At 42.1% G+C, this 72,089-nt stretch overlaps 1 long non-coding RNA gene and 1 pseudogene across 3 annotated transcripts; both read left to right on the top strand.

The window, feature by feature from the left end:
- The first annotated feature begins 46,659 nt into the window (after nt 1-46,659).
- Nucleotides 46,660-49,842, top strand: LOC147603602 (pentatricopeptide repeat-containing protein At5g27110 pseudogene; annotated as a pseudogene). 2 transcript variants are annotated; one of them, XR_015265596.1, is made up of 2 exons: nt 46,660-46,837; nt 46,990-49,842. The product of XR_015265596.1 is annotated as a pentatricopeptide repeat-containing protein At5g27110 pseudogene, transcript variant X2 (transcript). The 2 variants fall into 2 exon arrangements; XR_015265595.1 differs by having other exon boundaries at nt 46,909-49,842.
- A 1,064-nt stretch (nt 49,843-50,906) lies between these two features.
- Nucleotides 50,907-63,778, top strand: LOC147603601 (uncharacterized). Its single transcript, XR_015265599.1, has 3 exons — nt 50,907-51,037; nt 63,264-63,360; nt 63,441-63,778. It is a non-coding gene; the product is annotated as an uncharacterized LOC147603601 (long non-coding RNA).
- Nucleotides 63,779-72,089: the final 8,311 nt, after the last annotated feature.

The raw sequence follows: 72,089 nt of genomic DNA, 5'->3' as shown, positions 1-72,089 counted from the left end.
TGAGGGAATTTAGGAGTGTGGAGTTATTCTGGGAGATAATCAGGGAAAAGAGAAGAGGTGGAGAGCATCAGGCAAAAGGTGGAGATATTCAGGGAGTAAATCATGATGGAGAAATCAATGGGATTTGATGCTTGATGTAAACTCTATAAATTGAGGCATAGCCCTAATGAGAATTTGCTGGTTTTTGAGTATCGATGTCTACATTAATCTATGTGCTAATTATTCACTAATTACATCTTAATCATTTCTTAATCACTTTGTTAATCATGTTGATTCTAGTGTATGATCCACCATAGCTCATCATTTAGCTCAAATTTCAACATGGTATCAGAGCCATGCCTAGAATCAATTAGATTTATGAGCCCATTAGTTAATTAATTAGGATTAGTAGATAATTAGTAAAAAATCAATTTTTTAGTGAGTTTTCACTTCTCCCCTTCACCCCCAGCCAGTGGAGGATCTCTAGCACCTTGCAAACATAGAATTAGGGCATAAGCTTCTAATACAAGCTAGCTAACCCATAAGAGCTCCAGCCCATCAAATCAGAAGCGCAAACCGCCCACGAAAGCTCCCGATTTTCGTTGATTAAAAAGCTACGTTTTTCTGAGATGATTTGGTGATTTCTACTTCCACAGATCAAAGGTCTCTAATTCCTCTTAGCCCAAGGGGTAATCAAGCATGCTCTACAAGCTGGTAAAGACAGAATTGAGTTTCATCAAGTCTACATTGAGATCCAAGCTCTTCATCAAATCTGCAGGTGACTTTGGTAAAACAGAGATTAAGCTTTCAATATTTGGTCAAATCTTGTTTTTCTTGGCTTAATCCTCTACTAGACTCATTGCTATTGATGCCTTTGAAAGCATTTGAGCTCATTTGAAGTGGAAGACACCAGATCTGGACTCCCCGCATACTCTATTTTTTGCACACAAACTAGAGCATTAATTTGCTAATCAGTGATTAATCAATGCTAATCACTATATTTTGGTGCAATTGAGGGTTCAAATTAACCATTAGTATCTGATACAGATCCCTATAACTTCAGATTGCAAATCGGAGTTGGTTTGATACTCCAACCATCCCGTACAAATTGGTTACCCTTGATTTAATGTAATTTCTGGTAAAATTGTGCTGATAAATTTGTGAAAATCATCATTTTGCATTCAACCCTTGGTTAATGCCTGTAAATCTCACTCAAATTCAAGATTATTCACAGCCAGAGTTGCATTTTGGAATGTGCATAAGAATGGATGCTATACGCATTATGTATTGGGCACATTGCATCAGTGTAAAAATGGGAACAGACACTGCCCTTGTCCAGAATAAGGCAAGAGGTAAGACCTCCCGCATAAATTTGGGTTTGCATTGCATAATGATACAAAATAAACATAAAAAGCCCAAAGGAACTGTCAGCAAAACATTGAAACATGTTGCTCACATGGAGCAAAATGACCTGATGGATGAGCTCATGGCCCCAGCCATGGAAGAAGAAGAATATCTCTTCCCAAGAAGAGGATCCACACCAAGAAGAAAAGCTGAAGGAAGACATGGACATGAGAAGAGAAGCTGCCACAAGAAGAGAAGCTGCCCCGAGAAGACTGGAAGAAGAGACGGACGCGTGGAGAGATGCTGCCACACGAGAAGAAGACTGAAGAAAAGAGAAGATGTGAGGCTCCAAAGAGTGAGGAGCCATGTGAAAATCTTTGAGAGAGAGAGAGAGAGAGAGGCCCACAACCCAATGTAACCTGCCCCAATAAAGTAAAACCACCTATGAGCCACCGATGATGTAGGCCACGTGGTAGAGAGATGTATGTGAGCACTTTAGTCAAGGTCGCGGGCAACTATAGTAAGCCTTGGACACATAGAGAGAGTGTCAAGGACTATGAGTTTAGGGATCTGAGGCACTGGTCGCAGGCTATCAAGTAAGAGAGAAACTTGATATAGGGTCCAGGTGTGCTAAGATAACTTGAGGGGAGGAGTACCAAGTAAGGGGAGGCAAACTTGGTATAGGGTCTAGGTGTACTAGGAGTATTCACTTGAGGGGAGGTGTACTAGGAGTATTCACTTGAGGGGAGGTGTTGAAATATACAAGTGAATAGGGTGTGTGTGGGAACAAGCTCTTGGATAGAGGCTGTAAAAGAGGAGATGTAATTGTGAAAGAACCTGTGAAAAGGTTAGAAGAATCTACTGGGAGAGAATAATGGGTAGCATGAGGGAATTTAGGAGTGTGGAGTTATTCTGGGAGATAATCAGGGAAAAGAGAAGAGGTGGAGAGAATCAGGCAAAAGGTGGAGATATTCAGGGAGTAAATCATGGAGAAATCAATGGGATTTGATGCTTGATGTAAACTCTATAAATTGAGGCATAGCCCTAATGAGAATTTGCTGGTTTTTGAGTATCCATGCCTACATTAATCTATGTGCTAATTATTCACTAATTACGTCTTAATCATTTCTTAATCACTTTGTTAATCATGTTGATTCTAGTGTATGATCCACCATAGCTCATCATTTAGCTCAAATTTCAACACGCCGGGCTTTCTAGGGCTGTAAAACGGGCTGTGAGATAAAATTTTAAAAAAAAAACACGTGTGCTTGCTCATTAAGGAGCAATTAGGCAATCAGACATGGCAACGATAGAGAGATTGCCAAGGATCACACAAGGACTAAACCCAATGGCTGACATCTTCGAGAGCCATTGAGATCCATGCCCCAAATACACCTCCCAATACCATTGGCCATGCTTATAACAAGCCTATCATTGAGTTTTACACCCCCTGTCACTTCAATCCCACCAGCTTTGGTCCCTTACCTAACATTCCCACTAATCTTATAGGTACCAACCCCTTTCAACCCCTTGGATGCCCACACCTTAGATATACTGACTAGTCTAGGAAGGGGGGTTGCCCAAGGACTAAAAGAGTCCCTACCCACAAGAGCACTCACCTACGGCCTCAGTGACTCATACAAACATACAGCCGTACAAATTTCTAAAATTATGAGCAAATACGATGGCACAACTAATCCTATTCAATTCATACAAATGTTTGAACAACGATGCAAGGCCTTTGGAAACCCAAACTACCCCACCAAGATACATGCATTGAACCTATGCTTAGAGGGAAAAGCTAGTCGATGGTTCATCACATTGATGCCGACGATCAAGACCAACTTCAAAACCTTGAAAATAGCCTTTCTCCATGGCTTTTCTAGACAAGGTGATCGGTGGACTATAGCAAAAGAACTCTATTCAATTAAGCGTAAACCAAATGAATCCATTGGAGAATTTATCCTACGGATAAAACTCTTGGACTCACGATGTGAGTCATGGGATAAATTAAACAATTCTCAATTGAAAAGATGTTTCATGATGGGCTTAAAGAATAACAGCTTACACAACTTGATCATTGTATCCAACTCGGAAACATTCGATCAATGTTGTAAAGAAGCAATACATTTAGATGACAACATGCTGGAAGATGATCATGCTACCAGATGTTCCTCATCTAAACCAAGTGAAGCAATGGCAAAAGAAAGATCGATCTCGAAATTGTCATTCCTTGAATTCTATGTAGCCTTGCTTAAAAGCTTTCAATCGACATCTCTAAGAGAAGATGAGCTCCCTCAAAACCAACCATCCAAAATGCCTCTACAAGTGAGGAGTGAAATGCCTTATGTTAAGTGCAATCACTACGACCATCCCAATGCCCAATGTGCATACAAGGTACCTATTTTTCTATACTACTTTTATTGTAAATCCTTTGATCATGATACTAAAAAGTGTCCCAATTCATCAACAATTGACTCAAAACCTCCATCTCCCATGCACCAAACACAAACAGTCCAAAGGGTAGAAACTGCTCAGAAAGTGGTTAATCGAACACTTCAGTGTTTCTATTGTCGTGGACCTCACAAAGTGGCAGACTGCATAGTTTGGAATACTTCCATATCCATAGTCCTCACTGACACTTTGCAACCCATGTGTGAACCATGTGGCATTAATCACATGTTTCAAGCTTGCCCAAGACCAATTGCTTCAATGCAACTTGTCTCACAAAATACAACTCTTAACATCTTAAGTGTACAAAATGGGCTATTGTCCACAGTACCCTTGAATGTGCTCACATGCTTATAAGCCAAGGCACAAGAAATGATAAAAAAGAACGCAAAAGTACCCTTGAATGTGCTCACACGCTTACAAGCCAAGGCACAAGAAATGATAAAAAAAGAACGCAAAAGACAATACCTCAACATGGGTAGAAGAACATGCTTTAAAGTAGAACCCAAAACAGAAAACAAAACCTTCTAAACCCAAGAAAAACAAGGGACAACAAACTATCGAAACCAAGGTCAAATTAAAGGACATGGAAAAGGAGCCTATGAAGGTCATAAAGCCAAAAGGGGACATAAACCCAAAAGAGCCAAAAGCTAGACATGATACAGAAGCATCCACATCAAAAGCCACCACACAAACCACAAAACCCATATGTGCGACACAGGATACAAAAACCCAAAAGACAATTCGATCTCATCGCATGGACAAACATAAAGAAAACCTAATGATCCAAATAAAGTCAGAAGATGAAACAAGTTCTAGTACGTCACTTAGTGAGGATAAAACAAGTTCTAACTCTTCATTCTCAGTGCACCTCATAGACCAATCAAGAAACTAGAACCCACCCAATCAACCCAAATTGAAAATCATGATGACATATGCGAAATGCAAAAAGCAACCTCGGGAGAGCATGCTTAGCTTGGTTGAGTGTCTTATAAGATCACCAGTTGTGATTGAGCCTCATAATGCCAATTCTAAAAAAACAACCAAAATACAAAGCCCAGAAAAGTACCGCTTCCCCTTTCAAGAGGAAGACATACTCTCCTATAGAAGAGTCATTCGAGACAGATTACACAAATAATGCAATTAAGAAAGCACGTAAGAATTTGATAATTCCCTTACAAAATTAAAGCAGTCTCTCAAAACCTCATTTGGAGGAATGCCCTTCTCTCATGGTGAAGCCAGCATAATGTCAGCACTTGCACCTTTAAGGGCTCAACATGTGTTATACCAAGATATAAGGAGCTCCATAGAACAAGACTGGGAGGATTCAAAAGTTTCCAAATAGACCTCATTTAGAATTGTCAGAGGACCAAGTGTGCGAGTGTACACATTGGGTACTCTTAAAAAAGCCGAGAGCCAAAAAGAGGATGAAAGTGAATGGAAATATGAAACAGAAACGGGATCTGAAGCTGAAACAAAAACGGAAACATCCATGGTTCCTCTTGAAGATTCTATCATGATATGGTTAGATTTCCCTACAGGCAATGATGTTAAGCGCAAACGCGCATTGATTAGCCCTTGTTGAGCTAGTCATAACATCATGACAATTGACACTTGGGTGTCATTGGGACAACCTAAACTTATCCCTACAGACAATAGTCTTGCAAGAGGAGCCAATGGACAAAACATTAAAGTTCTTGGTTCTTTTAGCTATGCTACTCAAACAATCAGTGGAGATGTGGAATTTACATTCCATGTTACCCTAGATTCCCTTGAGTATGATGTCATCCTTGGCAGAACTTGGATACGTGACTCATTGTATTCGATAGATGAATCCATGCAAATAGTCACCTTGAACACTCGTGCAGGCAATGTATAATTGCTATGAGGAAGAGGCCTTGGAGGAGCTGGAACTTCCAGCATATCTTACTAAAAAGATCCCTAGGATCCTGGTTGGATTGGAATTTTTCAATAAAATCACCACAGCTCAAGCAAAACTTAAACCAACATGAGAACACAATCTCAAGACTCTCGAGTTATGGAATTTTTTAGGTCAACCAACACTCATCCTGAAAGAATTCCCTTTACACAAGACTTGAACATGCCATGTTTGGGTAATTTGAACATACAATCTATATTAAAACTAACCCCCTTACTTGCAAGTTTTTTGTGGTTGAGTATGTGTTGGAAGCATATTTGATCTTGGGGCATAAATGGACTATTGCTGCCTAAGCACCATTGTGCTTTGCTAGCGATAGAGTCATCATGATGGTCAACGACAAAAAGTTGACAATACCATATTGTAAGGAAGAGGATCCAACTTTAATGGATTTCTATGATGCTGAACGTAAAAGTTTACAAGCGTCTTCACCAGAAGCCCCTCTACACAATAACCTACCATCTGCATCAATGACCGTCTCTCTGATAAAACATCTACTCCTTCAACCCCATCCTCACATATGAAGTTCAATGCCAAAACCTCGCACTCAATAGCCATTCATGAAGAATTTCCCCCCACACAACCATCTATCTCTAACAAGGAATTCAAAGGAAAACCCCCGCCGGAGCCTATGCCTCTTCATCAACAAACCCCACCAAAGGAGACAACCGCATGCTCAAAATCCTTATCACATCAACAACCACTTCACAAGAGACTCTAGCCTCATCATTGTCAACAATGCACATAAGTCCCAAGCATGTAGCCTCAATGTCAACCAATGTGAAGGAGGGCCCCAAAACCTCCGCATCAACCAAAAAGAAAACTCCACCAAGACAACCAAAATCAAGGTATCTTAATGGTATCAAGATGTGGGTGGAGAAGCAGCTACTTGTAGCGCAAGGCTACTAAGAAGGTGCCAATTAAATTTAGGTGCCTCGATAGTCAAAGACTCTTCCTCAAAGCAGAGGCCAAGGAAAAAGAAAAGTACTCCACAACGCTGTCCACAAAAACCTATGCGAGTTCCTTAAAGAACTCCTCCAAGTCAACCAGTGTGGGGACCAAAAAGATTACTAAAAGCGCAAGGGTACTGCCAAGGAAATACCAATGCTTGGATTTCCAAGCGCATCACAGAGTCCCCTAAGCTTGCACAAAGAAGAAAGTCTCAACAACAAAAGCATCAGCCACCAACTTATAATGTTCATCAAAGATGGGTGCCTGTGCATGTGCTTCAACAAGGATACTATGATGGTAATGCCATCATATGGTTGCCAAAATTGAATAATGTGAAGAAAGCCTCACCACCAACTATAATTTCACCTAAAGTTTGACAAGAGTGGAGGCCCAAGAAACACCAATCAAGTCACTCAACCACTCTCGTGCATTCAGCACCTACACAAAAGCTTGTGTGTTCAAGCAACGCCAATGGTAACCAACCAATAGTCTTATCTACTGCCTCGACAACAATTGACCAAAAATTCAAGAATCAATTCCCACATCTGCAAACGAAGACTTATGAGCACATCAGAGACAAACTCACAATGCTCTTATCACGCCTCTGGATGTGAAGCATAAGTACAAAAGAAGCTGTTGCTTGCACGTCATGCCCTAGCAGAGCAATGTCATTATCAATATCCATGATGCATTGGACCACTTGCATGAACTCCTTACCTAATTTTTGCACAAATCCACCTATGATCTCCTTCTCCTAAATGTTAGGCAGCACAAACAAGGAAAGGTACTAATATTCATCGGCATACTTAGGCAATGAATCCACATGTAATAGTGGCATGCATTTTTCCCTAAGTCTCCATTGCTCTCAAGTAGCCACAAATTTTTGCACCACTTCATAGGCTAGATTCGCCCAATCCCACTTGTACTCATGCAGCCACCATTGTCTAGCTTTGCCTCCAAATTTGCATGTCACCTCCTTCACTTTGTCCCCCTTGGGGGTGGCCACCATGGAGCGAGCCCATTGCAGCGAGCCAATGTATAAATTTTTCTTGAATCAATAGGAACACCATAAAATTAAGTTTATTGACCTCTGTGACATTTATAAATTATTCTCAAATCAATAAGAACAGCGAGCAGCTTCATATCATTTGTCCAGTGAAAGCGAGCAATTTGTTAATTTACTTAAAACAACATAAAATTAAGTTTATTGACCTCTCTGTCACACATATAAATTATTCTCAAATCAATAAGAATAGCGAGCAGCTTCATATCATTTGTCCACACTGAAAGCGCAATTTGTTAATTTACTTAAGAACAACATAAAATTAAGTTTATTGACCTCTCTGTCACACATATAAATTATTCTCAAATCAATAAGAATAGCGAGCAGCTTCATATATTTGTCCACTGAAAGCGAGCAATTTGCTAATTTACTTAACAACATAAAATTAAGTTTATTGACCTCTTTGTCACACATGTCATACAATACAAAAGTTAACAAACAGAGATAACACACATAGACTGCTTCATACGTAAACAACATATCCACAATGCTATATCCACCATAAAAACTACCTTGAAAAAACTTATGTTGATCGAGATATACACAATCAACATAGACAACATATCCAAAGACGTAATTACGCTAAAAGCTATAAATTAGACTACCAATCCATCTCTTTACATATCATGTGATGAAAATTGAACCAATACATAAAAGACTTGTTATATCCACCATAAATACCATCTTGATATCCAAAGACTTGCCATATCCACCATAAAGAGAACCAACACATAAAAGACTTGCTATCTTGATATCACTTGTCTTGAAATATACATAGCCAACATAGATAATGTATTCAAAGACTTACAATTAAAGTTATAAATCAGGCTGAAATGTGAACCAATACATAAAAGATATGTCTACCAATCCATATTAGGATCAAAATTGAACCAATACATATAAAAGATATGTCTACCAATCCATATCAAGTTGAAATTTGAACCAATACATAATATCCACAAAAAGTGCTACATCCAAGAATAGATATTAGAGTCAAAAACAAGAAATTGTGTAGCTAAAAAGGAAATAGCTACATCCAGCAATAGTAGTAGATGTGGTTGTCATGTCTTTACTATTCTTGAAGCTGTAAAAAAATATATATATTAATGAACATTGCAAATATGAATGATTATGGGGTATTAATGCCTTCTCTTATTATTACCTTTGTAGAATATGGCTCTAAGAGCTTAGTGTATATGCGATGGTCCTTTGCAAACACAATAACATTACGTTCCATGATTGTTGCAATAAGCCCAAGAGTTCTAGTTCCAGCAAACAAGTCAACAATAGTATCTCCTAGCTTTGAAAAGAGAGATACTATGTGCTTGCATAGCCTCTGTCCTCTCTGGCAACCATGTCTCCATGCCTTTCCCTTTTGTTTCACCACATCCTCTTCAAGAACACTATAAACACACAAACATTGACACACATATGTTTACTTGTATTACAAAATGATGAGAGACATTGACAGATAGACATTTATTTGTATTAAGTGAAAAGCCAAAGAGAAGCCCTTACATGTCCTGAATGAGGCCTTGCTCCACATCTAATTAACTCCCAAGATTTTTTCTTTTCCACCTTGTCTCCATACATTTGTAAGGATTGCCTTAAAGTGCTTGAGCGTACAAACGCACATAGAATAAGACATGCAACTTGTAATCCATACAATGCAAATTTCTTAGGGTTAACTTGAAATTTACAGCTGAAGTTAAGATGTAGAAGAAAAGTGTTCAACTACCTTTGTAACAACTTGTCCCATCTTCTTTCCCACTGGTGGAGACCATTCGACCACTTGTTGATGAAAGACCACAAATCGTGAGGATGTTGCCTCATGCTCTATCTTCACTCCTTCTTCCATTGTATTATAAAGGCATGTAATGAAGCCACGATCACTAAGGCAAAAGTCTACAAACTGGAAAGTTGCCTCATAGAGCCTTTCGCTAATCATATCCCACAAGGTGGCACTCTATGTCACGTACAGCCCTCAACAATGAGGTTTGAGGGGAAGTCTATAAACACCATCTCCACACAATACTCTGTCTTTTCCCCATGGACTTTGCCTCTATTACAAACCACATTCATGGCTTCCAAAACATTTTTAAATAGAGGGGATGCAACCTCTATGTTCTTGTAGTCTTTATGTTCTTGCAGTCCATGGCAAGGTCCTCGATGGAGGTTTCGAATGCATATACTATTCCTGTGCATTGCGACAACACAAGAAGAAACACAGAAGAAAAAATATTGTATTGGTAAGAGAATACTATTTATCACCCAACGTAACAAGATTCACTAATGACATAAGCATGATGTACATTGCCTGAAGTACTTGCTGTTTGATGTGTTGTGGCACTGTGTCCTTGTCTCCTATTTGCATGCAATGCTTGATTGACAATTTCCCTACCTAGGTTAACTGCAAAGGGTGCATTCTAGATGTAGAGGCTATAGATGTGGCATAAGAGCTAGCAGGGCCACGTAGAGTAGTGATGACTGATATACTCTGGGACAATGAGAGCATGCTTCAACAAATTTATCTTCAATATAAAGACTGAGCACAAAATAATTTCATCATGCAAAAATCATAGGCAACTTATGCTCACCTCATCAGACCCTTCCACTTGGGTCATCCTAACCAGTACAACTAAGTGTTGTTCATGAGCAATTGAAGCTCATGAGCAATTGAAGCTCATGAGCAATTGAAGCTCATCTGCCGTGCACAGCAACCATGTCTAGCCACCAGGGATATTTTATCTTTTCAACAGTCGAAAGAGGCTAACCATGCATATCAACATTCAAAATTAGAAAAAAAAATTCTTACCTTTAACATACATAGATATTATCATCATGACCATGATTACAAAAACACTACTTACTCTTCCTAGTTATAGATCTACATATATATATATTGTGGAGTATCCTCGCATGTCCATAATAACACAAGTGGTGGTATGGCTTGCACTGTACCAATAACCACCTCTCTTACAATAGCCACCTACATCCAAGAATGGAAAGAAAAGCACAACTCAACTGGTTATATAGGAAGGACAACCAAAACTAATAAAGATTGACCATAATAACATAATTACATATAAACAACTCAATGTGTTGCATTCCGTAGCCCCTTTTGTGTGTCTATATCATTGGTAAATTTTATATCCCCTTGATGGACTCTGAAAGCTTTCTTAAAATACTTTCATCGAGAAAACATGACATAGTTTGTAAAAGAATTAATGGAAGGTAAGGAAATCCTATCAACATTTTTTATCTCCTCTAAAAGAGTGGTGCCATACTGATTTATTTGCAGCCAAAAGACAAATATATGCAACCACTCTCTCACTTTTTTTTAATTCTTAGGCAAGTACTCTATCTCTCGAATGCTAGCTTGGGAATTATCCAACATCCAAACTAAGTATGCCTTATCCTCATCCCTAACACAGGCAGCCCAATCATGTTGAGTTTCTCCTCTGTCGCAATATGACTCCCTCTATCATGCCAGGGAAGTGAGAGCACAACACACCAAAAGTATTCACCATTGGCAGGGTCTACTATTTGGGCATACTTCCTAACCCTATTCTTAAAATAAACTTCTATCTCTCTTATCACCTTACCCCTGCCAACCGCATCCATGCCCTTAGGGGTCTTTGATTTTCTGCTCCATCTCATCCTACAAAATTCATTTCATAATCAATTTATTCTTGCATACCTTAAATAGAAGATAAATAGATCACATCACATTACTCTTGCATACCTTGAATAGAAGCCATGCCAATATGTTAATGAGAACAGAAAACCAACTTTTTTTCCCACGGGTGGGGCACTTCTTCATTTCATTCTCCATCTAGGCCTTGTCCTCGTCATCCAACCCTACAAGGAGGGTGGTCTTATCAGACTCACCAATTCTCCTTAATAGAAAAAGATGATCCCCAAAAGTAGTGGGTACAAAGGCATAGTCATGCAACCTAGTGCAATAAATATTTGCATAGAGTTAAAAACAAATAGCAATAAGACAGTACTATACTACAAAAGAAAATTTACATGCAAAACATATACTTATTTAATATGGAAAGAGAGAACATGAGCTCTCCAAGGTCCCGCCTTCTCAAAATGCAGAAAGTCACAACCAACCAGAGGATGCTTAGAGATGTCATTTGGAAACTCTGAGGCAGAAGGATAGAAGATAATAAAATTAGATAGGAGAAAATAAAATTAGATAGGAAAAAATGTTGTTGGACTAGACATTGCTTGCCTCGATCAATATGATCCATCCAAGATTTGTAGCGGTTGTTTCCATCCAATATATGTATCATTTTGCCCTGAAGAAACGAGTCCCATTCTGGTCTTCCCTTCCTAAAGGAGGTCTCTATGCTTCAGTAGCATATTGGACCCGGATTATATCGGCTACAATGGCCCACCACAATAATGCAGTGGGCTTCAAGGGCCATGTAGAGCACCTCTATATTGGCTAAATGCTAATGGAAAACCTCCAGAATCAAGTGCACTAGTCACACTTGATTCTAGAGGCTCTACGTTGGCAGGTGGAGCCTCCTACATGTCACCTGCAATGGAGCTCCAGAATGGGCATATGGCCAATGGAAAACATGCAAAATCAAGTGCACTAGGTGCACTTGATTCTAGAGGCTCTACATAGGCTAGTTGGAGCCTCCTACATGTCCCCTATAATGGACCTCATAATGGCCATGTTGCCAATGGAAAACCTTCAGAATCAAGCACGCTGGGACACTTGATTTTGGAGGCTCTACATTGGCCAGTTGGAGCCTCCTACATGTCCCCTGCAATGGACGTCTAGAATGGGCATATGGCCCCAATGGAATCCTGCAGAATCAAGTGCACTGGGCGCACTTGATTCTGGAGGCTCTACATAGGTCAGTTGGAGCCTCCTACATGTCCCTTGCAATGGACCTCTAGAATGGCCATCTAGAAAATGGAAAACCTCTAGAATCAAGTGCACTAGGCACACTTGATTCTGGAGGCTCTACATCATTTCAAGGCTAATGTAGAGCCTTGTAGTCACAGTAAATCTCTACAATGGGTTTTGGTGCCAATAATGGCCATGAAGAGCCTCTACATTGGCTTAAATGCTAATGTAAAGCTTGCGAAATCAAGTGCACTGAGTGCACTTGATTTTGAAGGCTCTACAGTGGCAATGTGGAGCTTTAAAGTGTGTTAGCCCCGAGGAGCAGGGGATGGTTTTGTGGAGCCACTACATTAGTTTCAAATGCCAATGTAAAGCCTTCAAAATCAAGTGCGCTCAGCAACAACAAGTGCGCTGAGCACACTTGATTCTAGAAGGTCTACATTGACCATGTGGAGCTTTAAAATGTGTCAGCAGAGGAGCAGGGGATAGCTTTGTGGAGCCACTAAATGCCAATGTAAATCCTGTAGAATCAAGTGCGTTGAGCACACTTGATTCTGGAGGCTCTACATTGACCATGTGTAGAAGAGGAGAAGGGGATGACTTTTACTCCTAACCACAAGTTGTCTCCATATAATGCCATACATGTGGGTTCCAGGAAACAGACCCTAGGGGCCCATTCTCTTCCAACAGTGGACACACCGATAGATTTATTCCCCGATAGGAGGCCATTGCATCGGCCCTCCCTGAATACACCCGGACGGACGTGGGGGGGCCATGGCGGAGGGGATAGATTCAGTCCTCACCTTGATCCAACTCTTACATACGCATGAAACGAACTCGGCCATAGCATCGGCGGATTCCCAATTGCCACGGAGGGGATAGATTCAGTCCTCGCCTCAATCCAACTCTTACAGACGCATGAAACGAACTCGGCCGCCCAACTATAAAGCCTTCTCTACATTGACCATGTGGAGCTGCAAAATGTGTTAGAACAGAGGAGCAGGGGACGATCTGTGTGTGGTAAAAACACAACCCTAAAGGCACATAGAAACACAACCCTAAAGGTACATAAAAACACAACAGTAGAGACATCCACCGTGACAAAAATACAACCCTAAACACTGCAAAAAACACAACTAGAAACACTAAATCTTACGTGAGTGTCGTCTTTTCGGTGAGGGGAAGGGGATGGTGAGCGTCGTCTTTTACGTGGTGAGGCATGATCATGCATAAGCCCTTTAGACCACTTCATCTTCTTTGCACTTGTAAAAATTGGTAATTTCTGAACCCGGATGAACATGGGGGGGCCACAGAGGGGATAGATTCAATCCTCACCTCGATCCAACTCTTACGCATGAAAAACAAACTCGGCCACCCAACTGTAAAGCCTGCCCTACATTGACCATGTGGAGCTACAAAGTGTGTCAGCACACAGAGGAGCAAGGGACGATCTGCGTGTGGTAAAAACGTAACCCTAAAGGCACATAGAAACGCAACCCTAAAGGTACATAAAAATGCAACAGTAGAGGCATCCACCTTGACAAAAATACAACCCTAAACACTGCAAAAAAACATAACTAGAAACTTAAAAAACCACAACTAGAAACACTAAATCTTACATGAGTGTCATCTTTTCGGTGAGGGGAAGGGATGGTGAGTGTCGTCTTTTACATGGTGAGGCATGATCATGCATAAGCCCTTTAGACCACTTCATCTGCATGCACTTGTAGAAACTGGCAATTTCTTAATAAGAAAACTGGCAGTGTAGTTTCTTAAATAAGAAAATTGCTGGTCTAGAAAGAGGTTCGACCTCCTTTAATTTCTAGTCGAAGTAGAACCATACAAAAACCTTAATTCACTTTAAAGACTAAAAAGATTTATATCAATAAAACTGTATGAGAAATATGTTGCAACACATTAGAAACAAAAAATCATTGCATTATATACACAGTAGAGCCATACAAAAACCATTGCAAGCCTTACATAAAAAACCACACAACTGGAAATTCACCCTAATCCTAAGGCTATCTACTCCTCACCATCATTGTTGTCACTGTCGTCGTCGTCCCCGTTGTCGGGCTTGCTGTCCTCATCATCAGTCTTCTCATCATCCCCGTCATTGCCATCCTACATGTCGTCCTTGAGGTTGCCTTTTGCCTTGTCATCTCCTTCCATGTTTGGCATCTCCTCCTCTTCCTCCTCAGTGTCAGAGATTATGCCAATCTACCCTCGACATCTCATTGGTGGAATCGCTATTCGTGATTCCATCGTGGCAACTCTCTTCAGCTTGACTCATATAATCAGAATCATTCTCACTATTTTCAGAATCGTTGTTTTCATTTTCAAAATCACTATAATTTTCTTCAGAAGTGGTATAATCTTGAGAGTAATAGGGAAACAAGAACACAGTTTACAAGGAAGGACTAGATAGGTTTTCTATATTTTATTTGTGAAGTGATTGGTTTAGTGTTATCAATTGGCTCTACACTGTAGTCTTTTAGTGTAATGAGTAATCACTGACTACAAAGTCCTTTCATAGTCATCTTGTCATTTCAATAGACTTTCATTAAAAAATAGTGATTCCAAAGGTTAAGTCTAAGAAATGCAAGATTTCCTTACTTATAAAGGGTATGATAGAAAGTGCATATTGTCATCACATAGAAAATTACATATGGGTACGAGTATGGCAAATATTTTACTCCATATAGATAGAAATTTCTAGAGAATATAAATTTTAAACTTAGGAGAAGACATTCAACTAGTTAGACAAATTAAACAAATGCAATAAAACCTTTGAATATGGAATTTACATTTGGTTGGAATGTTTAGTGGTAATGTTTAACTAGAGGTCTGTCACATGTGTTGTTGTAAGGATTCCGAGTCAGCTAATATTTTCTTGCACAATGTTGGAGGCCATCTATTGACAGTTCCCTTTTCACGTGGAAAATCATTACTATCAACTCAGCTAGTGCAAGAAAAGTTAGGTACAAAGCATGCAGTTTTAATTGAAGGTCTACTAGAGATTAGTGATGGGTTTGAGAGCATAGGTGCAATTCCCTTGTACCATGGGATTGGTGGGGATGGGTATTATATTTTGGATAGTACCCTGTCTTCATTTTATGTTACAAAAGTAGAAAAATTGGAAGCTATCCTCTCAACACCAATAATCACCCCAAGAGATATTCCATCTAGCTCTGGCAGCAAAACCTCACCTATGTGAGTCACTTTTTACCTTTTTAATGTATGTAAAATAGAGATATTTTGGCTTTTAGATTTCAATTGTTGACTTTCAAATGTTGACTTTTTGTTTCCAGTGACTTGGATGATGATAAAAAGTTAGAGGACATGGTAAATTTGGTGCATGAAGATAATATAATTGAAATTGAGGAAGGTGAGCCTACATTTGAAAATGTTGTCTCTGCTTTCCAAATTGTTCGTACATTGCCACCCAATGACATCTTGCACAAAATTATTAATGATTTCACATTCAAGGGTAAAGTAAAGGAGCTTCCTAAGGTGTACAATGAAAATTGTATTTATGAGCTTATAGATGGGAAGGGCATGGAAGGTATGGACCACAAGTATAAGGGAAACCCATGGACAAAACCCCAAACATAAACAAGAAATATTAAATCCTTTGTTTTAAGGAAGAGTTTTTGTGGGGGTACCTTCCAGTGCATGAATGAGATGCACTTACCGATTGCGAAAAAACGCACCTAATAAGCTCCATTGGAATGGCCAATTATTAAAAGCCGCAAAGACGGGTGTTTGGAAATGGGGGGTTATAGGAACCTAGAGTGTTTTTTTTGTAAGCATGTTCCAATGTGCTTACAAACATGTCCAGTGTCTGCCTATTATTTTATGCCTAAAGAGCCCTGATTGTTTCTTCACCATGGAAAACATACACATATAGTTCCTACAAGCATGTGTCGAGCATCTATGCGAAACATTAAAGCTTTGGTGGCTCGTGTAGTTCAAATGGACCATAATGCACATCCACGAAAGGTGCAAATGATTCTTGCGAGGGAGCTAGTGTTAAAGGCTTTCACTGATGAGGATAAGTCCACTGGACAGTTTATGTCCAAGAGGGAATTGCAAGAGATGTCTCAAGAGCTAATATCTCTAATAAACAACAAAAAGTAAGTTCGTCTCAATTCAAAGTAAGTTCTTTTCTATTGAATAGATGGTAGGTGATATATGTATGCAATTTCCTAACCGACTTCCAGGGTGAAGCAGATGGTAATGCAAAGTCGAAAGACAAGTCGACCACTAGGTGATGGATTTGAGGCTATCCTAGAGCTCAAGAGAAAATGTCACTTTCAGTTCTTCCATGGGTCAAGGTTTCCCTTGCAAGCAAGCAAAAGTAATGAGAGGTGCTATGTGTTCAAGATGTCGACAAAACTGGCCCTGGCTCCAGGGTTGATATTGTCCGTAGAATGGATACTACTGGTGATAGAGACCTCCGACATTCATGGATTTGTTTTGATCATGTCCACCAAGTGGAGAATGATTGGCATACTATGGGTGCACATGTGTATGATCACATGTATGTTTTAATTTTAATGCTCTTTTTAAAATGAAGTGATTGCGTGAGTTGTTATAATAATAGTAGAATAATCTTCCAAATACTTATGGTAGGATTGGAGAGCTATTGAAAATTGCAACTTGTGAGTTTAGAGAGGAGGATGAACAAGCATAGATCATGTTCTGGGAGAATTTAAATGTGGTTATGATCGAGCATACTGGGAAAGTAGCAAACGTTTTTGGCTTCATGGGCCAATGAAGCTGGTGCAAACTGGAATGCTGTTAGGTCAGTATATAACAATGGAAACGAGATGGTAGGAAAGGAGAGATCCTGTCTTTTTCATTGGAAGGACAATCTTTGAATCCATACACAAAAGTATATCTATGCTCAGTATATGGAAAAACACAATGAAATGTGTTGCCCACCAACCAAAAGAGGATGCCCTAGTGCAATTTCGCAAGATACGTGTATGGTGGGCAACACGAAAGGCAGCAGACAAAAACATACCCAAGCTAGATAACTGGCTAAGTTGGTGGCACTATAGAGCAAGTCGTTGGGGTCATTTTATTATCAAGGTATGTTATGGTCATTGTATTTTTAAGGTACTTAATTAAATAGCAGTTGAAATCCTACTAGTTTGTCTTTATGCAATGAGTTTCTGGATATAATCGATTATATTATGGCCTTCAATGAACAGGATGGTGAGCCTATTGTGAATGCTGTGGTACCACACGAACAAACCTCTTTGAAGCCAAGCATGCTAGTTGGCTTACAAGAGAAGGATACAAAAATAAAATTAGTTTGTACGATGCATGTGTGTCAGATCTCATCAATGCCTGCTTCCAGTGTGCTCGTCAAATTTCTTTTATGGAAGGTAAATATATAGGTGGAGGGCCTGACCTAGAGATATTGATTGAGAGAGCTCTTTCCAGACAAACTTCCAGCCCTTCTCCAGCTACACTTCAAGGGCAATTGATGATGCAGTGATGGGCACCCCAATGTTTACTAACAAGATAAATTTCAAGGGTGAGAAAAAGATTCTTCGAGCTAAATGTGCACTTCACAAAGTCCAAGAAGGGAATGTAGGAAGCTCTAGCCACTGGCCAGAGTTTGTGTATGTGACCATGGACAAGCATGAGAAAGGGCAAGGTTCAGTAATACTAGAAGAAGGTGATGCAGCACTTCAATCATTAGAGATAGATATTCATGAGACGAAGTGGGCATTACGTAGGATACCAATTGTCAATAGGGTAGAATGTAACCATTGGGCAAGAGGAAAAAAATGCAGCACAAAGCTACGAGGGGGAGAAGTGGGACCATGTTTCTAGAGTGATTGTCAATTATCTTCTTGGAGGAAGGAAAAGTATTGCTATTTTTGCAATCCTAATGTACGACATACTTGGAAGATTACAAAGACAATCTTACATCCACCTGCAAGTGTTCTAGATGTTTGGCCAATAGTAAGATGTACACAATTGAAAGTCAGGGAAGCTCACAATTTGATAAAAGCTGGATTTGAGATTGGTATATAGCTTCAGAATATTTTGTAGAAAGAATGTGAGGAAGATAAGCAAAAAAGTGTTGAGGAAGATAAGCAAAAATACTCCTATCGAAAAGGTATATCGAAAGCTGCGTATGCTAAAATTACTGTTGTACTAGATATGAATGCAAAAATTGTGGGGGAACATGTGCAAAAGGAAGGAAATAAGGAAATATTCAATGTGAAGGAAATATGTAATGAAGAAGTCCCTGCCGGTTGAAATAACCATTCAAAACCACCCACTATGTTCATGTGCAGATTTCAATGACAGGTTGGTAAAAAGAAGGTCATATCTTACTTGCAAACACGTCTACTTTGTCTTCTTAATGGTTCTTGGGCAAGATGTGAACAACAATATGCATATCCATCAAGCTAAGATCCCCAATTATATTGTGAAAGAGATGCTCCACAAAATCTCAGAGGAGCCACCCACCACAGCAATTATAGGGGCATCTCTTAGAATGTTTTGAGAATCTCATATTTTTGTATGTTAGAGAGCCACCCACAAAATTTATAGACATCTCTTAGAATGTTTTGAGAATCTCATATTTTTTGTACTTTAGAGAGCCACCTCTCAAAATGTTTTGAGAATCTCATATTTTTTGTACTTTAGAGAGCCACCTCTCAAAATGTTTTGAGAATCTTGATAAGCTTTAGCTTTTTGTATTTCATGAAGGTGAAATTAGTAAATCATTATAGTTTGCTCACCAATGTCACTCATTGAGAAATTTTGTTAACAGTCTTTGCATGTTTGTTTAACGGAGATCAGTAATATTTCAAGTTTCTTCATTCAACTATTTGCATGTCTGTTTAATAGAGAGTTAGTAATATTTAGTTTTATCTTCAATTAAGAGTCTTTGCATACAAAATAATTGCTTAATAGTCTGTTTAGCAAAGAGACATAGAGATAGGGAGACAATTGCTTAATAGTCTGTTTAACAAAGAGATATAGAGATAGGGAGAAACAATTGCTAATAGAAAAAAAAACAGCTCTATTATGTTTAATAGAGAGACAGGGAGATAGAGAGATTAAGAGAGAAACACTTGCTCATAGAAAAAGGATAGCTACTCTTGTTTTTACCCATTCTTGCTAGTTTTTGTGGAGATATCAAGCAGCTCTCAACCTTTTTATAGGGCAGAAAGTTATATTTGATTTGAAATTGTTATAGAAAGTTAGAAGTTATAGTCAACTATTAATATTATAACTTTATGGGTACATTCCTTGCCCTTTAGAAATTTTCATTTCAAGTTGTGCGGCATTTTAATATTACCAAGCTAGAAATCCTAGCTAGTCAAATATTAAAATTTTAATGAATTTGAGGGCGCTTTTCAGATTTGGTTATAACCATGTTAAATGTATTTTCCTCACATTGCTTGCCCATCGAGACATCCCCAGCATATCTGCTCGCTCTAAGGAACTAATCTATTTTTGCTCTATGTGTGATTTTTGCTTTCAGCTCGCTCTGTGGACGCACTCGTTCCCCTCATTGCATGGAAATGCACAAAAGTAGGCATCCCAATTGCAAATCCATTCCTTGAGCTGTATACAAGTGACTCCTTCCCCATTAAAAGAGAGCAAAGCTTCTAAAAATGGTTCACCATGCTTAAACCACCATAAGCTTCCAATAGGAGTAGAAGTCATACGATCCACAAATTCATCCTTTATCAAGGACTTTGGCAACTTGGAGTGTATGACCTCATCACACACAATTGTGCATACCTTTCTTTTTCATCATCATTGGAAATTATGGCTATTTCCCTTTGTTTTGACTCCATCAAATCTTGCCTATCCTTTTCTTCCTTTCCATAGGGCTTTGATAGTGGTGATTCAATATGAGAAACATCTTTTGGGTTCTTCTGAGGTGCTGTCTTCATATTTTGAGTGTTCCCATTGGAAGCTCCCACCTCAAATACAACATTTCCATGTCGACTAAGCCCATAAGATAATGGATTTGGGAATGATCTTTGTGGTTGTGACCATCCCCTTGTCTTATCAAGAGAAGTGTCAATATTTTTCACACACCTTTTCACTTCATTTATCCCATCACAAAGCTTCTGGAAGCCCTCATTCATAGTATTGAACATTTGCTCCATGAAAACATTGCTTTGCCACATATGCTCACTGTTTTACCTCCAAAGCTCACTATTCTGGAAGTAAATATCCCTTAGTGCATCCTTCATAGCTTCGGTGATAGTAACCTTTAGCATATCCAAAGTAATGTACTCCAAAGAAACTTGTGCACTTCCACTTGTGTGCCCTAACATGCCCTCATTCACTATGTGATCACTCATGTGATGTAAAGGCATTCCCTCTTGTTCATAGTCACCCATGGTACCAAATTAGGGCTTTTGGTGCTACCGATGTTGAAATTGAATGATCAAAGGCTTGTTGCATTCATCTCGATGAGAGGAACACTCCTATCACCTTGAATCACCACTTTGAGCATCCCTATACCTCTCTGTTTTTGACTTTTTTAGCTGAAAGTCAACTATGTGAGATTGACCACCCAAACGGTAACAGAATTGTAAACTTTTTGGCTCATTTGGAAGCTCTTAGGTAGTGCTCTTAAGCTATGTAAACACCTTAAATTCAATCTACACTGTTTTTGACTAAATTAGGGTTTTTCAATTTGACCAAACTATCCCTTTTGCACCTTGAAATGATGTCCAACTCAACCACTTGATGGCTTGTTAGATTTTCCTTAAGATGCCCTTCTAAGGCTTCCAAATACCCTTAAGAGATCTTGAGTGGTTTGGGACTGAATTACACTTTTGTACTCACACTAGAGTGTAGGAAAATTACAAAAATTTGGCCATAATCTCTCCACAATATGGACCAAATCTCAATCATAATCCACAAGCATTTGCCCAATGTTCAATCACAACATAATGCCCAATGTCCAATCACAACATGATGCCCAAAGTAATCATCATCAAAATCATACACTTGCCCATGCAACTCTTATGCTTTGATCACTATCAAGTGTCCACGACATGCTCAATTAAGTAACATCTGGCTTCCATAGCCTCGGCATGTCGTGGACACTTGATCACTATCAAGTGTCCACGACATGCTCAATTAAGTAACATCTGGCTTCCATAGCCTCGGCATGCTTGCAATGTAGTCGAGTTGTGTGTCGAAGGAGCGCTTTATGCTTGCCGATCTCCCGGCCAAGCCTTCCCACTCTCGTACCTAGTCCGAATCTAGGCACAAGTTGGAGCCAAGTCTTCCCATCCAATGTACCTAATCCCTCTCCTTTCCGCTTTTCCAAGAGCATTCACGATAAGGAGAGTTCATGCCATGCTCCCCCCGGGCCTCTCCTCCAATGCTCGGGGTACCCTCACAAGCATACTAGATGCTAGGAATTAAAGTGAGAGTACAAGTGAGGTGTATGTGGATGAAACTTCAAAAAGAGAAGGTAGGAGCACTTACAATGTGTTTAGCATGACTCATGCTATTTTCATTTTATCCATTACAAAGAGCATGTACTCATGCTTTCCCTCAATCATCGAGTAGCTCCGATACACCAAATCACAACAAAACAACATCCAAATAGCATCCAACACCATATGAATCACAAGGCATGTGACTTGCAAGGATTAGCTTCAAGTAAGGACTCCCAAGATCAATGCAATCATTGGCTCTCGTGTAGGCACATGCATGTGCTTGCTTTAGGCTAAGATTTGGCAATAATATGAAGCCACATCTCACTGTTTTCATGTGTGTCACTTCAGCCATTTGCCTTTACTTCATAGCCAAACTATCATCCATATGGAAATTAGAAGCTCCAATGGCTCAATGACCACAAAAGGTATGATGCGTGCATAATGCTAAGCACAAGCTCATGTAATGCATCCCCAAATCACTTCAATGGTGCAAATTAACGATGCAAAAGCCTCCAACTCAAGGTAATGCAAACCTTCATCGTATGTAACATTCAAGAAACTAGAGTAGTGGCATTCAAGAGGATAGGATGTTAAATCCCAAAATGTAACCTAATCAATTCTTTTCAATCTCCCCTTTCAATTCACCAAGTGAAAGACTTGATCATTAGGCACACCACATGAAATTGATTATTCAAATCTTAAAATGGTGATCAACACTACCACAATGGCTACTTGAAGGCATCGTTGTGCACAGCAGAAGCTTATGGAAGAGAAGATCTATAGCATTGGAAGCGTTAATCACCACATTTAAACTTGCCCTAACTTAGGCTAAGCTTAAGCAAGCCTATGCTTGCTACCACGGCGCCTATTGAAGCGAAACAGAAGTCTGAAGCTCACCAAATACAGCACAGATCAAACACAAGAATCGTGCACCTTAAATGCCCCACGATTCATTAAAATGGCTGAATTGGCAGCCATAACCATGCACAGGTCAATGAAGCCTTCAATCGTTGGAATCACAGCACCTAATCATCGAAATCTTGCGCCTTCCTTCACGGTCAGCAGAACCCCTTGATCCTAAGCATTAGCCATGCTTTAGACTCTCAAAATCCCCACAAATCTGGAGGCAAAATCAGGAAATCCTGGCTGCAACCTCACGATAGTGCATTCTTCATGAAAGCTTATAAAATTAAGCTTAATATGTAACCTTAATCATGCTGAATCAAACCCCCAAGATTTGGTTGGCATCCCACTGAAGATTGAAGCTCATAAGCTCCCCTATATCTAAGCAAAGATAAAGGATACAGTAAAAACATTTTGATTAAGGAGCTTAATCATGATTAGCACAATTTTCCCCTAATTTTGGTCATGTCTCCCTCAAATTTTGGAGCGGCTACTCCAAATTTGGGTCCACAGAGTGACCCATAACCCCCCAAAACTAAGATCAATTCAAAAATCATGGGAATTTCCAACATCCCATAATCCTCATGCTCCATTTCTTGATTTAAAAAAATCAAGAAAATTTCCAAGAAACTCAAGAAAGATCAAGAAAATCAAGAAAATGCAGAAACTTTGAAAAAAAAATCAAAAAAATGGATCAAAGACACAGCTCTGATACCACTGTGATGATGGGGAGAGAAACAAAGAGAATGCACTCATGATGGAGCACCACATGCACTCATGATGGAGTACCACACACATTTAAAGGAGTACCACCATAGCCATAGAAGCTTGGAGCTCCAAGAAGTATGATTTGATTAGTCCAAATGATAAGATGTCCCTAGTTATAATTTAGTCACTTATATACTTGCCCACCTTTTCACACTCATTAATGTTGAGCCTCCATACCTGCCCAATCATATCCATGCCCATGGGCTCCCTTTATGTCCAATACCAAGCCCCCGTCTTCCCTTTATGTCCAATGCCCCCTTCATTATTACAAACCATCCCCACCCAAAGGTTTCGTCCCCTCAAAACCATGTATGGAGCAATGTATGGGATGTTGGTAATCTTCTTAACTTCTCTCATGAATGTGGAAGTACATTTGTTGCAACTCCAAAAGTGACTCACACAAGAGAACTCCACATAGAGCTGTCCACTTATTTGATGTACATATGGACTGCCCCCCCTATGATGTCCATAAGTCCATAGAGTCTTGTTGAGCTTTGATTGATGAGTGGTGAAGTACACCAATAGCCATGGCTGTCCATATAGTCAATTTGCAGCAATGACACCCTTCATGCCATCATCCCATTCCATGCATATAGCTATCCAAAGACACCATACAATTGTACTCATTTCATGAAGACCAAGCATAAGGTAATAGGTGACCCACTCCAAGTCCCCATCAATAAGGTTGACTTCTAGAAATGCCCGGTTCAAAAGGAAAGGGGAGAGAAAGAAAGAGAATGCACTCATAATAGAGTACCACATGCACTCAAGGGAGTACCACATGCACTCAAGGGAGTACCACCATAGCCATAGAAGCTTGGAGCTCCAAGAAGAATGATTTGATTAGTCCAAATGATAAGATGTCCCTAGTTATAATTTATTCACTTATATACTTGCCCACCTTTTCACACTCATTAATGTTGGGCCTCCATACTTGCCCGGTCATATCCATGCCCATGGGCTCCCTTATGTCCAATGCCAAGCCCCCTTCCTCCCTTTATATCCAATACTAAGCCCCCTTCATTACATTAAATCCATGAATAACATGCAAGCAAGAAATTAGTCGAGTCATCAGAACATCATAGTGCAATCGACAAGTAGCAAGTAGCAAGAAATTAGTCGAGTCATCAGAATATCATAGTGCAATCGACAAGTAGCAAAACAAAACAACTATCCCATAAGGGAGAATACTAATGCAAGGACAGGTGCTCACAAGTCGTTCATAGGGCATCTCCCCTATAAGAGAATCACACCTCAAGTGTGAAGAGTCTGCCCTCTCATCACCAGATCTCATCCTGCCCACAAGATAAGAGGCTAAAATATCTAGTAATCATACTATTGTATGTGTCCATGGACACACAGATATGCCCTGAATGAAGGCATGCCTTGAGAATCCATGCAGTACCGCAACCTATCTCAAGGACAAGACCCCCATGCCTACATAAGAACTCCATATAGCAAGAAAGAAGGGGCTGACTCCCCTCAAGTCCACCATGCCACTCCTCCCCACAGTGGGTGTCCAATCATGAGCAGCAATGTGATGAAATGCCATCGATGCCAAGGGATGCATCTACATAGCCTCAAAGGCATGCGTACTTTAAGCCAAGGACATAGGTGGATCCATACCTTATCTTTGAACCATGTACAACATACTGTTGTACAACATAGGTGGATCCATACCTTATCTTTGAACCATGTACAACATACATTCTACATACTGTACACATATACAACACATGCATTAATTTCCATAATCCATTGCAAGTAAAGTGATCAACACTAAAGAGCTAAGGTAATTTTTGAGCCAACACTTGAATACCTTGGTCCAGCACTGACACTCTCATGGTATCCATAAGAAGAGTGATGAATCACCATGTTCCTCCTCCAAATTTCCAGCTCAAACACCTAACAGTAGCACCTAAATAGTAGAACAAGTATTTCAATACAAAAAACACCAAACTCAAAATAAATACAAAGCATAAAAATTGGAAGACATGCATAAACCTGCCGTGGAGGACATTATGAGCAACCATCATGCATCTTAGAGAGAGGATGAAACCACCAAAACACCATTACACATGTGATCCTCAAACATGAGATCCCAAGGGGGCGACTTATGGAACCATAATGCATACCACCAAATGGCAAATCTAAGAATATTAAATCTGTGGCCCAAGACATAGTGCAGCCCTTACACATGTAATCTTTACTTGAGACACAAGACTTCTTGAAGAACTTATGGATTTGTGTGTATAAAGGATTCTTCATTGCATATGAAAAATCCCTATCCATGTCAATGTAGTCACATGCAACCCCCATACATGGGGATGTGTCCACCAACCGCTAGGCTGAATGCCCAAAGCCTGCATTGGAACATACAAGAACTTGTGTACTTTCTTGAAGGACGCACCAACTACAAGCAACCAAGTGACCTCCCCCATTTATAAGTATCATAAATCTACAAGCAACCAAGAGTTCTCACACACATATTTATCAAGAAGTCTACTCACCAAAACTTTCTCATAGTGCACCGTTCTTATGCATACTTGTAAACTAGTCTTTGAGATCCCATCCACACAAAATCACATTTCTTTATGGAAATCAAGTCCACCCCTCACGTTCCTTTGAAGTGCCTCTCTGTAGGAAATAGATATGTATAGGCCTCGAGCAAAATCTTCTCAAACAGGATCTCATGAGGCAACCATCTACCAACACAAATACAATAAAAAAACATTAAAAATGTATGCAAAATGTCATACTTTATAGATTTTGTAATAGAAAAAACTTACACTCTATACTCATGTGGTGACCCCCTTTGGCAAGGCAAACATTGCTTTAGTTGTCTTATCTACCTCAAATAAAGACAAATAGTGCATCCTTGTTGTTAAACAGTCCTAAAATGGGATTGATCATGGTGATAGACATAGATTAAGCAACATAATTAAGGTGGGTTAAACCACACTAAGAACTCCATAAGAGAGAGAGAGAGAGAGAGAGAGAGAGATTACACACTCAACACTCAATTCTATTGCATATCACCAATGAGCCATACAATGATATAGGCTTTCTAGCCTTATCCCACTTTACATGTCATCATCCACGTGGCACTCCCTTTTCCACTTCTTTGGTCAAACTCATACACCACCATACATGTGGCATTCTTATCTTACCACAATATCTTGCACCTGTAGGGTTCACACACTCAACCAAATAATCCTTTCATTTTACATTGCACATTTAAACACCCCTCTTCAATGTAAACTTGGGTGTGTGCATACAATCTCTTTAATGAATTTGACCAACTCACCTCTCATCCCATCCATTTGGCATTGCCAATCTTCTATGAGCAACACACACGTGCATCCTCCTCTTGATGCACACATGGACTCCCAAATGAGCCCATAAACTCTCTTGCCACAAGCTTGATGAGCATGCACCTTATTCACTTTTTACTAAATTTACAAGAGCCGTGGGATTCGCATATCCCACCACATAGCAACCCTTCTCAAACTTTGAGCAAATCTATGCTCAAACCAAAGATGAAATGAGGCAAAATCACAAAATGCCTTCACAAATCACTTTGGCAGATTCCTTGTTGACACCGAAGACTCCATAGTCTTCATACTTGCTAAAATCTGCATTTTCAGCTTCCATGATAATGAGCAAGCTCTCCATGTTGCAAAACTCCCATAATGTATGGCACAAATTATAGATTTTTCTCTTCTAAATTGACCCATTATCGTGCCATAAATTTTCATCCACCCGCTCATCCTGAGCGATCTCATCCTATAGATTCTCATCATGATCATTCATGAGATTGACATGGCTTTATGATTATATCATTAATCATGTAGCTCTATGGACATATCTCCATGCCATGATCTACCCACCTCTAACACCATGAGCTAGACCTTGAGCCCATGTTGTGGTTAAAGTAATGTTTCACTAGAGTAAGGGGAGATATCGCACTAGTGCCATCATTATCCTTCAAAGATATGTCTCTAGCCTAAAAAACCATCCACTTGAGGCGTCAAGTACTCCGTACATATGTCCAAGTACTCTGTACATATGTCCAAGTACTCCGATATTTTGTCCAAGTACTCCTCCACAATAAGGCAAGGTCTACCTATGTGTATGCATGCCTTCATGAAAGGGCCATTCCCCCCAAGCTCAAGAACCAATCCCTTTGTGGATGCAATGCCTCCAAATAATAGCATCATATGGGGAGCGCTTTTCTTGAATGGCCCCCACCACCCGCCACTCTTGCTTGCCCTCTTAGCTCTACTTGTCGATGATGGCAAGTAGTGTGTCATCACATCCTTGGATATATCTTGGAGCAATACTTTTGCAACATTGTTAACCAAGTCGTACAAAAAGAACACAAATCATTACTTAAATGCACAAGTTCTTTTAAGAAATAGACAAGCTTTTAAAAAGAAATCCCAAAGACATAGGAAAAAGACTACTTTTTCCATTTGTTGCATGTAAATTTAAGGGCTCTTTTCACACTTATGCTGCAAAGTGAACATTGTGATCATTACTTAAATGCACAAGTTCTTTTAAGAAATAGATAAGCTTTTAAAAAGAAATCCCAAAGACATAGGAAAAAGACTAGCTTTTCCATTTGTTGCATGTAAATTTAAGGACTCTTTCCACACTTATGCAAAGTGAACATTGTGATCATTACTTAAATGCACAAGTTCTTTTAAGAAATAGACAAGCTTTTAAAAAGAAATCCCAAAGACATAGGAAAAAGACTACCTTTTCCATTTGTTGCATGTAAATTTAAGGGCTCTTTTCACACTTATGCTGCAAAGTGAACATTGTGATCATTCATGCATATCTTTAAATATTCAAATAAGAACAATTCAAAACGAGCACTTATACACCAAGAATACAACCAATGAATGTACGATGGAATGCATTATTACCTTGTATTCCACACCATATTTCCTCTCTTTTGAATATGGCTCTGAGCCCTTCAGATTCCATCTGAATCCCACTACCAACCCCATGCAATGTGCAAGCCACTCTGCCACAACCGCTAGATGGAGACATCAACACAAACACCCACCCCATGTCATAGCTGGCTCTATAACTATGCCATAACTCTAGTACTCCAAAGTGACTGTCACATAGCCTATCATCCACCACTGGCAGCATATCGACCATAATCGCACCAACTGTGCTAGTGACATACGTGCACAAGCTATCACCCAGGCGGGTCATCAATGCTGCCATAGCACTAGTTGAGCTCTCGATATCTCAACACTCCTGCTCAAGCTCAACTCCACACACTGCACTTCAAGTAAGCGCATAAACCTATGGAGCTTCTCTGTGTCTAATTCCTTCGTGAAGATAGCCACTTGATCCTCTGTGCTAACATATACTAGATCTATATCACCTGCTAGAATCTTCTCCCTCACAAAGTGATGGTGCACCTCAATGTGCTTCATTCTAGCATGGCATATTGGGTTACTGGCCAACTGTATGCTACTCATGTTGTCACAATAAATGAAAATTGCCCTATCCATGGGCTCACCCATATCACTAAGTAGCTTCTAAAAAACCAAGCTATCGCACACAAGCTACCATAGCAACACCCCTGTACTCTGCATCTATACTCGACAAGGCAATTGTTGGCTACTTCTTACTGCTCCAACTCATAGCAACACTCCCAAATGAGAATATAAAACCACTGGTAGATCTCTTGTATATGCAACACTACCAGCCCAATCATCAGCATCTGTGTACCCATGTAGTTATATCTCTATACCAGCATCATAGAAAAGTCCATAATCAACTGTGGACTTTATGTACTTGAGAATCCATCTAGTGCATCCAAGTGTGGCTTCCTAGGGGCCTGCATAAACTAACTCACAAGTCCAATAGCATAACTCAAGTCTGGCCTAGTAAGGGTCATGTAGATCAAGCTACCCACTATGCGCCTGTATGTAGGGGGGTCCTCCAAAATCTCACCTGTATCTACGGAAAGCTTTGTGTTCAACTCCAATGGCACTGGAATAAGCTTATAGCCTTTCATACCATACTTGGACAATATGTCCAAGCCATATTGCCTCTGCAATGACAAAATGCCATGAGGTGATCTCACCACCTCTATGCCCAAGAAATACCGCAGCTCACCCAAATCCTTCATCTCAAACTTTTGCTTCAAAAGCCTCTTGACATCATGTATGTCAACATCACTACCACCAGTAATAATCAAGTCATCCACATAGATGACTAATAGCATGATCCCTCTATTTGCCTTTTTCACATAAAGTGAAAAATTTGCATTAAATATCTAAAGTCCAATGGTAACAAGATACTCCCCAATCTTATTTGACCATGCTCTGGGTGCCTGATTTAAGCCATACAAGGCTTTACGTAACCTGCACATAAAATCGGGGTGTACATCACTCTCATAACCTAGTGGCTGTATCATGTAAACTTCTTCTTGCAAATCACTGAGCAAGTATTGGAATTTATGGCCCCTCTACATGGCTTTAGTAGTGGACCTTAGTAGATTATTTCTCTAAGGGTTAGTAGCTCCTTTTGGATGGTTCTATTTTTCAGCTTTTTATATGCCTTAGTGGAGAATCTCTACATCTTGCACTCTACTCTAGGCTTTGGGTGCTCACTTCTAGGCTTTGGGTGCTCGCTTCTAGGCAAGTGATAAGCATCTTGATTAGGATTAGATCCTAATCTCCTCCATAATCCTTTTGTACTTCAGCCTATTTAAAGGCTCCTCATCTAATGAAGAAAACACCAAGCTTTTGCCTTATTCACATTGTCATTATGCTCATATTATTTGTCTTTAGCTAATCTAGCCATGTTTAAGCATAGTCTTGCTTCCTAGTTCTTAATCCTTGCTCTAATCATGTGCTCAATCCATCCTTGAGCTCCCATGTTTTCTAACATGGTATCAGAGCCAAGTTAGTCACCCTCAAGCTATGTGTAGTCCCTAATCTCATTTGCTAATCATCCCTCATTAATTAAGACACTTTTACCTCTTTTCACCATAGCTCATCTGCACCCACAGCTGAACTTTGCCTTGCTGTGCACAAACCACTTCACCAATGGTCAAGCCCTCTTAGGGGCCTCAAGCTATCTCCTAGGCGACCCTCCACGTGAAGGCACGAAGCGAAATGCAGCTCGCAGCAGGCGGAATCGTCGACGCCATCATGAAGAGGAAAATCTGATTTTTTGCAAAAATTGAGTCAACCACTACAAATTGGTCTAATTCCCTTCAGCCTCGGGGGTTTTCGGGCATGGCGAACGCGTCTGTAGCATCAGAATCGGCTGAAAACGATTGCTTATAGCTCCTCCAGCACTGTGGCAACCACAGAAGGTACCTTGGTCAAAACAGAGATTAAGTAATGATTTTTTACTTAATCAAGTGTTTAGGGTGATGATTATCATGTGGATACATTGCTATTGAAGCATGTTGAAGCCTTTTTTGAAAATATTTAGTGAAAGGCATCCATTCTTTCACTCCAAGGTGGCCCAGTTTTTTAGTTTTCCAAAATAGTGAACTCAATCACTAATGAGTGATTAGTGGATATTAATCACTATTTTTTTGTAAGCTCAACATGCCCTCTTCATGTGAGTCCAACAATGCAAAGTATGTCAAATATATTAAAGCCGTGAAGAAAGCCAAAGTCAAATCCATCAACAAAGTTCATGCCAAAGACAAACCCACTTCTCGGATTCCATCATCCTATCTTGAAGTATTACATTTATATGGGGAAGGCAACTTTGATTTCCCATGCATGTAATTTGTTTGAGTGAGTCATTTTTTCAGCATGTCAGAACACAAGGATAAAGGGCTTACTAAGTTTGATGGCACTAACTTCTTTACTTGGTCAGTCAAGGCAAAATTCCTTCTCATAAAGAAGGGACTTTGGAATATTGTCAATGGTAAGAACAAATGTCCAAATGGCAGAGACAAAGAAGATGAGAAAGCAGAATGGATAACTAAAGATGAAAAGGCACTTGCCCTTTTAGTGCTGAGTATGGATGATAATTTCATTCATCATATTAGTGCATGCAACACCTCCAAAATAGCATGGGATACATTGGAGGAGTTATTTGGAGCCAAAGGGAAAGGCACCTTAATGAACCTCATGATAGAATTTTTTGGGATAATGATGCAAGCTAATGAAAGTTTCTCAACTCACCTCAATAAGGCTAAAAGCCTTCTCTCTCAGCTTGCCGGTGAAGGAGAAGTTCTAAAAGATGAAATAGTCATTGCTGTTTTGCTTAAAAGTTTACCTTCCACTTACAGCACTTTGATCACCACTTTAAAGAATGTACCAGATCTAACCTTAAAAAAGGTAGAATCTTCTATCCTAGAAGAAGAAAGAAAAATGGGCAAAGAAGGTTACTTCCAAGCTGACAATGCAATGGTAGTAAGCAAATCAAAAGTATCCTGCTCCCATTGTGGAAAATCAGGACACAAAGTTGACACATGCAGGTTGAAGATGATATGCAGCTTTTGTGGTCTTAAAGGTCATTCAGAGAAATTTTGCTTTAAAAAGAAGGAGAAAGCACACTTGGTTGAGGAAAAAGAAGTTTTGGCAAAGGAAGAAGAAGCAAATTTTGCTTCTATTGATTCTGATTGGGCTTTTTGAAGTCCTTTTTTTGATGTATGTTACCTCTGAGCACCACATGATGTAGCTCATGTAACTTTCTTAGTAGTAGTAGTGGAACTTTTGTATGGTTACCTCTGAGCACCACATGATGTAGCTCATGTAACTTTCTTAGTAGTAGTAGTAGTAGTGGGACTTTTGTAGGTTACCTCTGAGCACCACATGATGTAGCTCATGTAACGTTTTAGACATTTGCCTCATGAGAGGGCAAATCTTCTTGGATAGTCCCATAGTTAGTGTTTGGAACATGGGAGGGTATTTTGGTATTCCTTCACACTTCTTGGCCATGTTGAGGTCCAGGGAGGGTATTGGAATTTATGGCCCCTCTACATGGCTTTAGTAGTGGACCTTAGTAGATTATTTCTCTAAGGGTTAGTAGCTCCTTTTGGATGGTTCTATTTTTCAGCTTTTTATATGCCTTAGTGGAGAATCTCTACATCTTGCACTCTACTCTAGGCTTTGGGTGCTCACTTCTAGGCTTTGGGTGCTCGCTTCTAGGCAAGTGATAAGCATCTTGATTAGGATTAGATCCTAATCTCCTCCATAATCCTTTTGTACTTCAGCCTATTTAAAGGCTCCTCATCTAATGAAGAAAACACCAAGCTTTTGCCTTATTCACATTGTCATTATGCTCATATTATTTGTCTTTAGCTAATCTAGCCATGTTTAAGCATAGTCTTGCTTCCTAGTTCTTAATCCTTGCTCTAATCATGTGCTCAATCCATCCTTGAGCTCCCATGTTTTCTAACAGCAAGAAGGCATTCTTTACATCCATCTGATGTAAAGACCAACCCTTTGCTGCAGCCATAGCAATGACAGCTCTCACGGTTGCCATTCTTGCAACTAGATTGAATGTCTCTTCAAAGTCAATGCCATAAGTTTGCACATAGCCTTTGGCCACCAATCTTGCCTTATAGCTGCTCACTGAACCATCAGTGTTATGCTTGACTTTATACACTCACTTACATCCAATTGCCTTCTTTTCCTTAGGCAAAGGCACTAACTCCCATGTTACATTTATATCCAATGGTGCCATCTCCTCATTCATGACATCTTCCCATTTCTTATTTCCAAGTGCTTGCTCAAAACAAGTGGGCTCCAATTCCTATATTGCTTTAACCACGTAAGCATAATGATGGGCTGTATATCCATCATATCTCAACGTGTCAACAGGGTACATAACCCTCATAGACCTGTGTACACCTGGATGATTGGTAGGTGTCCTCAAAACAACCCTCGTTCTCCTTACACCAGGAGTAACCACATATGGGATGCCAATCTCCTCATTAAGGCTCTATTCAGAGCTGCTAGAGCCACCATCTACATATGAGTGACCTGTTGATAGATCAGGCACAAAAGGTTGATCTACCTTTTCCTTCCCTTTTCATGATACATGTGTACCTACATCTGTCCTCAACCTGCCTGACCATGGACTCTGATGACATTGCTAGAGGACTCTCTAGGTCCACTAAGCACTCTCCAGGTCCACTAAGCACCTGTGATTGCTGCTCTACATGTGGTGCAGCATCAACACTTCTTACATCTGCATCTTTTATTGCCTTCACTATTGGTGCATACTAGCTTCTCATCTCGTCAAAAACGTCTCACATGGAGACACATTGAGGAGAAATGGCCTATTTTTAAGAAAGAGCCTTATAACACTCATCTGGGGCTAGAAATGGATGGTGTGAATTTGGAGTTCATCATGGAGCACATGGCCTATCTACCTTATGAATTTTAACCTTTCACCATGCTAGAAATAAAGAAGGGGCACCTCATGCTATCATTGATAGTACAAAGTAAAGAACATGGATGTATACTTGGCTCCATTAATTGAGGAGCTTTGAACACTTTGGGATGGCATTCAAGTTCACAATATGTCCAAGTGTTATGGGAAATGAGTTGCAAGTGTGCAAGGTATACTTATATGGACTATGCATGATTGGTCAATTTATGACCTTTCTGCTCCATAGCATAACCAATAAAGATGCATTTCTATGCCTTTGGATCCAACTTTATTCTCACTTCATCATCATGAACATGCACATATGCAATTCACCTAAACACTTTTAAATAAGGCACATCCGATCTTATGCCTGTAAACTTCTATTCAAGCATCATAAAATGAATAGCTGCAGTGGGTGTCCTATTCATAATGTACATAGCAGTTATTACTACTTCTGCCCAAAAATAATGTGGCATGTTCTTTTTAGCCATCAAGGCAATGCCACTTATGCAATGTACCTATGTTTTCTTTCTACAACACCATTGCGGAGTGTACCTACATGTACACTATCTCTTGATTCCCTACTTCCTCAGGAATCACTGAACTCATTAGAGAAATATTCTTCCCCACTATCTGATCTCATGCATTTTATTTGCATGCATTTTTCCTTCTCAACCAAGTCTTTAATCTCTGAAATTGAGCAAACGTTTCACTTTTCTCCTTCATGAAGTAAACCCACACTTTCCTAGTGTGGTATCAATGAATGTAACATAATACCTACAACCTGTAATTGTTGCAGTCTTGGTCAGTCCCCATACATCTGAATGTATGACATCTAATGGCCTTGCACTGACATGCTTTTCATGTGGGAAAGCATATTTGACATGCTTACAAAGCTGGCATGCTTCACATACTTTATGCATACCATCAACCTTAAACTTTGGCAAACTATTTTGGGCTTGCATAGACTTTAGTCATTGTACATTCACATGACCAATTTGCTTATGCCATATGTCAATATGTGCAATGACACCTGTTCCATGGCAAACATGGCTACCTTTACTTTAGGCATGTTCACATCCAAAGTATCCTGCCATTTCTGTTACCCTTTGCAACCAAGTGACACTAATTTTTGAAGTCTTCTATAAAATATCCTTGAGGATTAAACCTCACTTGCAAACCCTGCTCAACCATCTGTCCAACATAAACTAGGTTTTTTGTAATATTTGGAACATGAAGTATATCTGCCAAGTACTTCATTTTTCCATCCTTATAGACAATGGCACTTTACCAACATGCGCAATGGGATGCATGCAGTATCATCACCTATTTCTACATAACCTGGTTTTTCCATTTTTTGCATCTCTAAACCACTCAGCATGATGGGTCATGTGGTTAGAGGCACTAGAGTCCACACACCCTCTATCTTGAGATCTTGACACATCTTCTGTTATGGAATCAAGCATGTGCTGCATCACAAAAAGCTGCTGACTTCTATCATCACCTCCTTGTTTACTAAATGATGCATAGTTACCTTGCTGCAACTTTCCACTTTTAATGTCATTCTGCTTTTTATAGTAGTCCTTTGCCATGTGCCCTAGTTTGCCACAATAATATCACTCTATACTATTTGAATTCTAATTTATTTGCTAACCACCTTGGCCTGTTTGGCTCTCCCTACCTCTAGACTAGCCTCTTCCACCTGTGTATGATCACTATTGTAAATCATTGGACTATTGTCCAAAATTCTGATTCCCTTGTCAACCACCACCTTGGCCTCGACCATGACCTCTACTTAAATTGGAGTAGAAGGCCTATTCTGATGTGTTCTTGCTTTGTGAAGAATAGTCCTTACCTAAAGACTTTTCTTCTATGATCAACATAGACACCAAGTCCCAAAAGTTAGGAATATTCTCCCTGACTACAATGGAGGTCTTGAATGGCTTGTACTCTTTACCAAGGCCATTCAAACAAACACTCACCAAATCATCATCTTCCATCGATACATTGATGGACCCAATGGATTCAACAATGCCTTGATCTTTAAAGCATACTCATTGATAGACATGCTTTTCTTTTCCACAGTATCCAAGTCTTCCTTTAGCTGCAATTTCCTTACCTTTGTGTTGGTCTAGAACATCTGCACAGATTCTGCCACATAACTGCTAGTGTTGGCATCCTATATGTGTCCTATCATCATGTCTATGACACTAATGGAAGGCCAATACATGACTTTCCTTGTACCCTAGTTCCAATCCTTGAATGCCTTTATGTCTGCTAGAGTGGCATTCTCTTCAGACAACTCAGGAGGCTCCTTATTGTCTCCTTCGACATAGTCCCAAAATCCTTTACCCATAAGGAATTTGATAATTCTAAACTTCCAGGCATGGATGTTATTCTTATCTAGCTTCTCATCACTGACAATCTGATTGATTCCATCACTGACATGTTTTCCTACAATAATAAAAAAACTACAATAGATAATTTTTGTATGCAACCTATAACACAGCCATATATTCGCAGTAGTACTTCAGCACAACCTGTAGATCATCATTTCTGACCAAAGTACATGTACATACACCCAATGTCAACAATACATGTGCAAACACTGTCTATGCTTCCAAAAAGCATTACTGCACTGTAATAACTAGATTTCAACCACCAGAGACAATATAGTACGAAGTACTTTGTACCACACAGGCACCTCCAAGCTTGCAAAGACAACTCCTCAATCGGAGATGTGTAGTAGCTCCCAAAGCTATTGAGCTATTGAAGACTCAGCATAAAAGAACAACTGGTCTCTACGGATGGTGACGAGGATTAATGCTGTTGTGTTAGGTAGGAGTAGAGATGAATGCTCAGATAGAAGTAATGTATAAAGAGTGCAGTAGTGTTGGGCAATTGCAATGTACTCGTCTATAATGCCTCCGGAATATAACTAAGAGTAAGCTTGCTATCTCATTATTATTCTGAGTTGTTCTCTATATTGTGGATTGAGTCTACAGTATCTCTCTTCTACTGAATATGTTTTTGTATGAGAGAGTAAGTGTGATAGTTAGTGCATAGATGCAAAGTGAGAATTGAGAGAGTGAGAGTGAAAGTTTGCTCAATAGCGTGGTGTTTTGTGCGTCCCCATGACCATATGAGAGTTAGTGTTCATACTCAAAAGCTTTGGTGGGTGACTTTACATCTCCCACAACATTGCCTGACTAGTCTATCACCACAGACTGTTATCTTGCCATTCCGCTGGGAGGGAAATCAGCGAGAAACACTGGGTCATTAATCTCCGATACCATAGCACTAGTTGAGCTCAATATCTCAACATTTTTACCCTTTCTCAAGGGACCATTCAGACAAAAATTCAAGGAGGCAAGAACTCTATTTGTGGTACTCAGTTGTGGAATCAACTAGGAAAGCATTAGGTCTCAGATAGCAGCTTTTGATGTACCTTTACGCTCTTGTATATCAAGCTCACAAAATGGGAGCTCCTCTGGCAAGACCCCTCTTCTTCCACTTTGTTGATGACCCATCAACCTTCACTATTGATGCCCAATTCTTGCTAGGTGGATCTATACTAGTTTCTCCCATGCTGGCCTCAAACACAACCTATGTAAATGCTTACTTTCCAGCAGGTACTTGGTACAATTTGTTTAACTACTCACAAGCCATCACCAATGTAGGCATGGGTTCATATCAAACCCTAGAAGCTCCTATGGATATGATTAATGTTCATGTCCATGAAGGTTCCATTTTGCCTCTCCAAGAGGCAAAATGCTTACTTTCCAGCAGGTACTTGGTACAATTTGTTTAACTACTCACAAGCCATCACCAATGTAGGCATGGGTTCATATCAAACCCTAGAAGCTCCTATGGATACGATTAATGTTCATGTCCATGAAGGTTCCATTTTGCCTCTCCAAGAGGCAGCCCTCACGACAGTTGTAGCTAGGAAAAAGCCCTTTACTCTTGTGATTTCATTCTCTTTAAATCGAGAAAAGCATGCAATGCAGCTTTACATTTCCCTCTCCTTTCCCTCTATTGGTAAGTGTTCAGTTCTTTGTCTCAAACGGTCTATTTGTATACGTGGGTATTAGCCATGGGGGGTAGTTCACCGACGAACTACCCCTAGAAGGAGTCAAAGGCATTAAGCCATGAGCTTCTCTCATGGATAATTGCCAAGCCCTCAAGAAGGGACCGTCAGCAAACTACCCCCTAGCGTTGATTTTTGAAGCCCGTTCATGGTCATTTTCTACTGTTTTGCACCTATTTTGTTAAGATCTTTGAGCTTGATGGTGTTAGCTATTTTGCATGAATGAAGTCTTTGCATGTTTTAGAGCCCAAAATCTCTCTTCTCTTGTGAATGGGAAGCCTCATAAAAGCTTTCTTTCTCTCTAGTATGGGTTGCTTCAAGTGATTACAAGAAGTGTTGGCTCAAATTTGTCATGCTTGCTCTTGAGAATAGAGTGTATGCTTGTTTATTTTTAAGCTTCTTAATGGTAATATAAGTGGATAATTAAGCTTATGATTCATAAGTGTCTTTGGTTGATGAAGGAATTCTTGAATATCTATTTTTTTATGAATAATGGTTGTTTGATTACATTGTTTCTTCTCATGAATGAATCTCGTATTTTCAAAAACCATATTTAAGCTTCTAACGAGTTATCTTCTAGCTTGATTAAAAAGCCCTTGCTTACTTATTTACTTAATAATAAAAGAGCTTCTACTCAATTGAGGATAGTTGTTCTCGGGGGGTTCACCTAAACATATGTAAGTGTAGCACGTGAGTTCATCAGGAGGGGTATATTAATTCAAAAAATTTACATAATTACATTTACAGGAGGGTTTTTTAACCAATTAAAAAAAACCGTAAGTTTATGAAGAAAAAGGGGTCATTTTATTCATAAAAGAATGTAAGTGTAAGGGGTTTTTTAAATACCCCTTGAACGCACATAATACATAAAATTTCTTAGAGGTGAATCCCCTGAGGTTGTACTCAGTTGTAGTACACACTATTGAGGATAGTTGTAGTCCAAGCAAGATGGTTGTTACAATCTATCCACCTTGAGTATATTATTTATTTGGTTCTTACTTGGGGATGACTGATTTGAACTTGTGTGACATGTTGGTATCATGGGTGATTCCATACTCATACTCACTAATATTGATGATGCTAGTGGTATTGGTGCTTAATTGCCATGCTAGATGATCAGTATCATAAATATTGATGTCACTAGTTATTTATATTCTATTTGTTTATTTGTTTCAAAAAGAAACATGTTGGTATTGATTGATGTGCTGATTCTCAATTGGTTAGATGATGGAAAAGTGTAAGGGTACTGCTTGAGGTGTCACACCAATAAGGTAATGAATAGTGCAAGGATTTCAATTGAGGTGTCACACAGAGTTTGTAATATGTTCAAGAGCCAAATTTTGTATTTGTATATGCATTATTGTTTTATGTGTATATTATTGTTTTATTTGTATATGCATTATTGTTTTATGTGTATAATATTTGGTTGGGAGGACTTAAACACCTTTTCTCAAAGCTTCAGAGAGAGCATAATGTAAACCCATTACTTCCATTTATAGAGCAAGGGATATTTTCAAAACAAGATATTTTTGACTTTTGGTTATTGAAGGAAATAAAAAAACCCTATTCAAGTATAAAAAATCAAACAATACAAGGGTTTGTGCAGTCATGCGACCGGCGAAGAAGGGAGAACCACAGAGGGAGAGGAGAGGGAGAGGAGAGGGATATGTAAATTTACCACTACATATGATGTAGAGCCCCTTCTTCTTCCTCCACGCTTCATCTCTACAAGCCACTTTTTAACACAGTGTCTCACTTTGGACCTTGCTCTCATATGCAAAACTAACTAGACCTTGATCTCTTTGATAAACTTGGACTTAATCAAATTATAGAATGTTACCTTCTAGGCCATTAGACGTTATTTAATTCGTTTGGTGGGTTTGAGTATGATATTTACATCAGTGATAATAGATTTAATTATTGTCATTTGATATTAGTTGATAAATAACATAGATATAATGTATACTTTTTAAATAGCTCTTCATAATTTTTGATTTAATATTATTTTATAATTTAAATTGATATTTTTTATCGACTAATAGATACTAAATGAATATTAAGAGGTACAAAGTATTGAATATTATACTAAACTTATTAAAGTTTGTGTAATTGTTCAAAGTGTTGGAATATTATATTCATTGAATGCAGTATAAGTTTGTAGATTTCTTGCACGAGCTTGACATGCAGTATAAGTCTCATGTAATAAAATTGACTTTAAAATGAGAATTAACAAGAACTAGTTTTATAATGTTAGCTACAGTTGCTAATAGCCATTAGAACTATCTTAGCAAAATGCATATTAGCTAATTAGTTGTCGATATAAGATATTTAATTAAAATGTATATTAATTTTACTGAAAAGTTTCTTTAATGAATTTCTTAGCAAAACATATATTAGATAATAAGTTTTCCATGAAAGATATTTTATTAAAAAAGTTTATTGATATTAGATATATGTTTAAAATCATTTCTGAGATAATTTACAAGTAAAATAGCTTGACCAAATTGTTAATGTGCTTTTTTAGAATACTTTTCATTAAATTTGTGAGTAATGTTGTTGATGCCATATCTTTGCCCCCATCATTAGCATCAATGTACGAAATAAGTTGATAGATTCCACCTCATTATCATTATTACTAATTCATGATTCATTACTATTTATGATTAAACCTTTTTGGTGGAAGTTTCGGCTAGAGTTTCTGTCTTGGTTAGCAAAAGTATAGAGTTTGCTCTGATTAGAGATGAAAAAAAATTCAAAGAGATAGATATTACCACAAAGCATGTGGCTATGGAGGTGTCTACTATATTTTCGTACAATGAGCAAACAGTTTCTATGCATCAATTAGTTGGGGGGGAGGGAGGGGGGACAAGATGGATTGTCCTATGAACTTCCTAGAATCAATAGGAGCTCTATGAGTGCTTTCCACTTAGACATTCGGTTTGGTAGGTGCTTCATTGTCTCTAGGACAAAGTTTCTTGGAAGTGATGGTTACAAGGTGGAAGCAATGGAAAGTAGTAAGGATGAGGTAACTTTCAAGGAAGAGATTGGAGAAAGCAACAAAGCTGATTGGGTTTATAACTTAGACCAAGGAGAGTTTCAAAGCACAAGAAACATACATGGTAGAAAATGAAGGATGTTTAGAGTCATTAGAGAGGCAAGGAGTGTAGGCGGTGGTTCTCAGAGTTCATACTTAAGTGTTATCATGAGTGTAATTAGGAACTTACCCAAGAAAAATAGCCTCCTTTTGAGCTTCCTGCTGGTAGGCAAGATAGAGCAAGTGTTATCATGAGTGTAATTAGGAACTTACCCAAGAAAAATAGCCTCCTTTTGAGCTTCCTGCTGCTGGTAGGCAAGATAGAGCAAGTTCAAGAGCTCCCATCTAGGTATGATGGTTCCACCCCATTTGCAAGAGGAGTTCAAATTCAAATGCCAAATGGAAAGGTGCACCATCGAAACAAGCCACAAAATTTGAACTTGATGGTTTGAGGAATTGGCTAAGGAGCGGGCATGTGGACAAATCAAAGATAACCATGTTGGAAACATAGTTTGTGTGGTGGCATGCTAGAGTAGCACACTGGGGAGAATACATGGTTAAGGTAATGATACAAGTTGCTATGCATTCAGATTATTATTGGAGAAACATGAATGTGTACTTTATGAGGGTTTTATTTTTTTTTGCAGGCTATGAAATACAATGACAAGTTTTTGGTGCCCCGAGCTAATCTAGCAGAGTCTGTTCATGGAAGCTGGCTAGCAACAAATGATGGTGTGAAATACATTACACTATTTGATGCCTGTGTGAGAATGACCTCACTGCTTGCCTACTGCAAAGTGCAAGATATAATACCTCACTGCTTGCCTACTGCAAAGTGCAAGATATAATACCTCACTGCTTGCCTACTGCAAAAGTGCAAGATATAATACCTCACTGCTTGCCTACTGCAAAGTGCAAGATATAATGCTTATTTGAGAGGTGGACACCAGGGTACATGGCTTGGTGTTGAGAAGCTTAAAAAAATTAGAGCTTCTACAAGGTCTACCTCAATTGTGCCTCAGATAGTAATTGACCTCACCAATGAAGCAGTTGTGGAGCTCGATGCAGCAAAGAGGAGAGCCTCTACAGATGGTAACGCTAGAACAATATGTAGAAAGCGAGTAGGAGGCATTGGACAACCCATCAAGAAAAGGAGCGGGTTCTAACTCCATGATCCCAACTCCTTGTGCACAGTGTCTGAGATAATATTTACTCCTCCAGACCCTCCATCTAGTAGAATGCTGAGAATGCATCGTGACTTGACTGTGACTTTTACTTCAGGAACTAATGTATTCCAATCTGGTTCAGTCATTATATTGTGGTGGCTTTTGGTTCTGTATTCACCGTATGTGTCTACACCACTAGATCCACCAATTTACTCAAGAGCTTCTTCCGATAATTTGGTACCAAGATCTAGTGTCATATTAAACTTCATCTATTTTAAAATTTCCCAAAAATCATATTGTGATGTTTTACTACCCTTCATCTAGCTTTGGCATTGACCTTCACGTATTCTTGGTCCGTTGTACTTTGTTCCCTAGCAATTAGGAAGTTTATTATACTTTCAATGTTGCTTCCATAATTCCCTCCACCATCAATCACTATCGTTGAAGAACCGATCGGATGAGGTGGGAATGGGTCACTTTTTTGGGCCTTCCCTACCATTTACATCACCTACTCTCATATCTCTTATTGGTCCTACCATGTAAGAAATTTTTCTTTTGAGCGGGGAATTTCCCTGATCTCTGTAAAATGTTGTTCCTTGTGGGACCATGTCACTACCAAGACAGCTGGGTCTTCTTCCTTGTCACTGTTGAAATCCTCAATAATGATTACCATGTTTTTGTTGGATAGGCACTATTATCCACTGTTGGCTATGGAGTTTGTATCTTCAAAATGTTTAGGCTTAGAACATTTTCCATGCCACACTTTAGGTTAACTTCTAGATCTAGATAACCTCGCATCGCCGTAGTCACTTTGGCCAAAGCTGCTATCAGCCATTCTTTGACCATCGTGCTAGCTTTTAGACTTCTCCGATGCTTGTGCTTCTCATATTTGTTTGAGAAATCCTATCGTTTGAGAAGTGGAGCCTGCCCATTGTTGGATGATGTAGATTTTGACTCCTATGCTTTTTTCTTACTTTTACGTTTCTTTTTGGTATGCAATTTGCTAATGCCTGTTCAAAATGTACTACGGCCTTCACTAGCTCATCAAAGCTGATATTGGCTAAATCCATTAGAGCCAGTTCTTGATGTAACTTCGGCTAAAGCCGTGTACGAACCATCCACTGGTAACCTCATTAGATGGGCGACCAGCAGCATCCATCTGTTCGTGGTGGAGAGTGTGGAATTTTGCTCCATAATCCTCCACTAGTAACCTTTTCTATTAGAGTGACCAAATCAGCACCTTTGAAGACATCTTGGTAGTGTGATACCACTAAAGAAATGCATCGTGTAGTGTTGCATAATTGGTGAAATGACCATCTGCATATTGTGCTTTCCATTTGTCGACTTTGGATTCCAAGGTGGATGAACACATTGCACTTTAATTCAGCTGGTTGATTTTGATTGCCGTTTGGAGCACCAGCACATCAACTCTTGAATGTACTCACGAGTATCAAGATCCTCCAAATGCTTCCTTTAAAGACAAGGTATTGCATTTTCTCATGAGGTCGCACCATTTGGAGAGGTGGCAAATTACCATGACTAACCTTGAAGCATGATTCCTTGGAGGGGGTCACAGAGCTGCTAATTACACCAAGAGGATGCCGGCTACCAATAAGTTGGTGGCAACAATCCAAGGATCCACAAGTGGAACTTCATTATCCGGCATGTCATCTGAGAATTGACTTTTCTCATCAAGGGATTCCGCTCGACTAGGTCGGCCGACTAGGTTGCATACTACCCATGCTCCGGCCGTGGAGGCTCCTCCGTGTGGTCGCCATGGTTGACCTCATGCATGTGACGTATGATTCGTTCGTATGTGCATGTTTGCATGCCTTTGGAGGTTGTGCGTTTGTTTCGGGTACTTTGGGCAGTGGAGTGGTTGTCCTTCTTCTTCAACATCGTTTTCTGCTATTGTTTGGTGCTGGGAGCTAGTGCTCTAGCTGTGGAGGTTCCTCCCTGCTGGTCACCATCGTCTACGTCATCCACGTAACGTCTGATTCATTCATTTGATTGGTTTGGGTGTGTTTCTATTCCTTGCATGTGTTTGCATGGCTTTGGAGGTTGTTCATTTCTTTCAGGTATGCACGTTGTTGTCGCCTAGAATGTTCTACAGGTTTGCGTGGAGGTCATGCGTTTGTTTTGCCCATGCATGTTTCCCTGTGATGGCTGTGTGTCAGCTATTGCTATGGCTGGCTTCTTTACGTGTTGTTGTTTCTTTCATTCACTTCCTCTTTTGTTTCTATGGCTGGCAGGTGTGTTACTCAAAATGTTTTATATGCGAGTCGTGATGTTTAGTTTTCATATGCTTTTCAGCATGGCTAAGCATACTCATAGAAGAACTAAAGCAGCCTGGCTTACCTTCCTTAGCCATATCACCTCATAGATGTCTTGTGCAAGCACCGCTTTGTAGTAGCTAGGCGTCTGAATCGAACAAGGAGAATGTGCCTCCTCGAATCGTCACTCCTCCAGAAGGGCCAATCGGTTTGGAGAATTTGAAAGCCGTTAAACGGAAAGCTCGTTTGTCACATATGTAAAATATATGATGTTTTTAATGAAATTTTGGTGTTTTAAAATATATGTGACATGTGGTATGTCTATTCGCAGTAGGTAACTCTGAGACGTCTTGTGCTATAATAAAGAGGAAGAAGACTAGCATAATGTCTATTTCATCTCTTAGGAGTCCAAGCAATGTCGCTCTTGCATGTTGGCAGTTTCCAACTCGTAACAACTTGAAGATGCTCGAGGTTTCTATCACGATTGGCATTGGGAACGATGATGTCAATATCTCTATGTGGGGGGATTGCCTTGATGAGTTTGTCCGGCATGAGTGCACTCAAGCTATGTTCTAGTTGGAAAGCGGTGGGACTCTTTACCACCTCCACTTTCAAATGGTTTCCCGTATACTCTCTACATCGATTAATTCAGTTTGGCAAAACTGTAAAGCAATATTCAATGTGGAACATTAACAAACCACTAGGGGGTATTGTCATGTGCCGTGCATTACATCAGATTAAAATGCATACTTTTGAGGGTATGGTAGGGTACTATCTAAAGGAGCTGCGTAAACCTCACTTTCGCTTCCATGCCCATAATGTTTCTGTAGAGGAGATGTCTAGAGGTAGAACTTTGTATGCACAGTTTGGTTAGGGTGATCTGAAGAATCGAGTGTGTTTGACCCTGGTAAATGTATTTGAGAGGGCTTTTGTGTATATGGAAAATTATATATTAAATAAATGGACTGTAACACTTGGAGTCACTCTTTTGAAGATGATGAGGGGTGGTACAGTGGATAATTCCAAAAGCTGGTAACGGCATGGACTCAAGTAGAGCCCATGCCGTGTGGAAATGTCTGAAGACACTGGAGTTTGTTGACATCTCCGACATAAGGAAAGTTTTCTTCCGAGATCATTACATTGAGGATGAATTCGCCAAATACCTCCTTCCAAGAGCCGAAGACAATCTTGAAGAAGGACAACAAGAAGAGCCTCTATTTGACAAGGAAAATGATGAAGTTCCGAAAGGTGACCATGAGAATCCAGTCCTCGTTTAAGAAAGCCTGCTTGATGTGGATCCTTATGAGCCGTACGTAAACTCCTTCGAAGAAAAAGCTGCAGAGTTCTTGAGAGCAATCAGTGAGGGAGATGACTTTATACCTGTTCCTCCACAACATGACCTTAGTCTCATGAGGCTTTCATGATGTAGAGGCACTTTAACTTTTGTAATAAATGAGCAGTGCATATGCTCGATTGTAATTACTTTTGGTCAAGAAATAAAATCTCTTGAAAAAGCTGCAGAGTTCTTGTTGAGAGCAATCAGTGAGGGAGATGACTTTATACCTGTTCCTCCACAACATGACCTTAGTCTCATGAGGCTTTCATGATGTAGAGGCACTTTAACTTTTGTAATAAATGAGCAGTGCATATGCTCGACTGTAATTACTTTTGGTCAAGAAATAAAATCTCTTCCTTTTTTTCCTAAACTTTTAATGGGGCAGTAGATTAAAGTTATACCATTGTATTAATTAAATGCCATGTTAGTGGCATATAATTAATACACTATCAATAAAGTTGTGAATATAATATACACTATAACCAAAATTGTGAATATGTACCTATTACATATTAACCAACAAGGAGAGGAGAGAAAAAAAAATCTTAGATTTCTAAAAAATAAGAGAAAAAAATTCCTTTGATTGACCTTTTGTATTGAGACTTTCATTCCTATGTTTAACTTGTTTCGCTTCTTAACGTAACACGCGGGTATGGGTTGAGTACTAGTACGTACATACATACATGATATTTGATCAAATTTTCTCGTACCTTAGTCTCTCCTTCTTCTGCGCAGGCTTGAAATACTCTCGAAGATGGCGGGACGATGGCAACTTCACCACCATGCTCAATGTAAATGGCGGGAAGATGGAAATGACTTTAGGAACCGTAACACCAAGGTAAGAACCACCGTACAGGTTTCTCCTTTCTACTGATTTCCTGCTTGTGAGAGAGACCTTTTGTTTTGCAGACCAGCCCAAGATCCACAACAAAATCACTAAGGTATCGTTGTGGATTGATGGCTGGTGCAATCCCTCTTGGGTTCGTGAAGAGCCCAGGAGAAGAAGACTGGTGATGTCAACAGAAGTTAAAGATGATGTCAACAGAAGTTAAAGATGGAGAGCTCTGTGCGGGGTAAGGAAAAAAATGACTGCCAACCACCAAGCAGTGGCTACCGATTTTGTGGCCTTACTGAAGGCTTGTGCCAAGAAGAAGGATCTGTACAAAGGCACTAGAGTACATGCTGATATTCTAAATAGGGGCTTGCTTGAAAAGAGCCCTTATGTAGCGAACACTTTAGTCAGTATGTATGCCAAGTGTGGTGCGCTTGCAAAAGCACAGCAAGTGCTTGATGAGCTTCCTGTTCGGGACATTGTTTCTTGGAATGCACTAATTGCAGGATATGCCCGGCAGGGGCAGGGCGAGGAAGCACTGAACTGTTTTGAACGGATGCAACGTGATGGCATCTCTCCAGATGCAGTCACCTTCATTAGCATCTTGAAGGCCTGTGGCAGCATAGGAGCAGCCGACAAGGGCAAACAAATTCATGATGAGATTGTTAGTCAGGGGTTGCTTGGAAAAGATATTGTGCTTGGCACTGCTTTGGTGGACATGTACGCCAAATGCGGTGCGCTCGCAAAAGCACAACAAGTGTTTGACGAGCTTCCTGTTCGGAACGTGATCTTTTGGAATGCACTAATCACAGGATATGCCCAACAGGGTCAGGGCGAGGAAGCACTGAACTGTTTTGAATGGATGCAACACGAGGGCCTCTCTCCAGACACGGTCACCTTCATTTGCATCTTGAAGGCCTGTGGCAGCATAGGAGCAGTCAACAAGGGCAAACAAATTCATGATGAGATTGTCAGTCAGGGGTTGCTTGGAAAAGATATTGTACTTGGCACGGCTTTGGTGGACATGTACGCCAAATGCGGTGTGCTCGCAAAAGCACAGCAAGTGTTTGACGAGCTTCCTGTTCGGAATGTAATCTCTTGGAATGCACTGATCGCAGGATATGCCCAACAGGGGCAGGGTGAGAAAGCACTGAACTGTTTTGAACAGATGCAACACGAGGGCCTATCTCCAAACATGGTCACCTTCATTTGCGTCTTGAAGGCCTGTGGCAGAATAGGAGCAGCCGAAAAGGGCAAAAAAATTCATGATGAGATTGTCAGTCAGGGGTTGCTTGGAAAAGATGTTGTGCTTGCCAATGCTTTGGTGGACATGTATGCTAAATGCAGTGTGCTCGCAAAAGCACAGCAAGTGCTTGACGAGCTTCCTGTTCGGAATGTAGTCTCTTGGAATGCACTAATCACAGGATATGCCCAACAGGGGCAGGGCGAGGAAGCACTGAACTGTTTTGAACGCATGCAACGCGAGGGCCTCTCTCCAGACAGGGTCACCTTCATTTGCGTCTTGAAGGCCTGTGGCAGCATAGGAGCAGCCGGTGAGGGAAAACAAATTCATGATGAGATTGTTAGTCAGGGGTTGCTTGGAAAAGATATTGTGCTTGGCACTGCTTTGGTGGACATGTATGCCAAATGCGGTGTGCTCGCAAAAGCACAGCAAGTGCTTGATGAGCTTCCTGTTCGGAACGTAGTCTCTTGGAATGCACTAATTGCAGGATATGCCCAACAGGGGCAGGGTGAGGAAGCACTGAACTGTTTTGAACAGATGCAACACGAAGGCCTCTCTCCAAACATGGTCACCTTCCTTTGCATCTTGAAGGCCTGTGGCAGCATAGGAGCAGCTGACAAGGGCAAACAAATTCATGATGAGATTGTCAGTCAGGGCTTCCAGGGAAAAGATATTGTGCTTGGCAATGCTTTGGTGGACATGTACGCCAAATGTGGTGCGCTCACAAAAGCACAGCAAGTGCTTGACGAGCTTCCTGTTCGGGATGCAGTCTCTTGGAATGCACTTATCGCAGGTTATGCCCAACTGGGGCAGGCCAAGGAAGCACTAAACTGTTTGGAACGGATGCAACACGAGGGCCTCTCTCCAGACGCGGTCACCTTCACTTGCATGCTTAATGCATGCAGTCACTCAGGTCTAGTGGATGAGGGTCAAATGTATTTTGCGAATATGAGCAGAAAATATGGCATCGCACCAGACTTAGAGCACCACGGTTGCATGGTTGGTCTTTTTGGCCGTGCAGGGCACTTTGACAAGGCTATAGCAGTGATTAAGAAGATGCCCACTTCTGATTATCCTCCAGTTTGGTCTGCTCTGTTGGGTGCTTGTCGAAAATGGGGAAATGTGAAGCTTGGTAGATTGGCCTTTGAACATGCAGTACAAGTAGATAAAAATGATGCTGCAGCTTATGTCTGTATGGCTAATATTTATGCAGCTGCTGACATGCAAGAGGATGCAGAAAAGATTGAAGCCATGAGAGTGAAAAATGCTGCATGGAAGAAGCCAGGATGTAGTTGGTGGGTTGATGTTAGCGGGAACGTTCATTCATTTTTTGTTGGGGATACAAAGCATGCACAAAGCAAAAGTATCTATGCAAAGCTACAAGATTTTGCTGTTAAAATATCACAAGAAGGATAGTCCCCAAGTTTGCATTGGTGGGTGTCACAAAACATTTCCAGTAATGCAAAGAAAGATGTGCTTTGTGGGCATAGCGAGAAGTTGGCCATTTCCTGAGCCCTCCTCAATATAGCTCAAGGGGCAACTACTGTACGTGTTGTGAACAACATGCGGATCTGTGGTGATTGCCATGTTGCTACATCACTTATATAAAAAATAGAGAAGCGCAAAATTGTGGTCAGAGATGCAAACTGCTTTCATGTTTTTGAAGATGGAAAGTGTGCTTGTGGAGACTATTGGTGATGGTAGTGCAGCAGCTTCAACTGACTCAATTTTGAAACTTGGAATGTGATTGTTGTGCAGTGTTTGGTTCTCTCTTTGTTGTGCTGTATTGTTTCTTAAAGTTGTATTTCTGTGCCCTGAGAATCACTTTCGTATTGTTTTGTGCAAAGGATGGAATGTTAATGTTGGCATTTTGAATATAATTTCAACAGTGGATGATTCTCTTTCGTCCTCATGTGATGACAATGGGTGCGCTCGCAAAAGCACAGAAAGTTCTTGATGAGCATCCTGTTTGGAACGTAGTCTCTTGGAATGCACTAATGGCAGGATATGCCAAACAGGGGCAAGGCGAGGAAGCACTGAACTGTTTTGAGAATGGATGCAACTCGAGGGAGACACGGTCACCTTCACTTGCATCTTCAAGGCCTGTGTCAGCATAGGAGCAGCTGACAAGGTCAATCAAATTCATGATGAGATTGTTAGTCAGGGGTTGCACGGAAAAGATATTGTGCTTGGTAATGCTTTGGTGGATATGTACACCAAATGTGGTGCGCTTGCAAAAGCAGCACAAGTGCTTCACGAGCTTCCTGTTCGGAACGTAGTCTCTCGGTGTTACATACCTAAAGCTAATCCTTGGGATTAGGGACTAATCTGGCAGGGTTGGGAAGCCCTGAGATTAGGAAAAGCAGGTGGATACAGGTGGCCAAGGTTAGGGCTGTGTACAGAACTGGCGCATACTGAGGGTGTGCGTAGGTCTCACAGCGGGCAGCATGTGTGCAATCAGCAGCTGATGCGTGGGGCTGCAGGTGTAGCGGGCAGCATCTGTGGTGGGCTGTACAGACCTGAATAGGCCGTACGGTGCCATATGTTAGCCTGTGCAGGCCTCACAGCAGAAGTGGCCGTGGTTGGGCAGCGGGCAGAAAGAGAGAGAGATGGAGATGTCGACGCGCATGGCTGGGCAGAAAAGCTGAGTGCTTAGCTAAGCATGGAAGGCTTTTAAATTAAACACAAGCTAGATAGGGATCAGTATGTTTTTAAGCACATCTAAACAAAGAAAGGCTGAGTGGGTTTTAACCCTGTCCTACCCCCACCACTAAAGACCACGGGGTCTTAAAGGCTCCTGTCAGCTGGGATCTACGGGCTCTGTGCACTGAAATGGAGATCGATGGCTGCCATCGCATGGGGTGGGCAAGCGCCGGAAATGGGAGGGGTTGCCCGGATCGCCATTGTGAGGAGAATTCTGGTGATGCCTGCACGAGGGATCAGAGCCCCAGCAAAAAACCATGGTAAGTGTGAGTATGAGAAGAAGTATCTGTAGGTAGTCCTTGACTCCTGATAGTCTGGTGTTTGATGGTAGTGGACTGAGTGCATGTAGAGAATGGTGAGAATAAGCTATGGTTGATGATATCTATGATGATGGTACATGGTCATATGCATCTGACATCCACATGGAATCTGTTCCCATGATGACAACAGAGGTCTGTTGGGGGTGTAAGTCTAACAAGGCTGGCTATAAATAATCATAGCATGCTCATGATGTGAAGAGGTTGGGGGATGTAAGAATATATCTGAGATGGTGTTAGGGATGCCCAATGATTAACCATATACATAGTGATGAAGCATGGCCACGAACATCTAGTATCCATGCTTAAAATATTTAGTCCACTTGGCATAGAGAGCTAGATGTCACCAGTCGGGGAAGTCCTCAAGAGAACTGTTAGTTAGAAAAGGTACTTTTTGTTAGTTGCTAATTAGGGGCATGCATGGTGCTCAGCAGAAAGAAGCAGAAGAGGAAAAAATGACGAGGAGCTAAACAGAGGAAGAGAGAGCTGGGATGCTTGATGATCAGAGAAGCTGGAGCAGTGAGGAATTGGACTTCAGGTTCCTGTATTAGATGATATAAGTGAGGCTAGAGGAGGAAGGTGTGAATTGAATGACCAGGAGGCTGGATACAGGGCTTAATTGGATGGACAGGTGATTAAGTTAGAGACTGTGCGCCGACTGGAAATTGTGAAATCCCACACATCAGGTTTCAATGAGGGGATTCCAAGTGGGTACAAGAATTTGCTCGCTGAAGCTCCCGCTCTCCCCCCCCCCCTGCTCGCGCTGCCTGCACGCCCTTCCCCCTACCCACCCACGTGCCCCCCCCCCCCGCCTGCCCTCGCTTATGCGCCCCCCCTCCGCCTTGCTCTCTTGCGCTGAAGCGCCCGCCCCCATCTGCTCGCCATCCTGCCCCCCTCCCCTCTTCAGTGCCCCGTCCCCCCCTCCGCCAGCCCTCTCTTTCCCCCCACCCCTCCTTTCGCGCTGCTTCTGCCCCCCCCCCCCCCCCCCAGGGTTTTCTCTTCGCCGCCTTACCCCCCCCCTCCCCTTCTTTCTGGTTTTTCCGCCCCTTGGGGGTTCTTTCCTTTTTTAACCTTCCGCCTTCCCCCTCCGCCCTTTGTGTGCAGCTCGGTTCTTGCAGGTCTCTCCGCATTCGCTCCGCCTTCGCCATAGCTTCAGACTCTGATGGAGGCTCCTCCCGCCCCACCTCAGAGGGACTCTTCCGCAGCCCCCTCGCCTGCCCCTGGCTGAGGATACCCCCATCAGGCTTTCTCTTTCGCCAGAAGAGGAAGCGAGCCTCGCCGCAGAGGTGGAACGCCTCCACGCACATTCCACCATTTGCCGTATAGTCGGCACTCGCCCCAGCAGAGGGGAGATCTGGGATCTTCTCCAGGCCCGCCTTCTTGCAGATGTGGGCAAGATCCTGGACGTTCAGCTACTGGGCCGTGGACACTACCAGATCGAGTTCGAGACTGCCCAGAGCGTGGCCCAGGTCCTAGTCCGCAGGAGACCCTGACCTTCACCGAAGCAGCAAGTCCTTGATGGCCCGCCCACAGATGCGGCTCGGCAGGCAGCCTCCGGGACACTTGCTCAGCCCACAGAGACCTCGGAGTGGCAGCGTGGACAGGGGCGTCGTCGAGGGAGACAGCCACAGCAGCACGCCCAGAGACGGATGCAGCAACAGCCACAGTCTCAGCATCACTGGGTTCCCGTGAGGAACAGCTTAGCTCCCCTCCAGGAGGAGACCCCAGCGCCGACTGAGGACCAGGAGATGCCAGCACCCCCTCCTTCGCCCCCACCCCCTCTCCCCCATCCCCCCCTCCCGCCTCGCTTCCACCTTCGCCTCCTCCCGTCCCCACTCCGGTTTCGGCAGCGGCTCCTTTCCCACCCCCTTCCCCCTCCTCCCCCCCCCCCGCTCGCCTCAGCTCCTCGGGAGGCCCTGGTAGTCCCCTGGCGTTCACGTACAGTCCGGAGGGCTCTGAGCACCGACCTTGCTCGAGCACCGCAGAGGAGACTTACCATGCCGATTCGGGCTTCACGGATATCCTCTATCTGTAGTCGGCTGAGTCGTCTCAACACGAGACAGCGCTCGGAGGCTTTTGATTACTCCTTCACACGGCTTTTTGGAGCAGAGGGCCCCCATGAGCTAGCACCTATCAGAGTTCATGTAGTGATACCTCCGGGCCGTGGGGAGGAGACACTTGATTCAGCGGTGGCCTTCTCATTCCCTCTCTGTGGCCCACGCGACCGGGAGTGGACTCTGGAGCTCGCTCTTAGCACTTTGAAGACTCAGACAGTTGAGTTTTCGCACCATGTGAGTGATCTGGAGGTGAGAGATGTGATAGGCCGACTATGGGAGTTGGCTCATTTTTTCATTGATCTCGGGAGTGTGGATGCCTCAGGGATTCGACATTTGGTCGTTCGCATAGTGGCAGACTTAGCACGCGACCCTGGATATGTATGCATACACGAGGTTGCTCTGTCTGAGCGGGAGGCAGTCGCCATGGGACACGGCCACTGGCGCCTGATCCGAGATTCTTGCAGCACACCGGGTGGGAGATTCGTAGCCGCTCGGATGGGGACTATTCTCCATCCAAGCCGCTTGCGAAGGCCCGCCGTACGGCTGAGACAACATCCACCTCAGCAAGTCATCCATGAGGATCATCTCATGGAATGTACAGGGCCTTGGCGGCGCACATTATATACGTTATCGTGGTTGCTTGAGGCAGAAGCTTCAGAGATGCCTGGTTGGGGGCAGTATTGATATTTTGATGATGTAGGAGCACCATTCAGGTGAGAGCAGGATCCGGAGATATGGTTTGGTGATGCCTGGTAGATGGGACACCTTTTGGTCTGCAGGGTTTGGCCCCTTGGGTGGGTAGGGAGGAGTATGTATGGTCATTGCGGATGTATGGCGCCTGTCCATTGTGGATCGCGGGATCATTGTGCCTGGTAGAGCACAATATGTCATTCTGAGGACGCATGATGAGCTCTTTGGCGTGCTCAATGTCTATGCGCCCAACCATGCTAGTGCCAGAGTAGAGTTCTGGACCCAAGTTATGGATGCATTGCCAGAGGCCGCACATTGGTGTGTCGAGGGAGACTTCAACATGCTTGAGGACCTGGCCGATAGGGTGGGAGGCAGTCATGTTACAGTGCACGAGCGATTTTGCATGACACTGAGGATCACTGATGCACGGATTGACGCCTGCCTTTTTTATGCGCTATTGGGACCTTTTGGGGCCAGGCCTCCCGCAGGGGCTTTCAGTATGTTTTGGACACTGGGGTGATGCCACAGAGCTTTTCAGAGGGCTTGATCTTTCTTATCCCCAAGGGGGAGGGAGTATCAGATAATATTCGGCATTGGAGACCTATTACGATCCTCAATACTGTCTACAAGGTCTTAGCAAAGGCCTTGAGTTTGAGGATCCAGCCCTTCCTGGGGGAGTTGATTCATGCTGACAGGATTCGTCAAGGAGCGTAGTATCCTTGACAACATTTTCACCTTCTGGGAGGCGACGGCCCGAGCTAGATTTCTTGGTGAGGACTTGGTCGTGATGCTTCTCGATTTTGAGAAGGCATACGATAGAGTCGATTGGGGTTTCTTAGAGGGCACTATGCTTCGCCTGGGCTTTGAGCCAGGTTGGATTCGAGGGGTGGCGGCTCTATATTCCACAGCTTATAGCCAGGTGCTGATTGCAGGAGGACGGGGGCCGAGTTTTGAGTTGACCAAATCAGTCCGTCAGGGGTGTTCTCTCGCCCCGTTTCTTTTTCTCTTCTTTGGTGAGGCTATGAGCATGTATCTGATGGCAGAGGAGGTTGGTTTGAGAGGACTCCAGCTCCCAGTCCGGGGGGAGGACCTGCTCGATGCTGAGTTTGGTGATGACACGGGTTTATTTTTGCATGGCCAGGAGGCCAATCTTCAGCGGCGGGCAGAGCAGTCGCTCCAGGTTTAAGTGCAGTTTCGGGAGCATTGATCAATTGGCGTAAGACAGTGGCCTTTTGGATCAGCAGCGCTCCCACTCCGGCATGGAGCCGAGACCCGGGTTTTAGATGGATTCCTCCTGGCACAGCAGTGCGATATTTGGGATGCCAGATTGGACTAGATTTGTCACCTGAGCAGCAGATTGCCCCGCTTCTTCTGAGCGTTCGGAAGAAGCTTTTGTATTGGAGTACAGCTCGGCTATCCTTGGCTGGGAGGGTGGTGGTGGCAAATCAGGTGCTTTTAGCGACCATGTGGTACATTACGTCTTGCTGGATCTTCTCGAGCTCTTGTATCAGCCAGGTACAGAGGTTGATCAGGAACTTTCTTTGGTCTGGGCGGGATGGCCAGCCAGCCCGGGCAAAGGTTGCTTGGGCAGTTAGTACACTTCCGATGGCCCAGGGAGGCTTGGGCATTATAGATCCAGTTGATCAGAGTAGAGCCTTATTGGGGAAGCTTATTGTTCGGGGGCTGCTTCCAGGCGCTGAGCCTTGGAAAGAGCTTCTTTTGCAGCGGCTGCAGGCTCAGGCTCCCCCAGCAGGGGGCACTTAGGCACCAGAGATACGATGGATCTTCATAGAGATGAGGAGGACAGGCCTCAGTAGAGGATGGGAGGACAGATTTGCCTTGAGCATCCTGAGAGCTTGGGAGTTGCTGAGACCGGGGCTCTCTCAGAGACCTCCTTCTTGTGATGAGGAGCGGGCCAGACAGCCGCTCATCTGGAGCCCAGCGGTTTGCACAGAGCAGGGTCATATGCTGGGTTCTCGGCCTCGTCTAGCCTGGGGACCATTGGCGGCAGGCCCAGCACGTAGTTTTGGAGACTGGCAGGCCTTCTGCAGTCTCCCAGAGGAGATCCAGGTGGAGAGGCTGAGTCACTTCAGAGGGGGGTTGATTATGAGGGATGACATTCAGGAGGCACTCATAGAGGAGTGGTTCACGCCTCTTGAGCCCGTGGCCCCACGGTGGATGGGAGCCTTACACAGTTGGAGAATCATGATTGCTGTCAGAGCTTGCACTGAGGATGGCAGATGCCTCTACTATGAGATCCAGGATGAGGGAAGACTTCAGAGAGTGGAGGTGGAGTCGCCTTTGGTTGCAGAGTGCATCTTTCAGAGGATATGGGTAGTGGCCGCCGCTTCTCGGAAGTGGCATATTGACCCAGACCCTGCAGATGTGGACTCTGATTGGCGCATATGGGCATATGCAGCGCACCCCTTGGCCCGGCTCCAGTGGGACCCTGGCGAGTACGAGTGGCATGATCCTTATGCATCCCTTGAGGCCACAGAGATCACCTTTTTCCAGTATACTGTTCGGTTGGGGCGACATATTTTGACGGCGAGGAGGATGGTCTCTCCAGCTGCATCGGGGCACTGGCGGCTACAGGGACTCTCATAGGAGTTCCTGGAGGATTTTTGGACCAGGCTCTGGGCTAGTCGACAGGCACGTAGGATCTCGACTTTCCAGTGGTTGGTCGCCCACAGGGGCTCTGCAGTTGGCACCTGGCTTGTCTACAGCGGTCTTCCGGCGGCCTGCGTCCGATGCGGCCACCCTATGGAGACACAGAGACATTGCCTATGGGACTGCCCTCAGGCGCAACAGATTTGGCTGCGGATGCTGCGCATTCTGGCCCCCCTCTCTCCAGAGGGTATGTATACGTGGGGTGCCGCTGCTTTGTCGACTTCGTCAGGGCCTGCTATGGGCTATGAGACGGAGCAGGAGGCCATCAGATTCATTAGGGGCGAGCCTCTCCTCGTTCCTTCACCGGATTTCTCGTCCGTCGGCTGGACACAGGAGAGGGATCTACGATGGGAGCTCCTCAGCAGGCTCACCATTTGGTTCACCTGGAGGGCCCAGTGTTTCGGGGCCTTTGAAGGGAGATTGGAGCGACCAGCAGAGACTGTTCGGGGGATTTGGCAGGCATTGATCCACACCCTGCGAGGACAGTATGACCGCATCCGGGGCGACTCCGGATGAGGCGATCTTGCGGCGCCAAGCCTTTCACACCACTTGGCGCAGCGGCCCCTTCTATACCCTACACGCGGGGTCCCCCCGTTGGCACTACAGGCCACCTGTTTGGCTTTTCCCCCCTCCTATTGTATGATATAGCCTCTCAGTTCTTTGTACTGGTACTTGTACTTTTCAGCACCTAGGGAGAGTCTCCCTGGCTGCCTTGCTTTGTTCTCTGCTCTGTTTTCTCATGAGCAGAGAGGATCTTTTGTAGCCCTACGGGCGTTTTTATATAACTAATGAAAGGATCTTTTCTCGGGAAAAAAAAAAGTTAGAGACTGTGTGAGAAGGGTGATGAAGGATTTTGATTATCATGGTACTGAGGATCAATGACCAGAGCAGGGTGAATTAGACAGGTAAAGGACCAGTTTGATTGGACAAGCCTTTGTACCTTGGGGAATTACTCTGTTGGAACTTGGCCTTCTCCTCAGGTTTCATGGTAATTGAAGTTCGACTCACTTAGAAGTTTGTGGCTTCTGGTTGGGGATTCATCATTGGATGTCTCTACCTTATGCTTTCATAGAGTTGTGTAGAAATAGGTGTGAATTAGTTATCATAACTTTCATCTTGTTTATGAAGGTTTAATCAAAGTTAAGCTGTATTTGAATTTATCAATACCAGAGTCTCATTGGTGTCTAAAGTGAATTGTATCTGAGAGATCAAAGGTGGAGCAGGCGGCGATTTACTGGGAATCTTGAGCGTTGGGTTTTTGTGTAGATTGATCATTAGGAGTGAATGCTTGATTGTACAGGTATGATTTCATCTACTGAATGGATTTAATTGGGATTTAGCGATTGAATAGTGTGAGCTATTCATAGGATGGGACTCTGGTTTGTACGACTAGTTTGAAGGGGACCATCTGTGAACAAGACTTTTCAAGCTTAAGAGGCTTATGTTTCAGTCTGACAGAGCTAGGTAGGAGGTTTTTGACTGGGTGATCTCCGGTTTGAGTTGGATAAATTCTATTGGAGGACATAGCAACAAGTAGGTCTTATGTGTTTTGGATCCAGGTGTCATAAGGAACATAGAAGGTGGGCCTCTCTGAATTGCCAGGAAGGGAGTCAACTAGGGGGTAAATTTGGTGGCAAGATAACTGGGAAGCAGAACAGATTTGGACTTGAATAAGGGACTCTGTACAAGATCAGAGATTGTCTAGTTGGGGAACAATTGGATTGGGTTGTTTAGATCCGAGTAGGGGGGATGGTATAGTATCAAAGATGATCAGGGAAGGGATTACTAGGATGGTGTTCTGTTGAGGATTAAAGAGGGAGAGAGACCATGAGTTAAGTGGATTGATAGAGAGTAGTGGCTTGGATCAAATACCTCAAAGGTATAACAACGGACCTACTTTGATTCAAGGGTATTAGTTGAGCTGGTTCAAAGGGTATCAGTTGAGCTGATAGGTGGTTTGGAGTAGGTGATTTAGGAACCCCTAGTTCTGGTCAGTAAATTTCACTACTGAGTGGTGTCTGGTGGTGTTATAGAGGCCATCACCCAGAGCCCTCACATGTTTTGGTTCCCCCACTGAGGATTGGAAAGTTCTTGTTAAGGGCTTTAATCTGCAGGTTGGAATCTACTTGGTGATCAACTCAGGACCACGGCAGGTATGGGATATGAAGTGTTCAAAGGGCAAAGGACTGAAGATGTCAACCAATTTCTCAGGAGGATTGAGCTGGCAGCTTTGAGTAGTAACAGGGATTAGGATACATACAAGCTGAGGATGGCGAGTTTGCTTTTGGAAGGACCAGCCAGGGAATGGTATGAGGATGTGGTTACAGATGTTGAAAAGGGGATTGGGACAGGTTGAAAGAGGCATTGAGAAGGAAATATGGGAAGGCAATAGTCCTGAAGACCTATGGAGGGATCTTAGCAAGTTGTACCAAAGAGAAGATGAAGAGATATCAACCTTTGTGGGAAGATTTGAGGCTATTTGGAGAAGTATACTCAAGAGCTTTGGGAGAGAACCAGGTACCACCTGATTCCTTGAAAAAGGATAGGTTTATTGGTGTATTGCATGGCAGCATTAAAGAGAAGGTGGAATTGAAGGACCCTGACACATTTGTTGAAGCTGTAAGGATAGCAATTGAGCAATGGAGAAAGAAGATGAGGAAGCTGGAGCTAGCAAGGAAGGAAAGGGAAGCATGTATGCAAATCAAACAGGAGTAGGTACTACATGGTCATATAGTGGATCCTCTACCTATTGACATGTATTCGGAAAGGGGAGTTCCAGTGGACGTTCCAAGGTTGATGGACTCAAATAGGACTTGGGATGGATTGTATCAAGAGATCCAGAGACTCACTGAGTAGATTGGCAATCTTAACCTTGCTGTCTAGGGGATTCAGAGTCAAGTGAGAAGGCCACAAGGAGAGAGACAGCTAAGAAATAGATTGAAAGAGGTACAATGCTTCAATTGTGGAGAGAGAGGTCACATAGCACCTCAGTGTCTTCAGCCTAGAAGGGAGCCAGGTGGGATATACCCAGTGATTCAGAGACAGGAAGGAGATAGACGTGTGGACCACATAAATAGGGGAAATGGGAATAAGTGATTCAGAGACAGGAAGGGGATAGACTTGTGGACCACAGAAATAGGGGAAATGGGAATTAGTTGCCAGTACAGGGTCAGGGTCAGGCTTAGGGTCCCTTGGGAAATGTGAAAATTTTAGAAGCTATTCTAGAGGAGACAGATGAGGTTGATATGATAGTCAATAAAAGGACAAGGTTGCAAAGGTTAGAATTTGAAGTAACAGATAGGGAAGAAAAAGCCAAGAGGAGATCATAGAAGGGGAAAGCTCCCACGGATCAGGGTGAATCTAGTAAACAAGGAAAGGTTAGGGCTAGGAGAAGGAAGATTGGAATAAGAGATTTTAGCTAGGAGAAGGCCAGGCACCATTAAGTTTGTTGACAAATGTAAAGCACAAAAAGGTTGACATTGCCTATGGACAATTGTTTATAGTTGAATTCCAGTGTGAGAAGGCAATGGCATAAGCTTGCTAGCATCAGAAGGGTAAAGGTTAGGGTGTCTGAAGCAAGTGTGGTTTAAGTAAGTAAGGTGCCAGATGTATTGCCTTTGGTAGATGTCTGGATCCATGGCAGAAAGATTAGCAAAGTTTACATTGATGGTGGAGCTCGGGTATGTGTGATTACTAAGAAAGTAGTTCATGCCCTAGAGTTGGAGGTTACTGGAAGATCCATGTTTAGTGTGAAGATGGCTAACAGTGCCAGAGTTGTTGAGAGACGCGTTGCATTTGGCAATGCTACATTGGTGTTATGGATGATGGGTGAGTTGTGGACCACCTTGATTAAGAGGGGGTGTTGAAAGATGTAATCGCGGTGTTGTGTGTATGTGGGAAAGCACCCTAGAGGTGCAAGATATTGTGGTGAGATAAGAATGCCACATGTAATATTGTATGGTGTGTGATTGTTGACCAAAAGAGTGCAAAAGGGAGTGCCACATGGATGATGATGTGTAAAGTGGGATAAGGCTAGAATATGGAGCTGCCCATGGAAGCTGAAAATGGAGATTTTAGCAAGTATGAAGGTTATGGAGTCTTCGATGTCAACAAGGAAGCTGCCAAGAAAAGATTTGTGAAGGTATTTTGTGATTTTTGGCCTCTAATTTGGTGTTTGAGCATGGAAGAATGCTCGCATTTGAGAAGAGTTGCTATTTTGGAATGTGTGAATCCCTTGGTACCTTGCAATTTGGCAAGAATGTGAGGTGAATACTTGTTCATGTGAAAACAAGTAATTGTGGGGACTGGTTGTAGCCCAAGTGGAGCTGATTGTGCTCATTGATTTGCTCATGAAAGATGAGCTGGTTCTGGATGCTATTGGAGCATTCATTTTTCTGATTTGGCACCTTGTGGTTTCTAAATGGGGGGAAACCTATGTTTGGAGAAGCACCCTTTGGAGCATGCAACAATGGATGTATGCTTGTGAGGAGCTCAATGGTGAGCTTATGAATGGCCATTCAAATGGCTATGTAACCTTGGGAGAAGGTTCATTGCAGAGGCAAAGAAGCTACAATGCAGTAGCTGCAAATGGAGCTCACTAGTAATGTACTGTAGTCAAAGAGAAGGGCTGCAACAAATGTGAAATTTGGGTACAGAGTAGGTGAAGGCCTAGCATAGCCAAGTTTCAAAGTGCAATAGAAGGAATTGCATAATTTGTGGAGCTATGGCAATTAGAATTGGAACAAGGAGCAAAGGCAAGTGGAAGAAAGTAGAGAGAATGTTGAATCAAGTTGACAGTAACAACAACAAGCGTGTGACAAGGGTTCTGTTAGAATATGTGCATCTTTGTGTTTTTTGGGGCTTTACCATTTATTTGGTATTTTATACATTTTACTCCTATTTATTTGTCCAGGGCCAATCGGCCAGCCCTAGAGGCAGTCGACCAGGTTCCTATTGCACTATATAAGGAGTTTCCCATTTTGTCACTCATTCATCCACTTCACTTGCACATTGTTCAACACTCAGTTGCTCGCTATTGCCATTGTAAAGCTTTACTGCTGTTATAAAAGGTGACTGAAACCGGACGGAAACCCGGAGCGATGGACAGACCCTTTAGTTGCCCAACAAAAGATGTGAAGTCGCAGCGGAAATGATTATAAACAATAATAAAAGGAACACAACATTGAGCCGGAACGGCCGGCCCCCCGTAGGAACTTCTTTATTCATTGAGAAGCTTTACAAAATACCAAGGTGCGGCTGTGAACAACACCAAATCTTTCCACAAACTTCCTCAGCAGCAAACGTTTGCACAGGAGTCAAAACACAATCTTTTGTCTCCAAAAACAGCCCCTGATTTGGCCCAGCTGTTGTACCACTGTACAACCTGAGCAAAAAAAAGAGAGAAGTCTTTCCTGGCCACTGTACCACTGTACGGCCTGCCACAGTACTTTGATAAGTCCACGATCCACGAAGATCCTCCCAAAATCTGTGCAAAGGTAGCTCAAAAACAGCCCTCTAAACTGTCCCGGAACAAGAGAGAGATAAGCCGCCTACTGCCCATTGTATGTCCGGTGCAAGGGAAAAAGAGAGAGAAAATCTACCCGTTGCCCACGATACGGCCAGCAATCTGACCAGTCAGCTCCCCTTCTGTACGGCCAGCAAACTGGCAAGAAAGAGGAGAAAAGTTGGTGCTTGCTGAAGACTGAGTGAAGAGGAGAACAAACAAGACCTGTACGGCCAGCACAAAAGAGGAGGGAACAGGCTGCCCCACTGCTGCACCTGTACTGCCGCGAAAGATAGAGAGGAAAAACCAGCCCGTCAGCCTTCGCCTAGAAGAGAAGCGCCTGCTGCCTTCTGTACGGACAGCGCTAAGGAGCCAAGGAGAAGCAGAGGGAGAGAACACTTCTCCAGTGCTGCCCGCCTACTCCCCCATCATCATGCGCATACTTGTTCTTTTTTTAATAGATCCGGCCCTCCCCTCTATATCCAGCCCATGCTTGCTTTTCCACTTGTTAAAAGTGGCAGGCCCTCCAAAAATACCATAAACCTCTCTTTTTGGGAGCGCCCACTCAAAGTGTTCACACATGGTTAATAAAATTTAGGTCCACCTCATATATAAGCTCCTTGTTCAAATCCCCATATGTCCACCCACTTATAAGTAAGTGTGAACAAAAATCCTTATAAACCATATAAGTGAGTAAAATCCTGTAAACTCATGTCTTGTAAACCGCCTTCAGGTAGAAATATGCGAGATAAGCCTTCACACACGTTCTATAACAAAACTTGGCTTTACACAGGCGTCTTCCATCCTGTGGCTTTGCTGCGCTGTGGAAAAATCCCCGTTCACACCTTGGTTCTACCTAGTGTATGAAACACTGGTCGAGACGGGTGAGGGACCAAATGGTGACATCCCCTTCGTCTTATAAAGCAGTTGTCCGCAACTGTATAAGCTGTATAACCATCATATCAAGAGAATGATGTGCTTGCCATGGGATAATGACGGCATCATCTTTTTTGACTCTGTGTTGCGAAGTGACCCTCAACATTATCTTCCTGTGGTTCATCGGTGATAATGATTAAGTCTTTTATTTTTGTTATGTCCCCTTTTCCTTGGTGATTGCTATTATAAGTCATTGCTCTTACTTTTTCAGTGCACTTCAACTAATCTCATAAACAAATTGAGTCTTTTATCTTTGTTATGTCCCCTTTTCCTTGGTGATTGCTACTATAAGTCATTGCTCTTTCTTTTTCAGTGCACTTCAACTAATATCACAAACTTGCACAAATCCCATTTTGAAGAAATATTTGGAGGCCCCAAAGAATGAATTCTATTTTGTGTCTACACTCGAGGTACATCAAAGCCCATATTTTTTGCAATTGAACCAATAGCTCTCAAGGTATACACATTAATACATAAATTGATTGCGTAGGTGTTGCGCTAACCAAACACTATTGGTTGTGGTTATTATATAATGGCATACATGAAGGGCCTTATTAAAGGGGATTTTCTAAAGACAAGATCAAAGAATTGGGTGAATTTATACATTCATGGATATTTTGACTCTTTGCTATATTAACTTGATCGAAAACTTACCAAATTTTCATCTGATGTAGCTAATAAGAATATGGTTTAAGCACAATGAAGTTGAAAGTTTGAAGAAAGATCTCATTGATTGGTGCCTTCACACAATGGATGGGGGAGGATCTTTAGTTGCGTAATAGAAAATGACATACCTTGATACCTTTTTTTTGGATATGTAATCATTTTGGCATTCTATTGGATACGGAACAAGTAAAATTCCAAAGTAGCATAATTGGATACGTTCCTTTTTTGGATATGTAACAACTACAAATCATTTTGGATATGAGATATTTTGGAAAAGCATTCCTTCAGATATGTAGCTTTTTGTGATTTTATATATAAAAATTGATGTATCTTGGATATGTAGCTTTTTGTGATTTTATGTAGCTAATTTTAAATGTCTTTTTAAACATCACATCGCAACACATCAATTAGAGCGTCATTTACTTGATATGCTCTTGGATTTTTTTAATTACAAGGTTTTCCCATGAAAGTAAACTTGGAGATAAACTACTGACACTCCAGCTACGCAGTGCCGAGGGCATCTCTAGAGAGTAGATGCCACCTACTCTATCGCAGGCCTATATGATCACAGGACCGAGCCTGTGCGGGGTCTGCTCTTGTGCGTGGTGGTGGTCTTTGGATTTCTCTCTCTCAGACGTTGTTCCTGCACACCTCTTCTCACACCTTGTAGTCTATTCTACAGTCATTTGTATTCGATTGAGCTGCGCATCGTTTTTCTTCACTGTTACCACTACTAAGTGTGCGTGGTATAGTGATGACTTGTATCAGTGTTCGCATAGTAATGCAAGTGTCTTGCTCCTCTTTGCACTCTTGTCTCCTTTGCATTGTGTTTCCTTCTGTCTATCTTCTATATCCGTCATGAGCAGTGAGGATTCTAGACATACTATCCAGAGAGAGAGCCCATCACTTAATGTACTGAGCAACCAACCCTATTATAGATACACGAAAATTTGGCACGCCTGGTGGTGGGACTTTGGAAACTTGGAGTTCTCATTAGCATAGCCGTATTGTGTATTCTTTGTATGCTTAGCTCACCCTCATTTTTTATGTCATCTCTGTATGCCAAATACACGCTCTCGTGGTAGTCTTGTCAGCCCATCTAAGAGTTCCCTCTCCATATGCAGCCATTGTCGAAAGAAGTTCAGCTACATACCACCAAGGGAACCCCTTCCACCTCTTCCAATGGTAGCCAATCTTGGTAACCCCATCCTCGGTAATAATGTTGGAGACCAAGCCAACCCTCTTGCTCCAATCATTCCTCCTGGTGTAGAACCCCTTCCCACTGTGTTGGGTTGGGTCAACGTTAAGCTTCCCACATTCAAAGCAGCATCCACATCCAAAGGTGCATCTCCATCTACAAGAGCCGAGGCCTTGAGCAGGAGGATGCCTTCTTGCTACTCTTTCCGTCCACTCTACAAGGCTCTACAGATAAATGGTTCAACTAATTTCCATCTGACCACTTTGTAGTTTGGACCACTTTGAAGGACACTTTCCTCCGCACCTTCTGACCTAGCAACTATGAGGATCTAATCCTCCAAGAGCTGGGGAAGCTGCACAACTGATGTGCCAGGGGAGAGAGTGTCAGAACTAATGACTCGGACCACAGTGTTGGTGGTCCATCTTGTGACTTACCCTGGCAACTTCATGGTGCATCAATGTGGGTGACACGGACCTTACCCAGGTCCACACAACAGAAGATCCGAGAGTCAGCCCACACCAACCACACTGTTGGAGTTTTAGAAGCTCGTTTCTCAACTCGAGAATGCACGAATTATGTTTGAGGGGGATTCCAATTCTGTCTGTCCAATAGTGATGCAATCGGACTAGCTGGAGGCTCTTAGGGTGAGCCAGAAACCCCCAAGCGAGGAAAGTACCCTGCTTTAGCTCAAGAAGGAGATTGAAGAACTGAAGAGTTAGCAAGAGGCCAAGAAGGGCCTGTGGTGCACTCTTTGTCACCCTCTTGGATACACCGTCCAAGAATTCCCCAAGAAGAGGTACTGCTCCTTTTGTGAGAAAGGCGGTCACGATGACAAAAATTGCTATTACCTCAAAGGGTTCCGTCAGCTCCATCAGTAAACTCTTGATTCTGTCATGAATGCCCCCAACCTTGCCCAATATGATTTAGCTGCCATAGCTGTTCCCCAAACATTCCACGCCGCTACTCCTCCACGTTGCCAACCTACCCCTTAAGTGACCCACCTCCCACCCCTCATCCCCAATCCTCTTGCACCAGCTATTATGGCAGCAACCCCCATGACTTGTCCTCCTCGTCCTCCCCACCCTTGCACTCACCCTGTCCTTTGCTATAGATGCGGGGAATATGGTCATTAGAAAAGTGGCTGCCCCCTTCCTGAAGGTGCTCTGCCGTCCAGACATTGCGCGGATGCCAAAGATAAGATTGCCCTTGGTAAAGGGCCTCCACTGCTCTGAATTCACATTTCTAGTTTCGACTACCCACTTGGTCTCTGTCAAACACCCTCCTTACTTCCCTTGGTGTGTCCATCACACCAACAACATCCACTCTTGAGGATCCAGCATCCACCATCTTGGTCACCCGATCACAATAGAAGGCCATGCCTCCAAAACAACAAGGGGATGAACTTGTTGATAACCCTCTTTCACTTCCCTGCTCAGTCTCATTGATCAAACCTTCTTGCAAGCTTTCCAGGATCTACATAACCTTCCTTATATGTAAGACCAACCACCTACTCCTTCCATTCCACATCCCAAACCACCGCCTCAACCTTTCTCTAGAGGCTATCCTGAAGGCCAATACACAGTTAGTAAACCTCCTTGTTCTTCTTCGGCTTAGCCCCAGCATTCGACAATGTCTCAGTACATCCATGATATGCCAACAAATTGTAGCGGTGGGTAGTCTATAGCAAGTTCCCACTTCTTGCAGGTGTTGCCGGTTGCATGGGTATCAACCACACCAGCTCGTCCCTTACTAACTTCTCAATCCCCAGACTCTCTGTGGAGATTTAGGGTACCTCACTTTCTGGGGCAACAATTGACAGTGGCTCTGGGGTGAACCTCATGCCAGAATTCATGCTCCACATTATTGGTCTCGCGGCTGGCGGTGAAGTGACCCGCCAACTTCTATGTTTGGATGGTAGACCAATGGGAGGTGACCCCTATCGGCCTAGTGAAAAATGTTATTGTCGTTATCTAGGGGATTCTGTTCCTCTTGGACTTTGTGGTGATCTGGCTTCCTGCAGTTAGAGGGGCTTACTCATTGCTCATTGGTTGTCCTTGGCTTCGGAAGATGGGTGTTCTGCACGATTGGGGTTAGTAACCCCTATCCTTGGTCGAATGAAAACCTCTACATTGGTTGGTACTATCCACATAGAATGCATTCCGATTGCATCTTGGAACTTGACGAACTTATCAACCCGAATGCTAGACATGCACCACACTGGAGTAGCAGTGCATCAGCTCTATTGTGCAGACCTGATTGCATTGAGAAGGGAGCAAATGGCTGGGTTTACTTTCTTGGCCATGTTTACTATTTTGTTTGGGTTTAATTTCTTGGTCGGGTTTACCAAGGTACCTATCTCCCAAAATTCTTTCTGACTTGTGCCCTCATTCCTGATGCGGAGTCAGTACTACAGAATCCTACCCCAAAAAAACAAAAACTAAAAATCAACTTTTTACATCAGTATGCTCGACTTCATCAACCATTCCTTTTCTTCTTTCCTCACCGAGGATGGTGAGCACTCTAGTGGTGGGTGACTTGTAGCCACCAAGGGTGCTGAAGCCACAGTGTCGCATCAGCATTGAAGGCGCTGTTGTTGACACTAGTGTCACACTATTGCCACACTAACACCCTAATGGCATCTTCCAAATATAGTAGATGTCACGTGACGCGGCATTGACACTCTAGCTATGCCATGCCAAGGGCATCTCTAGACATAGTAGATGCTGCCTACTCCACTACAGGCCTATATGATCACAGGACCGAGCCTGTGTTTGGGTCTACTCCTGTGCACATTTCTATCTTTTAGTAGACGTTGTTCCTGCACACCTCTTCCCAGACCATGCATTTGTATTTGACTAAGTTCCGCATTGTTTCTCTCTCCTCACTGTGACTACTGAGTGTGCGCGGTACAGTGAGGACTTGTATCAATTTTCTCATAGGAGTGCAAGTGTCTTGCTCCTCTTTGCAGTCTTGTCTCCCTTACGTTTTCCTTCTGTCTATCTTCTATATTCGTCGTGTGATTGAGCGATGATGATTCTGGACATACTATCCATAGAAAGAGCCCATCACTTAGTGTGCCGGGCAACCAACCTTGCTACACTTGGGATTCAAAATAACAAGGTGTTCCCATGGAGGTAAACTTGGAAATAAACTACAAAGTAAACTATGAAGTAAACTACAAAGTAAGCATGGGAATGTTTCCTGCAAATAACCTTAATGAAGTCCTTACTCCTGTAGAATCCATTGGATTGATGTGGTTAACACTACAAAGACACACCTCTTATTACAAATAAAAAGTACAATTACACTTTTTAAAAGACACAATTCTCATTACAAATATGAAGATTTGATTCTCACTACAAGAGAAAAAGTATCTCTTGAGAAGCAAATACATTAGTAACCACTTGCTTATCCCTAATCAATATTGAGAAGTGTCTCTCATCATCTATAGATTTACCATAGTTGAAGCGTCTCTCATCATCTATAGATTTACCATAGTTTATAGGGGTAATTTTACATGTCACACTTAGAGAAATGTTGAAAAGTCTCACGCTCTTGCTGATTAGAGTGGCAATTACCTCAATTGGAGCATGTCTTGAGCTTAGAGCCAGTAATGCATAGCATGTGTGGCATGAGATGATTGTTAAGAAATAGGAATGAGAGTGGAATGCAAGAATGGTTAATCACAAAGAGAATTATGCATAACCAAACTCATCAATGCACATAAACAATGCTAGCATGTGATGGGTTAACAAATAAAAAGACCATGAATTAAATGATAAACATGAATACCACAATGATTACCTTAATGTAATGAGGAGATAAGCTAATGTCCACAAAGGATCTACCAAGTTATATTACCAACATATGGTAGCTTGTACAAAGCACTTACAAGATCTTCTCTCTACACATCCAAGGAGTGTAGGACCTTGTAATGATATAGAGAACAAAGGGAAAAATGTGGGAGCATCCTAGATTAGCTCCACCATCCCCTAATTATCTTGCCAGTCTCACCATAAAGTGACTCCTACAAGGGAACCACCTACCGTGCCTACACCTGTAAATCATGGTAATATGAGTCCAAATGACCTTAGGATGTCTATTCCTAAGGTGCACATAATATCTATCCTCTAAGGACTAAAGCTAATGGATGCTAGATTACACAAATCTCAACACCCTCTCTTGATCAAGCATTCATACCATGCAGGGTGTGCTTGGATCAGATCTACCACTAAGGAAAACACAATTCACAAAGATATCACTAAGAGAAAATGAATGTCACATAGACTTGAAACAATGTAAGGAGCACAAAGATTTTAGAAAAGATTATCATTGGTGGCCACATTGGCCTCATGAGTGATGAGTGCTTCTGGATTGCTTGGCTTCTTTCTTCTTCCTCGTCCCGCTTCTTTTTGAAGCACACTTTGGCTTCATGTCTCTTCTTCTTGCAGTAATAGCAAGTTAGGAGGAACTTCTTCTTCTTCTTTTCATCCATGATGAGAGGCGATTCCACCTAAACTGATGATGTGGACTCCTTTTTTGTTGCCATTCTGGTTTCCTCAAGGATCAAGGATGAAGCTACGAATGCTAGGGTAATGTTGGTTTGGTTGGCTAGAGCAGAGACACACTGCTCATATACATCGGGCATGTTGGCAAAGTAAAAAAAAAACTTCCTCTTCATCAATTGTCACACCAGCTTTACTGAGCTGATCAATCTAGCTCCTGACATTATTCACATGGTTAGCTACAGTTTCTTTCTCATCTATCTCAAGTCGGTAAAGTTTCTTGTGGAGGAGCATTCGTGCTGTTGCATTAACCTGACGACCAAATATAGATTTGAGACGTGAACATACCTCAAAAGAGCTCTTGGAGGAGCTCACTTGATGGATCTAATTATTTGCTAACCCACAGATGATGAAGGATAAAGCTTTTGAATCATTGCTTACCCACTTGTGTTTATACTGTCAAGATATTTGGTGTTGAAATATACAAGTGAATGGGTGTGTGCAGGAACAAGCCCTTAGCAAGAGGGTGTAAAAGAGAGTCTGTAAATGAGTGGGTAGCAGCGAAAAGGTGAGAGGTATCTATTGGGAGAGAATAAAGGGTAGCATGAGAAGATCTAGAATGTGTGGAGATATTCTAGGAAAAGTGAAGAGGTGGAGAGAATCAAGGATGAGGTGTCCCCCAGATGTAGAGGAGGTGGAGAGAATCAAGGATGAGGTGTCCCCCAGATGTAGAGGAGGTGGCATAAATCAAGGAGAAATCACTGGGATTAGATACTTGGCATCTTGTGGATGTAAACACTATAAATTGAGGTATTGGCCTAATGAGTATTTGTTGGTTTTTGAGTATCCCTTTGGGCTAGCTCCTTTGCCCCCAATTGCAAGTAGTGAAGCCAATTTTATAGATTTACTGTCAGAAAAAGGTGCTGACGATTTCGTTGATTTCTGCTGCTCCTCTGAGACAGCTGTTTGGCGCGATTTCTTGATGAGCTGTAGCTATGGCTAAAATATCTTGAGCCAATTTTGAGGCTGGAGGGAGAGAGAGCTCCTCCACCAGCTAGGGGTGCAAAAAATAGTTGAAAAGAGGTTTTAAAAAGGTGATTGTCTCCTAAAATTAAGATTAATAAGATGATTAGCAAGATAAATAGGCTCAGAAATCGGATGGATCCTAAGGTAGGATTTGATACCAAGTTAAATTTTCAACAATGTATTGAGCTATGGTGGATCAAATGCAAGAATCAATATCATTAGCAAGTGATTAGATGATGATTAATATGAGATTAGTGAGCAATTAATTGATACCTAAGGCCCCAGATCTGGCCTCCCCGCACACTTTGTTTTCTTCACATAAAACAAGGTATTATTTCACTAATCAATGATTAATCAACATTAATCACTCTATTTTGGTATATTTGAGGATTCAAAATTACCTTTGGGTATTTGATACAGATCCCTATCATTTCAGATTACAATTTAGAGATGGTTTGATACTCCAACCATTCAGTACAGATCAGCTACACTTGGCTTTATGTAAATTTTGGTAAATTTATGCTGATAAATTTGTTGTAATCATCATTTAACACCAGATTTGAGTTGTAAAAGGGTAGACACTGTCCTTGAATCTTGAATTGGATCAAGAGGTAAGACCCCCTTCACATCATCATGAGCACGGCACAAGAAATAGCCAAATTTAATGGGGAGCAGTTTCATACATGGACCATGTATTTGCTCATGAGAGGAAAACTCTGTGGGGCTAGTTGAGGGAAGAGATGAATGCCCAGAGGTGATTGGGGAGAATGAGTGGAAGAGTAGGAATGAGAAAGCATTAGGACTCATTGCACTCAGTTTAAATGATGAAATCATTCACCACATCACAGGGATACAACAACGGGCAAAAGATGCATTGGATGAACTCAATAAATTATTTGGCACTCAAGCAAAAAATTCAAAGATAAATATGCTAATGCAGTTCTACAAACTTGATATGAAGTAAAGTGAACCTCTAACCACACACTTAAACAAATACAAAAGCATTAAGCAACAACTGGCATTAGTAAGAAGGTAGAGGATGATGAGGCACTAGCAGTGCTTCTGAAGAGTGTGGACAAAGGAGAATATGAAAACATTATGGAAACCTTAAAGAATGTACCTGACTTGAAGCTGCATGAGATAGAAGGAGCTCTACTAGAGAAAGAGACCAAGGTCAAAGAGAAGAAAGGGGTGGACCCAACAACTGGAGAGGAAAAAGCATTCTTCACCCGAGAAGGATTCTCACGAGGACGAGGATGAGGAAGAGGTAGGGGAGGAGGAAAGACCTTCACTTGCCACAACTATGGGAAGCCAGGACACATGGCAAGAGACTGCTATACAGCAAGCCCAGTGAAGAAGGATCGACATTGGTAAACTTCACGGAGACTCCTAAGGAAAAGTGAAGTCAGATCATCTTTTCTGAGAGAGAAAGAGAGAGAAACCCCACAACCCAATGTATCCTGCCCCCCCAACAGAGTAAAACCACCTCTGAGCCACCATGATGTAGGCCATGTGGTAGATGTATGTGTGACTACTTTAGTTAAGGTCACGGGGGTTGTAGAAAGCCTTGGATACATAGAGAGAGAGTGTCAAGAACTATGAGTTAGGGACTTGAGGCACTGGTCGCGGGCTACCAAGTAAGAGGGAAACTTGGTATAGGGTCCAGGTGTGCTAGGATTATTCACTTGAGGGAAGGTGTTGAAATATACAAGTTAATGGGTGTGTGCGGGAACAAGCCCTTAGC

The sequence above is a fragment of the Cibotium barometz genome, chromosome 63 (assembly GCF_041138505.1).
Source record: "Cibotium barometz isolate CiBa-2024 chromosome 63, ASM4113850v1, whole genome shotgun sequence".
In the NCBI taxonomy this organism is placed as follows: domain Eukaryota; kingdom Viridiplantae; phylum Streptophyta; class Polypodiopsida; order Cyatheales; family Cibotiaceae; genus Cibotium; species Cibotium barometz.
Note: the sequence above shows the minus strand (reverse complement) of the source record. Positions and strands in the feature narration are given on the sequence as shown.